Source organism: Salvelinus alpinus, chromosome 2 (assembly GCF_045679555.1).
Source record: "Salvelinus alpinus chromosome 2, SLU_Salpinus.1, whole genome shotgun sequence".
Classification (NCBI taxonomy): domain Eukaryota; kingdom Metazoa; phylum Chordata; class Actinopteri; order Salmoniformes; family Salmonidae; genus Salvelinus; species Salvelinus alpinus.
In genome coordinates, this window is record NC_092087.1 from 43,322,914 (window position 1) to 43,395,002 (window position 72,089).

Sequence of the window (72,089 nt, forward strand, 5' to 3'; positions counted from 1 at the left end):
AGTGTGTGTGGCCTCCACGTGCCTGTATGACCTCCCTACAACGCCTGGACATGCTCCTGATGAGGTGGCGGATGGTCTCCTGAGGGATCTCCTCCCAGACCTGGACTAAAGCATCCGCCAACTCCTGGACAGTCTGTGGTGCAACGTGGCGTTGGTGGATGGAGCGAGACATGATGTCCCAGATGTGCTCAATTGGATTCAGGTCTGGGGAACGGGCGGGCCAGTCCATAGCATCAATGCCTTCCTCTTGCAGGAACTGCTGACACACTCCAGCCACATGAGGTCTAGCATTGTCTTGCATTAGGAGGAACCCAGGGCCAACCGCACCAGCATATGGTCTCACAAGGGGTCTGAGGATCTCATCTCGGTACCTAATGGCAGTCAGGCTACCTCTGGCGAGCACATGGAGGGCTGTGCGGCCCCCAAAGAAATGTCACCCCATACCATGACTGACCCACTGCCAAATCGGTCATGCTGGAGGATGTTGCAGGCAGCAGAACGTTCTCCACGGCGTCTCCAGACTCTGTCACGTCTGTCGCGTGCTCAGTGTGAACCTGCTTTCATCTGTGAAGAGCACAGGGCGCCAGTGGTGAATTTGCCAATCTTGGTGTTCTCTGGCAAATGCCAAACGTCCTGCACGGTGTTGGGCTGTAAGCACAACCCCCACCTGTGGACGTCGGGCCCTCATACCACCAACATGGAGTCTGTTTCTGACCGTTTGAGCAGACACATGCACATTTGTGGCCTGCTGGAGGTCATTTTGCAAGGGCTCTGGCAGTGCTCCACCTGCTCCTCCTTGCACAAAGGCGGAGGTAGCGGTCCTGCTGCTGGGTTGTTGCCCTCCTACGGCAATTAATGATCATGCTGATATGTTGAAATACTACATCATGTACAGCATAATTTAGAAAGTTGAAATCAATGGACTTTGGTATGAGGTAATAAAGAAATATTAATAAATAAATGCAACATAAAACAAAACAAGAAGCCCAGATTTAACACGAACAGAAATAATAACGCCTGGGGAAGGAACCAAAGGGAGTGACATGTATAGGGAAGGTAATCAGGGAGGTGATGGAGTCCAGGTGAGTCTGATGATGGTGACAGGTGTGCGCCATAACGAGCAGCCTGGTGACCAAGAGGCCCGGGAGGGAACACACATGACAGATAGACATTTGGGTGGCAACTGAATCAAGAATCAGACATTGTTTTTCCATTGGAATTTGGTTGTGCTTTTAGATGGCTGAAAGTATAGTGATAACACACTGGAAATTCAACTAACTTTTGGCCGTCTTTTTAAGTGGATGAATATAGGTTGTAATCGCATTGATCAACGTCTCAACTGAATATTACCCAATTATCAACGTTGAAATGGCATGGTGTCCCCAGTGAGTAGCCACGTCCACCAACCTCTAATATATAAGCATTTTCTTATCAGAAAACAAATGTTAGTCAATGTCCCTCAATAGAACAATTCAAATATCATGAGTTTTTCCTAGACAGGATGCAAGTTGATTTAGATTTTTGGTTAGACAATGGTAAAATGGCACCTAAAATGACAAACTGAAGGCAAACAAGACAAATCCATTTGACATGAAATGCATTCCATGAAGCATTGCTCTCATATCAAACAAAAGAGGGCACAATGTTTGGAACTTTTTCAAATGTAATTGTCAAATAAAATAAAATTTGATTTGTCACATACACATGGTTAGCAGATGTTAATGCGAGTGTAGCGAAATGCTTGTGCTTCTAGTTCCGACAATGCAGTAATAACCAACGAGTAATCTAACCTAACAATTCCACAACTACTACCTTATACACACAAGTGTAAAGGGATAAAGAATATGTACATAAAGATATATGAATGAGTGATGGTACAGAACGGCATAGGCAAGATGCAGTAGATGGTATCGAGTACAGTATATACATATGAGATGAGTAATGTAGGGTATGTAAACACAAAAGTGCATATTTTAAAGTGGCTAGTGATACATGTATTACATAAAGATGGCAAGATGCAGTAGATGATATAGAGTACAGCATATACATATACATTATATTAAGTGGCATTGTTTAAAGTGGCTAGTGATACATTTTTGATCAATTTCTATCAATTTCCATTATTAAAGTGAGCTGGAGTTGAGTCAGTATGTTGGCAGCAGCCACTCGCTGTTAGTGGTGGCTGTTTAACAGTCTGATGGCCTTGAGATAGAAGCTGTTTTTCAGTCTCTCGGACCCTGCTTTGATGCACCTGTACTGACCTCGCCTTCTGGATGATAGCGGGGTGAACAGGCAGTGGCTCGGGTGGTTGCTGTCCTTGATGATCTTTATGGCCTTCCTGTGACATCGGGTGGTGTAGGTGTCCTGGAGGGCAGGTAGTTTGCCCCCAGTGATGCGTTGTGCAGACCTCACTACCCTCTGGAGAGCCTTACGGTTGTGGGCGGAGCATTGCCATACCAGGCGGTGATACAGCCCGACAGGATGCTCTCGATTGTGCATCTGTAGAAGTTTGTGAGTGCTTTTGGTGACAAGCCGAATTTCTTCAGCCTCCTGAGGTTGAAGAGGCGCTGCTGCGCCTTCTTCACAACGCTGTCTGTGTGGGTGGACCAATTCAGTTTGTCCGTGATGTGTACGCCGAGGAACTTAAAACTTACTACCCTCTCCACTACTGTCCCGTCGATGTGGATAGGGGGGTGCTCCCTCTGCTGTTTCCTGAAGTCCACAATCATCTCCTTTGTTTTGTTGACGTTGAGTGTGAGGTTATTTTCCTGACACCACACTCCGAGGGCCCTCACCTCCTCCCTGTAGGCCGTCTCGTCGTTGTTGGTAATCAAGCCTACCACTGTAGTGTCGTCCGCAAACTTGATGATTGAGTTGGAGGCGTGCATGGCCACGCAGTCGTGGATGAACAGGGAGTACAGGAGAGGGCTCAGAACGCACCCTTGTGGGGCCCCAGTGTTGAGGATCAGCGGGGTGGAGATGTTGTTACCTACCCTCACCACCTGGGGGCGGCCTGTCAGGAAGTCCAGTACCCAGTTGCACAGGGCGGGGTCGAGACGCAGGGTCTCGAGCTTAATGACGAATTTGGAGGCTACTATGGTGTTCAATGCTGAGCTGTAGTCGATGAACAGCATTCTCACATAGGTATTCCTCTTGTCCAGATGGGTTAGGGCAGTGTGCAGTGTGGTTGCGATTGCGTCGTCTGTGGACCTATTGGGGCGGTAAGCAAATTGGAGTGGGTCTAGGGTGTCAGGTAGGGTGGAGGTGATATGGTCCTTGACTAGTCTCTCAAAGCACTTCATGATGACGGAAGTGAGTGCTACGGGGCGGTAGTCATTTAGCTCAGTTACCTTAGCTTTCTTGGGAACAGGAACAATGGTGTCCCTCTTGAAGCATGTGGGAACAGCAGACTGGGATAAGGATTGATTGAATATGTCCGTAAACACACCAGCCAGCTGGTCTGCGCATGCTCTGAGGACGCGGCTGGGGATGCCGTCTGGGCCTGCAGCCTTGCGAGGGTTACCACGTTTAAATGTTTTACTCACGTCGGCTGCAGTGAAGGAGAGTCCGCAGGTTTTGGTAGCGGGCCGTGTCAGTGGCACTGTATTGTCCTCAAAGCGAGCAAAGAAGTTATTTCGTCTGTGGGAGCAAGACATCCTGGTCCGCGACGGGGCTGGTTTTCTTTTTGTATTCCGTGATTGACTGTAGACCCAGCCACATACCTCTTGTGTCTGAGCCGTTGAATTGCAACTCTACTTGTATACTATATAATTCATTTGTTGACTGTTGTGTACATTAAGATCCTACCATTTACTATACCGCAAATATCTGTGGCCTATAGTGTCCAGTAGCCAGGGGCAGACTGGCCATCTTGGGTTTTTTGCTCAAAATAATCACTTTCTGGCTAATAATAGGGGCCTCAAGGGAAAAAATGGGTTGGTGTTTGAAATGCCAGCGCCGATTTCTGGTCACAGTCCGCCCATGCCCATAGACCACTACAGTCTTACCATTTTGCCATAATTCAAATGGGACTGACTGCATGACAAGTGCTTGAGACTAGTGCGCTATTACCACCTACAATACAACTAGATTTACACTACCGTTCAAAAGTTTGGGGTCACTTAGAAATGTCCTTGTTTTTGAAAGAAAAGCTCATTTTTGTCCATTAAAATAACATCAAATTGATCAGAAATACAGTGTAGACTTTGTTAATGTTGTAAATGACTAAGTACATTAGAGTGTCTAGTTTGAGAAACTAGACGCCTCACAAGTCCTCAACTGGCAGCATCATTAAATAGTACCCGCAAAACACAAGTCTCAACGTCAACAGCGAAGAGGTGAATCCGGGATGCTAGCCTTCTAGGCTGAGTTCCTCTGTCCAGTGTCTGTGTTCTTTTGCTCATCTTAATCTTTATTTTTATTGGCCAGTCTGAGATATGGCTTTTTCTTTTTAACTCTGCCTAGAAGGCCAGCATCCCGGAGTCCCGCCTCTTCACTGTTGACCTTGAGACTGGTGTTTTGCGGGTACTAGTTAATGAAGCTGCCAGTTGAGGACTTGTGAGGCGTCTGTTTCTCAAACTAGACACTCTAATGTACTTGTCCTCTTGCTCAGTTGTGCACTGGGGCCTTCCACTCCTCTATCTATTCTGGTTAAAGCCAGTTTGCGCTGTTCTGTGAAGGGAGTACTACACAGTGTTCGAAATCGAAATCTTCAGTTTCTTGGCAATTTGGTTGTTGATAATGGGCCTTTGTACGCAAATGTAGATATCCCATTAAAAATCGTCCATTTCCAGCTACAATAGTAATTTACAACATTAACAATGTACAATGTAACAACTGTATTTCTGATCAATTTGATGTTATTTTAATGGACAAAAAAATGATCTTCTTTCAAAAATAAGGATATTTTAAAGTGACCCCAAACTTTTGAACGGTAGTGTAGGTAACTTAATTACTTTCAGTGGGACACAAACAATCATCACTCTCCAAGGAACTCAGAACCACCTGTAGTAACATTACATGAACAGTGGGTGGTAGTAACACACTACAACTGTGACATGAATATGGTAAAGTCCTATTGATTGAACTACATTTATTTATTTTCTAAAACTTTATTTAACTAGGCAAGTCAGTTAAGAACAAATTCTTATTTACAATGACTGCCTAGGAACAGTGGCTTAAGTGCCTTTTTCAGTGGCAGAACAACAGCTCGGGGATTCGATCTAGCAACTTTTCGGTTACTGCCCAACGCTCTAACCACTTGGCTACCTGCTGCCCCATGCATTGATTGTACTTTTGTAATAACAATAAAAGGATTATTAGGGTACCAGAGGTGTCACGCACCAAATTATTGAAGGGCCATTGATGGCCAAATTCAATATATTTTAATTTAACAATATCTTACGTTTTTACATTTTGATCATTTAGCAGACACTCTTAACCAGAGCCACTTACAGTCAGTTCATTCAACTAAAGGTTGCTAGATATCACAGTATTTGTCAAAACCAGTCATTACAAAGTCAGTGCTAGTAGAAAAAGACACCTGTTAGTGCAAGAAAACAAGTATAACAGTAAGGTGATTGTTTTTTCTTTTAGGGGGTAGGGGTTTTAGGGGGATAACAGTGAAGGAGCCTAAATGGGTCTGTTTATAAGTAACTAACATCACTTTTTGTGTGGTGACACAGTTTAGCGATCTCTAACCTTTGGCCAAAATCGTGAAATGGAGATAATTTATTAACATTTAGAATAAAGGAGCATCTTTCTCAGTGTTGTCTTTTCAGAGCGCTCTGCCATACAGTAGGTCCACATAGGCAAATATAGCACAACATTCAAATCATAAAAATACAAGAAAAACGTTGTGATGAATGAAGTTGAGAGGCATCCAGAGGAAATTCTTGAAGAATGCTGCTCAGCTACAAAGCATGGAGAATGGTGAGCACCACAGATTTCATTATTTTCTTTGAGCTAGATGTTTAGGTAACACTTTCAATTACAGTGCCCTTATTACAGTGGAATTATTCCTGCAAGTACAGTGCAACAGTATTGTAATTACTCATTATTATACTGTACTTACACTGTAATGTAAAATGCAACAGATTTTCTTGACGTTACCCTCACCTGAAAGTCACTGGATGTGTTTACACTACTTTAACATAATTACTGTGTCATTAACATGTTATTTCTTAATAAATGGCTGGTCACTTATGTGCTGTAAAATATAGTGTCCCCACTATGACCACTTGACAGAATGCTTTTGTTATCGTCATATTTCATTGGCTGAAGTTTTAAATTACATTCACAGTCATTAGACACCGTCCATCCAACTAGCAATTAATGATCATGCTGATATGTTGAAATACTACATAAAGTACAGCATATTTTAAACTGTTGAAATCAGTGGACTTTGGTATGAGGTAATAAAAAAATACATCTGTCAAACTAGATGTAACATTATCACTCTCCATTACATTTCAAAAGTTTTGCAAGTAATGTACATTAGGTGTATTATGCCCCCTTTTCCTATTCATTTAAGTGCTCAAGTTCTGTCACTCCTCTCCTCTATCCATTGTAAAGTTGTAATGCAGAGTTCATTTGTTCACATTCCACACATCCATGCCCCTACAGCATTCAAAAGAAGCCAGCACGCTGCTGCCGCTCTCACAGAGCAAATCCCCTCCTCTTCCTCGCAATGAAGGAGCCAGTGTAACCTCGACTCAATAGCTCCGCCTCACACACACAGGCACATGAACACACACACACTCCAAACTATCCACATGGGTTCACTCATGGTTAGTTCTGGGAATGGCATTTGACAGGGAGAAACACATGGTCTAGGTTTGCTTCCAATGAAAGGGACCAGAACAAGTCTTCCTTAATGGAGAAGTAGACTACTACAACAGACTTCAGAACTACAACTTCATCCTTAAGGTACTCTCTCTCTCTCGCGCGTTCTAGTCTCTTCCGTTTCTATCAGGAAACCTTTTATTTAGACTGTTTATCACTGTTTGTATTTGAAATCTAGCAAACTTGGCAGGCGGGGGCTATGATAACACCTAGACATCTCCCTAGATGTACAGAGAGACAGAGACAGACATGAGGGTTCAGTCAGTGGTATGGTAGCTCTCTTTCTCTTTCTCTTTCTCTCGCTGTCTCTCGCTCTCTCTCTCTCTCTATCTGCAGTCAGTAGCACTTGTTGCAGGCGCTGAATGTAGGCCAAAGGTTACAGACTGGAGGCTCAGCAGTGCTAGTGAGTGCAGCAGTGTCTTCCTGTTCTATGTAACTATACAGGCATGTCTAATCAACGTAAAAGTCCTCTTATTGCATTCTTTCGATTTGAAAGCAGAATTACTGGTTGTTGAGGTAGATATTATTTTCATAATTCAAGCTACAAACCTTAAGAGAAAAAAAGAAACACTACAGTATGCTAAAATATTAAACAGAGACGACTCAGACATGAACAATGAACCTAGAAAATATGATTTATTTATAAAGCCAGTTTTTACATCAGCAGATGTACAGAAAACCCTGCCTAAAACCCCAAACAGCAAGCAATGCAGATGTAGAAGCACGGGGGCTAGGAAAAACTCCCTAGAAAGGCATGAACCTAGGAAGAAACCTAGAGAGGAACCAGGCTGAGGGGAGGCTAGTCCTTTTTTGGCTGTGCCGGGTGGATATTACAAGAGTACATGGCCATTAAGGCCAGAGCGTTCTTCAAGATGTTCACACATTCATAAATGACCAGCAGGGTCAAATAATAATCACAGTGGTTGTAGAGGATGCAACAGGTCATCACCTATTAACTAAATGTCAGTTGGTTTTTCATAGCCAAGCATTCAGAGTTCGAGACAGCAGTTGCGGTAGAGAGAGAGAGAGCGGAGGGGAGAAGGAGAGAGAGGGTCGAAAACAGCAGGTCCGGGACACGGTATCACATCCGGTAAACAGGTCAGGGTTCCATAGCCACAGACAAAACAGCAGAAACTGGATCAACAGTACAACCAGGTGGACTGGGGACGAGCACAGCAAGGAGTCATCAGGTCAAGTGAAGACTGGGGGTTAGCCTGATGTCCCAAACTACCCAATAATCCCCTCCATGTAGCCTAACTCTCACACTCACACACACAAACCTGCACACTCACATACACACACACACAAAAAAACATGTTTTTTTTGTGGTGCGGTTTTCATATACAGTGCCTTGGGAAAGTATTCAGACCCCATGACTTTTTCCACATTTTGTTAGTTTACAGCCTCATTCTAAAAGCGTTTAAATAGTTTTTTCCCCTCATCAATCTACACACAATACCCCATAATGAGAAAGCAAAAACAGGTTTTTAGACATGTTTGTTAATTTATTAAAAATAACAACAACTGAAATATCACACTTACAAAAGAATTCAGATCCTTTACTCAGTACTTTGTTGAAGCAACTTTGGCAGCCATTACAGCCTTGAGTATTCTTGGGTATGATGCTACAGGCTTGGCACATCTGTTTGACTACATTCTTCTCTGCAGAAGAGAAGAAGAGGCGCTGTTGCGCCTTCTTCACCACGCTGTCTGTGTGGGTGGATGTGTTGGTGGATGCCGTGATGTGTAGGAACTTAAAACTTTCCACCTTCTCCACTACTGTCCCATCAATGTGGATAGGGGGGTGCTCCCTCTGCTGTTTCCTGAAGTCCACGATCATCTCCTTTTGTTTTGTGGACGTTGAGTGTGAGGTTATTTTCCTGACACCACACTCCGAGGGCCCTCACCTCCTCCCTGTAGGCCGTCTCGTCGTTGTTGGTAATCAAGCTTACCACTGTAGTGTCGTCTGCAAACTTGATGATTGAGTTGGAGGTGTGCATGGCCACGCAGTCATGGGTGAACAGGGAGTACATTAGAGGGCTGAGAACGCACCCTTGTGGGGCCCCAGTGTTGAGGATCAGCGGGGTGGAGATGTTGTTCCCTACCCTCACCACCTGGGGGCAGCCTGTCAGAAAGTCCAGGACCCAGTTGCACAGGGCGGGGTCGAGACCCAGGGTCTCGAGCTTAATGACGAATTTGGAGGCTACTATGGTGTTAAATGCTGAGCTGTAGTCGATGGACAGCATTCTTGCATAGGTATTCCTCTTGTCCAGATGGGTTAGGGCAGTGTGCAGTGTGATTGCGATTGCGTCGTCTGTGGACATATTGGGGCGGTAAACAAATTGGAGTGGGTCTAGGGTGTCAGGTAGGGTGGAGGTGATATGATCCTTGACTAGTCTCTCAAAGCACTTCATGATGACGGAAGTGAGTGCTACGGGGCAGTAGTCATTTAGCTCAGTTACCTTAGCTTTCTTGGGAACAGGAACAATGGTGGCCCTCTTGAAGCATGTGGGAACAGCAGACTGGGATAGGGATTGTTTGAATATGTCCGTAAACACACCAGCCAGCTGGTCTGCGTATGCTCTGAGGACGCGGCTAGGGATACCGTCTTGACCGGCAGCCTTGTGAGGGTTACCACGTTTAAATGTTTTACTCACGTTGGCTGCGGTGAAGGAGAGCCCGCAGGTTTTGGTAGCAGGCCGTGTCGTTGGCACTGTATTGTCCTCAAAGCGAGCAAAGAAGTTATTTAGTTTGTCTGGGAGCAAGACATCGGAGTCCGCAACGGGGCTGGTTTTCTTTTTGTAGTCCATGATTGACTGTAGACCCAGCCACATACCTCTCGTGTCTGAGCCGTTGAATTGCGACTCTACTTTGTCTCTATACTGACACTTAGCTTGTTTGATTGCCTTGCGGAGGGAATAGCTACACTGTTTGTATTCGGTCATGTTTCCGGTCGCCTTGCCCTGATTAAAAGCAGTGGTTCACACTTTCAGTTTTGCGCGAATGCTGCCTTCAATCCACGGTTTCTGTTTGGGGAAGGTTTTAATAGTCACCGTGGGTACAACATCACTGATGCACTTGCTAATAAACTCGCTCACCAAATGAGCGTATACATCAATGTTGTTGTCCGATGCTATCCGGAACATATCCCAGTCCACGTGATCGAAGCAATCTTGAAGCGTGGAATCAGATTGGTTGGACCAGCGTTAAACAGACCTGAGCACAGGCGTTTCCTGTATTAGTTTCTGTCTATAGGCTGGGAGCAACAAAATGGAGCCGTGGTCAGATTTGCCGAAAGGAGGGTGAGGGAGGGCTTTGTTTGCATCGCGGAAGTTAGAGTAACAATGATCCAGAATTTTGCCAGCCCGGGTCACGCATTCGATATGCTGATAAAATTTAGGGAGCCTTGTTTTCAGATTAGCCTTGTTAAAATCCCAAGCTACAATAAATACAGCCTCAGGATATGTGGTTTCCAGTTTACATATAGTCAAATGAAGTTCTTTCAGGGCCGTCAAGGTGTCTGCCTGGGGGGGATATACACGACTGTGATTATAATCAAAGAGAATTCTCTTGGTAGATAATGCGGTTGGCATTTGATTGTAAGGAATTCTAGGTCAGGTGAACAAAAGGACTTGAGTTCCTGTATGCTGTTATGATCACACCACAACACGTTAATCATAAGGCATACACCCCCGCCCTTCTTCTTACCAGAGAGATGTTTGTTTCTGTCGGCGCGATGCGTGAAGAAACCAGGTGGCTGTACCGACTCTGATAACGTATCCCGAGTGAGCCATGTTTCCGTGAAACAGAGAATGTTACAATCTCTGAGGTCTCTCTGGAATGCAACCCTTGCTCGGATTTTGTCTACCTTGTTGTAAAGAGACTGGACATTGGCCAGGAGTTTACTCGGGAGCGGTGGGCAATGTGCCTGTCTACAGAGCCTGACCAGAAGACCGCTATGTTTGCCCCTTCTGCGACGCCGTTGTTTTGGGTCGCCTGCTGGGATCCGGTCCATTGTCCTGGGTGGTGGACCAAACAAAGGATCCGCTTCGGGAAAGTCGTATTCCTGGTCGTAATGTTGGTAAGTTGACATTGCTCTTATATCCAATAGTTCCTCCTGGCTGTATGTAATAAGACTTAAGATTTCCTGGAGTAACAATGTAAGAAATAATGCATAAAAAAACTAAATACTGCATAGTTTCCTAAGAATGCGAAGCGAGGCGGCCATCTTTGTCGGCGCCGGAAATAACTCAGGTTTCATCAGACCAGCGAATCTTGTTTCTCATGGTCTGAGAGTCTTTAGGTGTCTTTTGGCAAACTCCAAGCGGGCTGTCATGTGCCTTTTACTGAGGAGTGGCTTCCGTCTGGCCACTCTGCCATAAAGGCCTGATTGGTTGAGTGCTGCAGAGATGTTTGTCCTTCTGGAAGGCTCTCTCATCTCTACAGAGGAACTCTAGTGCTCTGTCAGAGGGACCATTGGGTTCTTGGTCACCTGCCTGACCAAGGCTCTTCTACCCCGATTGCTCAGGGGTGGCTAGCTCTAGGAAGAATCTTGGTGGTTCCAACCTTCTTCCATTGAAGAATGACAGAGGCCACTGTGTTCTTGGGGACCTTCAATGCTGCAGACATTTTTTGGTACCCTTCCCCAGATCTGTGCCTTGACACAATCCTGTCTCGGAGCGCTACGGACAATTCCGTCAACCTCATGCCTTGGTTTTTGCTCTGACATGCACTGTCAACTGTGGGACCTTATATAGAAAGGTGTGTGCCTTTCCAAATCATGTCCAATCAATTGAATTTACCACAGGTGGACTCCAATGAAGTTGTAGAAACATCTCAAGGATGATTTCTAATCGACCTGGCCCGGGTACCCTGGAAGGATATTGACCTCATCCCGTCAGTTGAGGATGCCTGGTCATTCTTTAAATGTTACTTCCTCACCATATTAGACAAGCATGCTCCGTTCAAAAAATGCAGAACCAAGAACAGATATAGCCCTTGGTTCACTCCAGACCTGACTGCCCTCGACCAGCACAAAAACATCCTGTGGCGAACTGAAATAGCATCGAAGAGCCCCCGCGATATGCAACTGTTCAGGGAAGTCAGGAACCAATACACGCAGTCAGTCAGGAAAGCAAAGGCCAGCTTTTTCAAGCAGAAATTCGCATCCTGTAGCTCTAACTCCAAAAAGTTCTGGGATACTGTAAAGTCCATGGAGAACAAGAGCACCTCCTCCCAGCTGCCCACTGCACTGAGGCTAGGTAACACGGTCACCACCGATAAATCCGTGATAATCGAAGACTTCAACAAGCATTTCTCAATGGCTGGCCATGCCTTCTTCCTGGCGACTCCAACCTTGGCCAACAGCCCCGCCCCCCCCGCTGCTACTCGCCCAAGCCTCCCCAGCTTCTCCTTTACCCAAATCCAGATAGCAGATGTTCTGAAAGAGCTGGAAAACCTGGACCCATACAAATCAGCTGGGCTTGACAACAATCTGGACCCCCTATTTCTGAAACTGTCCGCCGCCATTGTCGCACCCCCTATTACCAGCCTGTTCAACCTCTCCTTCGTATCATCTGAGATCCCCAAGGATTGGAAAGCTGCCGCGGTCATCCCCCTCTTCAAAGGGGGAGACACCCTGGACCCAAACTGTTACAGACCTATATCCATCCTGCCCTGCCTATCTAAGGTCTTCGAAAGCCAAGTCAACAAACAGATCACTGACCATCTCGAATCCCACCGTACCTTCTCCGCTGTGCAATCCGGTTTCCGAGCCGGTCACGGATGCACCTCAGCCACGCTCAAGGTACTAAACGACATCATAACCGCCATCGATAAAAGACATTACTGTGCAGCCGTCTTCATCGACCTGGCCAAGGCTTTCGACTCTGTCAATCACCATATTCTTATCGGCAGACTCAGTAGCCTCGGTTTTTCTAATGACTGCCTTGCCTGGTTCACCAACTACTTTGCAGACAGAGTTCAGTGTGTCAAATCGGAGGGCATGTTGTCCGGTCCTCTGGCAGTCTCTATGGGGGTACCACAGGGTTCAATTCTCGGGCCGACTCTTTTCTCTGTATACATCAATGATGTTGCTCTTGCTGCGGGCGATTCCCTGATCCACCTCTACGCAGACGACACCATTCTATATACTTCCGGCCCTTCCTTGGACACTGTGCTATCTAACCTCCAAACGAGCTTCAATGCCATACAACACTCCTTCCGTGGCCTCCAACTGCTCTTAAACGCTAGTAAAACCAAATGCATGCTTTTCAACCGTTCGCTGCCTGCACCCGCACGCCCGACTAGCATCACCACCCTGGACGGTTCCGACCTAGAATATGTGGACATCTATAAGTACCTAGGTGTCTGGCTAGACTGCAAACTCTCCTTCCAGACTCATATCAAACATCTCCAATCCAAAATCAAATCAAGAATCGGCTTTCTATTCCGCAACAAAGCCTCCTTCACTCACGCCGCCAAACTTACCCTAGTAAAACTGACTATCCTGCCGATCCTCGACTTCGGCGATGTCATCTACAAAATAGCTTCCAACACTCTACTCAGCAAACTGGATGCAGTTTATCACAGTGCCATTCGTTTTGTTACTAAAGCACCTTATACGACCCACCACTGCGACCTGTATGCCCTAGTCGGCTGGCCCTCGCTACATGTTCGTCGTCAGACCCACTGGCTCCAGGTCATCTACAAGGCTATGCTAGGTAAAGTGCCGCCTTATCTCAGTTCACTGGTCACGATGGCTACACCCACCCGCAGCACGCGCTCCAGCAGGTGTATCTCACTGATCATCCCTAAAGCTAAAACCTCATTTGGACGCCTTTCCTTCCAGTTCTCTGCTGCCTGCGACTGGAACGAATTGCAAAAATCTCTGAAGTTGGAGACTTTTATCTCCCTCAACAACTTTAAAAATCTGCTATCCGAGCAGCTAACCGATCGCTGCAGCTGTACATAGTCCATCTGTAAACTACCCACCCAATTTACCTACCTCACCCCCCATACTGCTTTTATTTCTTTACTTTTCTGCTCTTTTGCACACCAGTACCAATATCTCTTCTTGCACATGATCATCTGATGATTTATCACTCCAGTGTTAATCTGCTAAATTGTAATTATTCGATTTATTGCCTACCTCATGCCTTTTGCACACATTGTATATAGATTCTCTTTTTTTCTACCATGTTATTGACTTGTTTATTGTTTACTCCATGTGTAACTCTGTGTTGTCTGTTCACACTGCTATGCTTTATCTTGGCCAGGTCGCAGTTGCAAATGAGAACTTGTTCTCAACTAGCCTACCTGGTTAAATAAAGGTGAAATAAAATAAATAAAAATGGAAACAGGATGCACTGGAGCTCAATTTCAAGTCTCATAGCAAAGGGTCCGAATTCTTATGTAAATAAGGTATTTCTGTTTTAATAATTTAGCAAAACTGTTTAAAAACCTGTTTTCGCTTTGTCATTATGGGGTATTGGGCTTCCAACCTCACCTGCACCCTGTTTTATCATGTTTTATGTGTACTGTTTTGTCTTTCACTTCTTTTTTTGGTGCGAATAAATCAAACCTAAAACCTAAAGGCCAGGTAGTCCTGAGTCATGCTCCTAAGGCTCAGATCCTCAGAGAGAAAGAGAGAGAGAGAGAGAGAGAGAGAGAGAGAGAGAGAGAGAGAGAGAGAGAGAGGGAGAGAGAGAGAGAGAAAGAGAAAGAGATGGGAGAATTAGAGGGAGCATACTTAAGTTCACACAGGATACTAGATAAGACAGGAGAATTTCACCAGATAGGACAGACTGACCCTAGCCCCCCGGCACATAGACTATTCATTTTTTTCATTTTAATTTTAATTTTATTTAACTAGGCAAGTCAGTTAAGAACAAAATTGTTATTTACAATGACAGCGGGTTAACTGCAGAACAACAGATTTTTAACCTTGTCGGCTCAGGGATTTGATCTAGCAACCTTTCTGTTACTGGCCCAACACTCTTACCACTAGGATACCTGCTGCCAGGCTATTCCATCAAACCCCCGGTGAAGGCTAACCAGGCAGGATACAACCCCACCTACTTTGCCAAAGCACAGCCTACCCTTAGACAAAACTAAGTATAGCCCAAAAAACGGACTAATTAACTTTGATATTTAGCTGTATTAACACTCCATATTTATCTTATTGTTCCCATAAATCATTACATGTCTTCTCTATCAACTCTGTCATCCATTTAAAACAGGGTGTACTGTATTGAACCAATAAATATTATACTATCAAAGATATACAGTCAGTACCTACTCTTAGTATCACAAACTGTGCCCTGGCTCTGGCAGGTTGACTACTGGGTGTCTAGTAGTGTCACAGTAGTGTCCTCCTCTGATGCATGCCCAGGAAGTTCCTCATACTTTAAATGGTGAAGGTAAAGGTAACTATTTAGAACACATTGCCCTAGCAACAGACATTGCGCTTGTGCTTCTTATAACTGTATAAGTACAGGGTGTTCATTTTCATAAATCACCATAATGGTAGCAGCAGCTGCAGCACATATTTTCCATTGTATGTGTCCTACTCCCACAGGGATACTAGGCAAGGGCACAAAGGCAACATTGATGACAGGATTACACTAGTCCCACCAAGCTGTGCTGATCCCCTCCTACGCTAATGCAACAAGACTGGTACAACAGTGTGGAATTTGAACATTCATACACATTGCCAAACAGTGAGATGCTGCCCTGGCTCCTCACAATATCAGATTCAATTGGAATCTCACCTCTTTGTGTGGCCAATGCCAAAACGTCTGCTGGTATTGGCTATTCCCAGATAATCAGGCTTCTCCCGATACTCAGGCTACTTCTAGAATAGACCCTAGTATGGATCAGTGTATGGGAACCGTGACTTTTCTCAGGATCATTAAAGAATAAAAATCGATGTTTCTTCATACTGTCATGTGTAGCTCAGTTGGTAGAGCATGGCGCTTGCAATGCCAGGGTTAAGGGGTCAATTAACCAGTATAAAAAGGTATTCACTTACTACTGTAAGTTGCTTTGGACAAGAGTCTCTGCTAAATTACAGAAACTGTAAAAATAATACACGGAGCGCAATACAGTAGTTGATTCCACTGTTATAAGTCAACATTGCTTATTTTACCTTCAGAACAGTACATTTTAACAGTGCCTCGCTAATTTCCTTTGGAGGGGGGGGGGTTATGCGCATCCATAGTAATAACAGGAGCTGGACAAAAGAAAGATCAAATTTATTGAATAATAGGGGCTCATGTTGTCACGACTTCCGCCGAACAAGTCGGCTCCCCTCCTTGTTCGGGCGGCGTTCGGCGGTCGACGTCACCGGCCTTCTAGCCATCGCCGCTCCATTTTTCATTGTTCCATTTGTTTTGTCTTGTTCCCCGCACACCTGGTTTACATTCCCTAATCAACTGCATATATATATATTCCTCTGTTCCCCCCATGTCTTTGTGTGGGATTGTTTTGTTATGTGTTTTGTATTGACGCGCCTAGCTGTTTTTTCCCCGAGTAATATGTTTCAACCTGGAGTATGTTTATTGTTAAACATTTTTGCTTATTTGTGACTTTGTCGCGCTTCGCACTTTTGCCTTTGGCTGGAGGTTTGTTGGACACTGTTGCGTCCGTTTGTTGTTTGCTTCTGCCGAATAAAGTGTGCGCCTGATCACAACTCTCTGCTCTCCTGCACCGCTCTCCTGCACCTGACTTCCACACTAGTAGCGCACACGCTGACACATGTTTTGCTGCACTGGACCTTCCTTTTTCCCCCGTTTTTTCTTGACAGGTCATATGAAGCTGTTCATATGTAAATTCATATTTTAGCAAACACTCTTATCCATTGCAACTTACAGAAGCAATTAGGGTTAAATGCCTTGCTCAAGGGCACACCGACACATTTTTCACCTGGTCTGATGGGGGATTCAAACCAGAGACATTCGGTTACTGGCCCAACACTCTTAACCGCTAGGCTATCCAATCAATCAATCAATCAATCAAATGTATTTACATCAGCAGATGTCACAAAGTGCTATACAGAAACCCTGCCTAAAACCCCAAACAGCAAGAAATGCAGATCTATCCAAAGCATGGAAGAAAGGGGCTCATGTTTTGCTGTACTTGACAGGTCATATGTACCGTAGCTGTTCATATGTAGCTGCTCATATGTAGCTAGTCATATGTACCGTAGCTGTTCATATGTAGCTGTTCATATGTAGCTAGTCATATGTACCGTAGCTGTTCATATGTAGCTAGTCATATGTAGCTGGTCATATGTAGCTAGTCATATGTAGCTAGTCATATGTAGCTGTTCATATGTAGCTAGTCATATGTAGCTGTTCATATGTAGCTAGTCATATGTAGCTGTTCATATGTAGCTAGTCATATGTAGCTGTTCATATGTAGCTAGTCATATGTAGCTAGTCATATGTAGCTGTTCATATGTAGCTAGTCATATGTAGCTGTTCATATGTAGCTGTTCATATGTAGCTAGTCATATGTAGCTGGTCATATGTAGCTAGTCATATGTAGCTGTTCATATGTAGCTGTTCATATGTAGCTAGTCATATGTAGCTGGTCATATGTAGCTGGTCATATGTAGCTGGTCATATGTAGCATTCATATCTAGCGGGTCATATGTAGCTGGTCATATGTAGCTGTTCATATGTAGCTGGTCAAATATAGCTGTTCTCATGTAGCAGGTCATATGTAGCTGTTAGCTGTGTGTCCTTATACTGTCTTCATAGCACACAGAATATGTTAGATAAATGTGTGTTCACCGCATAAAACCAACTTTGTCTTTGTCTTCCTCAGTGTTATGGAGAAGCATAATGATCCCAATTTGAGGTTCAATAAGCTTTCCCAGCAGGAGATGGGTCTGGTCCATCCTGTCCCTGTGCCAAGCACCCAGACCAGGGGACAGTGGTCCAGCAAGCTGGAGTTCCTCCTGGCTGTAGCCGGACAGATCATAGGCTTGGGGAATGTATGGAGGTTCCCATATCTGTGCTACAAAAATGGAGGAGGTGAGTCTCACATCACATCTTTACATGATCATACAATTAAGCTCACATTAAATGTATGGCAAGGTGAGCCTTTGTCTTTTACATTATCAATGCAAAAGAGCAAGTCACTTCATTTAACTTCATTGTGGTGGAGACAGTACAGAGTTGTTATTTTCATATCTTAGGCTAATATTGAAATCACACAATTACAAGACGGTAATGGAATAATCATTAAGAGATGTGTAATCATGGCCTGATATAAACATATCGGTGGTTGCTATAATATTATAGGGATATTTACACACTAGGGCTAGATGTTATCTGGCGGGCACAATCATAAAAACAACAGTGCATGTCTGGGTGCACAAAAGGAACCAAAACCTTCTAGGTGCTTCCAGAATCTCTATACTGATATGCACATCACTACTGTACAACGTTTTATTACGCTCTGATAGAAATATGCTATGAAGAACAAACATGCCTCTCTGACATGTAGAATTAGGAATCACAATGACTCTATTCATGGCCTTTCTATCTGCAATGTTCGATGATGTTAGACTACTGAACGTGTCCCAGATACCCCACGATAATATCCCTAACACTTACATGCCAAATGCACGCACAACACTTCAGGTGCTAGCTAAGTCCGTCAGCCACACAAACAAATACTTGAGTTCTTGTGGTTAAACTCAAATATACTAGTTGATAAAACATTATTTTTTCGATAACATTAAAAAAAGTATCATCTCTGTAAATTATATCATAAATAGGGCTGGTGGAGTTATGTCACACATGCAGCTAACACAGACATATGCAAATGTCTGCTCTACCCAAAGTTACAACCATGTGATTGCAGCATTACCTAAAAATGGAAGTGGCAAGTGGAAGGGGGAACAAGTAAGGAACTTGTCTGTCGGCCCTGCATTAAAGACTAAAATTGGTTAAAGAAAATTGTGATAAATAAAAATATATACCAGTTTCATTTAAGGACCAAAAAACTGACAACTGTGCTATATAAATTGCAAAATAGTTGAAGAGATTTTCGACGTACCGATTCCATGGCACATGAGTAATGAATTGACACACAATACGACACCGCATTCAAAACATTGAATTTTTCCATTTAAATTATTATGCAAAATTCTTGCAGCCAATAGAATGTTATATATATGGGGGATACAATCTTCCCAGCTCTGCAGGTTTTGCTGCGAGGAGGCAGAGTCATTAGATCATTTAATTTGGTACTGTCCATATGTAGCTCGTTTTTGGTCACAGGTCCAGGAACGGCTGTCACGGCCGTCGAAAGAACTGGATCAAAGCGCAGCGTGGTGAGCGTACATATTCCTTTTATTTAGGATGACGCCGACAAAAACAATAAACAATACAAAAACAACCGTGACGCTTAAGGCTATAGTGCCACAAACAAAGACAACTTCCCACACTGAAAGGAGGGAAAGGGCTACCTAAGTATGGTTCCCAATCAGAGACAACGATAGACAGCTGTCCCTGATTGAGAACCATACCTGGCCAAAACATAGAAATACAAAATCATAGAAAACAAAAACATAGAATGCCCACCCCAAATCACACCCTGACCAAACCAAATAGAGACATAAAAAGGCTCTCTAAGGTCAGGGCGTGACAACGGCAGAAGAATTGCAACATTTACCTAGAGCTAACGCTGCAGATAGCAATACTGGGTGATTTGAAAAGTCATAGTCAATCGATCAATAATATAATAATTATTTTAGCGAAAATGTTTATCTTTAATTTACAATCTGTAGAAACTATGAGAATAGAAAGGTTCAGTACTTTTGTGAAGCATCACAGGACAGTTGAAAAATATATGGCAAATAGAAATCCAATATGGATGGTGTTAGAGATAGATGGGAGGGGTTGAATGGAGCTGAAGGGTGGGAATAATAACAACAAGATAACAAATGTAAAACATTCAGGGTCTGTAAAATGTATGTAGGTTCAGAAGTTTTGTGAAATAGCACAGTTATAAATATATGGCAAATATAAACATCAGAAATAGAGGAAGGCCAGGACTAAAAACAAAGAAAATAAACTAGTAGAAAGAGGAGTCAAAAAGCGCTACTAAAGTACACTATAGTACATTTTGGTAGACAGAAGGTGCTCTTAGGTAAAAGGGGTAAATTTGTCATCAAAAAGAAAAGAGGACCAAGGCACTCTTCATATAATTCATTTAAATTCCTTTATTAGTATGGCATGTTCAATAGAAAGTTTTAAAAATCCGACGCGTTTCGGCTGCATGGCCTACGTCAGGGAAATAAAATAAACTATTGTAAATTAGATTGTGTCTTTAAAATGTATATAGCATGTATAAGCTGGAAGTAGAAGCCTAAGTGTTATTATTTATTGGTTTTGTCCAATTAGGGGAGGGTTGGTAGGGTTTGCTGGGAATAATAAATGAAAATATATTCTAAAAAGATATGTATATGAATATATGTATGGGTATTTATATGTATGTATACTGTATGTGTATGTGTATATGTATGCATGTTTATGTATATATATGTGGGTATGTGTATGTATGTATGTATATATATATATATATATATATTTCCACAAAACAATATATGGGGGATTAGAAATGATCCAGACAATTACATTGTAGGAAGTGGCAATCTATCCTCAATATTAAAGCTGCTCCACCCTCTAAAATATATGTAAATACCTGCGTTCTCTTCTCTGGACGGTATAGATGCACTCAAGCCAGAAGTGGGCGGTTTGAGGTGGTTGAGATGGCTTCTGTGAAAAGAATGTTAGTCTTGTGAAACCATAATCACGTGAAGTGAAACATTAAGTTATGGTCTTGGGCCATATGGTTAATTGTGGTTTAACTTGTGTTGTTCGTAAGGGGTGTTCTTCATCCCTTATGTGCTCTTTCTGTTCACCTGTGGCATTCCACTCTTTCTCCTGGAGACCTCCCTGGGCCAGTACACCACGCAGGGCAGCATCACCTGCTGGAGGAAGATCTGCCCCCTGTTTGAAGGTAAATATCAGGGCTCATATTTATAAAGCGTCATTGAGTAAGACTGCTGATCTAGAATCAGGTCCCCTCTGTCCATATAAGCTTAGTCATTGTGATCTAAAAGGCTAATCTGATCCTAGATCCGCCATCCTACTGGTATGCTATATGAATGCTTTATGAATGCGGCCACAGGGTCTTGTTGTACGTATTGCATCCATATTAGGAATTCAATTGTCAGTGTTTGTCTGACCATAGATAGCATTTAATTCCTAAGATGAATGCCATCTTGGTGAAATAGACATGAAAGCCTGATAGCTGGAAGGAAGAAAAGCTATAGCCTTCAGAAAAGTAAAGATTTGATAGTACTGTAAACTGTGCCAAAAGAAAAGATAACATTTAGAGGGACTGCAGACCAAACTTTGTCTGTTTGTTGTATTCGTGCTCAGGAAAACTCCTAGCTGCAATATCCAAACTTGAGAAAGTAGCACTGTAATCCAAAGCAATGTCAATATGATTTAAATTGGTATTCAGCACGTAAACTCAAGGTTTCTGTCTGGAGCCTTTGTCAAGAATGTGCTGGTTGAGGGTGACATATTAGCCAGACAATTAGCCATAATAGGTACAATATATGCACAGTACATGCAGGCTTTCCCTTCTGTAAATAATATTGCACTCTTGTATTTGTAAAAGTCAATCCACCATGATTTTAATCACATTGCTTTAACAGTTAGAAACAATATAAGAATACATTTTAGATTGCTTGGGAGATGATTGGTTTGTTTCTGGCCTGATTTAATTAAAACATTTGAAAAAGGGATTAAAGTAACAAAACATTTAATTCAAGTTATTGGATGAAGCTTGGATTAATCAACAGTATTACACAGGCTCACAATGTGATTCATTAGCTATTACATGATAGAGTAAGTAATAGTCCTTAATGTGAAATGACACGTGCATTCAAGACACTTGTCCTGCGTTCAAACATTCACAATTGTCTGTCTAACCATAACTTATTAATCAGGGCTGGTGACTTTGAAAGGAGTCTAATCCACATCAAAAAGAAACAGTTAAATGTTTTTTTATGGTTTTAGGTTGAGAATGTGATTGGAATTAATAAATGTCACATATATTTCTCAGAAGAAGCCTTTTTTTTTACATTTACATCTCCATGTTTGTCTGTAAAATCTCCTCCTCCTCCTTCTCCTCCTCCTCCTCAGGACTGGGTTATGGTGGTCAGGTGGTGGTTCTATATTCCAGCATCTATTACATCATCATTCTAGCCTGGGCCTTCTTCTACCTCTTCTCCTCATTCAGCTCTGAGCTCCCCTGGGCCAGTTGTAGAAACAGCTGGAACACAGGTATGTACTTCAGTGTAGCCTGAGTGCCAGTCTGCTTGTGCTGTCATACCAACTGCTTGTCACTCATTGTCATAACAAACCTGTTTGGATTGACAAGGACAGCAATGGAGTTGGCATTGCAAAGAGCACAAACAGATCTGGGACCAGGTTAACTTCAGTGTGTAGACATGTTGACGTTGACATACCTTTGTCATGCCCAAATGATAGATAGTATCTTACATTTATGGACACTACTTCAAACTGAGATATTACGATTTTGACAAGTGAGTTGATGATAAAATAATTTATAAGGTAATATAAATGATTAAATAATTCTACCCGGAAACTTAACCGTTAGGGATTAGAGGTTATGTAGCATGGATAAGGAGTAATTAAAAGTATTAAACATAAGTCCAACTAGGTTAGACTGGGAGAGAGAGAAATGTGTGTATGCTTAAGAAAACACCTAGAAACAATTAAACTATGGTTGAACCGACCCGGCTATAACTCTGGGAAGATAAGATAGGACAGGGAGGACCCCTCCAGGTAGCCTTTATCTGGGGGGGACTGTAACTGTCAGCTGGGTAGTGAGAAACTGTGGTGAGAATTTTAGAGAAGAAGATAGCTCTCCTAATGTTAGTGTGTATGTGTGTGCGTAGGTTAGAAGAATGTTATAAAAGGAACATCTTTGTATATGAACGGTAGAGCTCTCGTGAATAAAACTGGGTTTGACTAATTGTGAGCTGGGGATTCTGTCTGTTTCATTTAAACCAGAACTTTACACACTCTGGGTTGCAGACCGATTAGGATAATTGAAATTTAGGTAAATTGATCACAAAATTCTATATCAGCTGATTAATGTTTTATTTTTGTAAATGTCTCCTTATCCAGGAAAGATTCAGACAGTTCTGAGACATGCTTGTTATTGTCTAATTTCCTCCTAACCAGCAACCTGCATGGAGTTTGACAGAAGAGTAGTGGGACATCTAAATTGGACAGTAGCAGGAAACGCAACGTCGCCAGTGAGAGAGTTCTGGGAGTGAGTATACAAAATCATTCCAATTTATCAACTCCTTATTAAGTCCTTACAGATGGAAATCATGGCTATTTGCCTTAGGAGGCGTTGAGAGAATGGTGAAAAGCAAGTGGTGGGATTGTAACTCAAAATATTATTTTCAGGAGAAGAGTTTTGAATCTCACAGACAGTCCAAACAAGCTAGGCAGTGTTCGCTGGGAGCTGGCTCTGTGTCTTCTACTGTCATGGATTCTCTGTTACTTCTGTGTCTGGAAAGGAGTGAAGTCTACTGGGAAGGTAAGGTGGGATATCTGCCATTCAACCTGATGACACCATGAATACTGTAGAATTGTTAGGATGAGCCATAGACTGAGTGAATGTAACGCTGGTCTGGTCCCCCCCCCCCCCCCCCCCTCAGGTGGTCTACTTCACTGCCACCTTCCCCTATCTGATGCTGGTGGTGTTGCTGGTCCGTGGACTCACACTGCCGGGGGCAATAGATGGTATCAAGTTCTACCTCTACCCAGACCCAGCCCGCCTCACGGACCCACAGGTAGGAACACACTTCACTGTATAATTTGTGTTCAGGTGTAACAAAAATCAGTACATACTGTAGTGATTCGTGGGGGATAAATGGTAACGTCTCTGTCGGTGTTTGAACGCTGGTCAACATGACCGAGGGCAGCAACCATTACCACTGACACAATAAACGTAACTCCCTTGGTGGAACAGTTTGTGATTTTAAGAGCATCAGATTTGTTCCAACATCAATACCTGATAAAAAATACTCTGATTTTCAAAGCAAATATACTTTCTGTTGACTTATTATAGCTACAAGGTCAAAATAAGTACCATTTAAATTAACCTCTAACACCCTGGGATGAGACTAGTATATCATAATTGTGAAACTATGAAGACTATTGTGTCTCTCTCTGGTGTGTCTCACAGGTGTGGATGGATGCTGGAACACAAATCTTCTATTCCTATGCTATCTGCATCGGCTGTCTGACTGCTCTTGGCAGCTACAACAAATATGACAACAACTGTTACAAGTGAGTGGAAGAATTAAGTACAGAAACAGTAAATGTGCCTTGCTAGATAAAATGTGCAGGCAGAACGTTTTCTGGAAAGTTTGTTGATCTCCATATTGTAGGTAATTTCGTGTTGTGACTAACAGGGAAGTGAATCTCTTTTTAGGGACTGTGTGTACCTGTGCCTGTTGAACAGTGGAACCAGCTTTGTGGCCGGTTTTGCGATCTTCTCTGTTCTGGGCTTCATGGCTTATGAACAAGGGACAGACATCTCAACGGTGGCCGAATCAGGTAAGTGTTGCAACAGTGAGATATGAATAATTTAATTAATGAATTAATCAAATACATTTAAAAAAAATGCACAAACAAACAAATTAACATACCCTTCTAAGTTCTGCTTTGTTACAAGACAGGTGTCTTAGCATTTCAGGGATCTAACTATTCCCTCTGCCTCTGAGAGTTCAGTAATGAGTTTACCTGTGTTGCTGTATACAGGTCCTGGCCTGGCATTCATCGCCTACCCTCGTGCCGTGGCCATGATGCCATTACCCCAGCTTTGGGCCATCTTCTTCTTCATCATGATAATCCTACTGGGGTTAGACAGTGAGGTGTGTTAGAGTGGTCCTGAAGGCCAACGGAATATTTTCGTTGCGAAGGATAATTACATAACCTACAGTAGTTGCTACAATCATCACAAAACTCAATGGATGTGAAACTGTGAAGGAGTAGCTAGTATTTCAAAGAAGAGAGTTTCCACTGAACTTCCCCATCATCTCTCCTTCAGTTTGTAGGTCTGGAGTCTTTGATGACAGCTATCTCAGACATGTATCCCTCCTTCTTCCTGGTTGGCCATCGGCGTAAAATCCTCCTCATCATCATCAGTGCGGGTAGCTTCTTCATCGGCCTGGTCATGGTCACAGAGGTGAGAGGTCATTTGAAGTCATCATTCTATAAGGATATAGGATATAAAATATAGAATTTCAAGGCCATCGTTATTAGATCAATCATGACAGTAACGAGATATATGATCAATAATCTACCTCCCAAGTGATCTGTTTCAACATATCCCTGTATTTCAACATACCTCCTCGTTCCGCATAATATTTGGTTGATTCCACTTATTCCGTAAGCGATTGGGCTGCTGGACACACCTACGATCATTGTCTGAGTGTTTTGTAGACTCTGGAGGTAGATTATAGTCTTATTGTTGTGCTCAGTAAGACCTTATACTTTCTTTCTCTACCCCTCCTCTATTTGCAGGGAGGCCTGTATATCTTCCAGCTGTTTGATTACTATGCCTGCAGTGGGATGACTCTGCTTCTCTTCGCTATACTACAGTCAGTGTGTATCAGCTGGGTTTATGGTGAGTTAGCCCGGCCTACTCCCAGTGTCGCTTAAGGGCCCGCAACCACTTTTGTTCAATGTCAGTCGGGGTCTCAACTTACTGTTAGTTAACATAGTAGAATACACAATGTGACATTTTGAAACGTGGTAGTGCATCCGCAGTTTTCCTCTTGTTATGTCAGTCACTGACAGTCACCCAATTAGCCCATGTCAGCTACCATGTTATAGTTTGCTAGGTAAGTTAGTTTATCCAGCTATCTAAAACTTGTATTATATTACAAACATTTATGAAGGCATTTTCATGTAAGTTATTATTAAGTGTTACCAGTATCATTGTAGGTGTTATGAAAAGATAATAGTAAAATATGATCCTTGGGACCTCCATATCTTGAACCCTAACCTTAACACCTACCCTTACCCTTACCCTGACCTTAACCATTTTAAATGTCAACTTCAATGGAGTAGGAACTTCCCAACGATCCCTGATAACAAGGAGTTTTAAAAGACCCTGCATTCCATCAATCCCAGATAATCAATCACAGAAACCCTAATTGCAGGTCAGCTTCCCTCAGGATGTTTCTGTTCAAGGTGTTTATGGCATTATCCAAGTTGTTCCTCTGGCACACATTGCCACTTTGGACATTGATGTGAAATGACACCTCGTTACTTTGGGATTATAAGGTTCTGACATGTTGGTCAAAAATGAGTTATTCACAGAGTTGCACTTTAGGTGGTCCTTTACGTGTGAGAAGTCAGGTTTTTGATAAAGTACATTTACAATGAAAAAAATAAAAAAATCGGAAAGTTCTATCTATGCAAACACCTTTTAACTTGGTGCTATAAGGTTCTACATGCAATCCAATCACACAATGCTGGGTTGTCAATAACAAATAATTGTACGTAAGTAAGGTGATATACTTGAAAATAGGAGGACATCACAAAACAGTTCTGAGATCTGGTACTTAAAAATACTTATTATTTTAAAACTATAAATTTTGCAGGTAGAACCTTATAGTCCTGAGTCCTTGATTATTCACATCACAGGTTCTGGTTGTAACATGTACGCTGGGAGTCGGGAAGCAAGTTCAGGGAGTGAATTTAATAACTAAATCAACATAGAACAAAACAAGAAAGACGGGTAGCGTACAGACATGAACACTGGAACAGAAACAACAACGCCTTGGGAAGGAACCTAAAGGGTGACAGATGTAGGGAAGGTAATCAAATCACATGTTATTTGTTACATGCGCCGAATACAACAGGTGTAGTAGACCTTACAGTGAAATGCTTACTTACAAGCCCTTAACCAACAATGCTTTAAGAAGTTAAGAAAACAAATTCAAATAAATGCAAATTAAAAAATAGATAAGTAAAATAGAAAATAGAAGTAACCAATAATTAAACAGCAGCAGTAAAATAACAAGCAAAGCTATATACAGGGGGTACCGGTACAGAGTCAATGTGCGGGGGCACCGGTTAGTCGAGATAATTGAGGTAATATGTACATGTAGGTAGAGTTAAAGTGGCTATGCATAGACTATAAACAGAGAGACAGCAACGTAAAAGAGGGGTCTGGGTAGCCCTTCGATTAGCTGTTCAGGAGTCAGGAAGGTGATGAAGTCCAGGTGACAAGTGGGTGTAATAATGAGCAGCCTGGTGACCTAGAGCGCCGGTGAGTATATGTGACAGTACCACCTCCCTGACGCACGGCTTCAGCCACAGGACACTGACCAAAAGGACGATCTCGGTGACCAGGAGCGGACCGGTCGTCTCTGCTGATGCGCGGGAACCTGTCGAGCCGGAAGAGGAGGGGGAATCTGACGTATTACATTTATTACTTGTACCACACTACCACCAGGTGGATACTAGTCAAACGTCCTGCCCCAGAATTCACACGCGCCACATTCCGGGCAAGGGCCCTGTGTGCGAAGTGACAGGCTGTCCCCCCGTACTGCCCTTGGGCCCCGTGTGAGTTTGGGTATTGATTCTAAAAACGCCCACCCTCATACACTACCTTCCCTTGGTTGTGGATATTGTGCCTTTTGCGTATGGCGGGAACCTGACGAGCCAGAAGAGGCGCGGGAACCAGATGAGCCGGAAGAGGCGTGGGAACCTGACGAGCCGGTAGAGACGCGGGAACCTAACGAGCAGGAAGAGGCGCAGGAACACTGGAACAGAAACAATAATGCCTGGGGAAGGAACCAAAAGAAGTGACAGATATAGGGAAAGTAATCAGGAAGGTGATGAAGTCCAGGTGAGTCTGATGAGGCGCTGGTGTGCGTAACGATTGTGACGGGTGTGTGTAATGAGGAGCAGCTTGGTGACCTAGAGCACCGGAGAGAGAGTATACGTGACACCGGTCCTATTTTTATATTAATTTGATTTTTTTTCACCACTTTTTCAGAAGAATGGCCATAATGTAAGCTCTGATTTTCTAAACAAAGAAATACAGGTACCTTAGACCAGCGTTTCCTAAACTCGGTCCTGGGGCCCACCCCTGGGTGCATGTTTTGTTTTTTGCCATAACACTACACAACTGAATCAAATAATAAAAGCTTGATGATGAGTTGGTTATTTGAATCAGCTGTTGGGGGCCCAGGACCGAGTTTGGGAAACACTGGTTAGAGCTGTTGTCCAGGTTTCCTAATCTGCAATTGTTTAAACCTGTCTGTCACTTGGTGGTTTGAGAATGTTTACCTGGGTATTTGACAGACCAACTGGGTATTTGACAGACCAACTGGGTATTTGACAGACCAACTGACCAAACACTTTTATTGACTGCTGTTATTTTGAGTCCCTGTTGATATGTTTACTCCACAGGTGCAGACCGTCTGTACGATAATATAGAGGACATGATTGGTTATCGACCATTACCCATCATTAAGTACTGTTTGAAGTATGTCACTCCAGTCATCTGCACTGTAAGTTTTATTTATTTACACCCCACCCTCAACAGCGAATTAAGTTGTTATTTTTCCAAATGTAGTTATAGTAAACATGACGTTGATGTCCCAGTAATACAAGTGATTTACAGAAAACCAGAAGTTAAGATGACAATACAGAGAAATATAAATCAAATTGGTGCCTATGTGTAACCTATGTAAAGTAGATAATCCTAACTTTATGTTCATTATAAATGCTTCTATAAAAACGAAGAGAGTCGCACACTCTATGTATAAACTCACTGTAATTTATTGGGTAAACCACCAACGTTTCGACATCATTGTTCCTTCTTCAGGGTAATGTTATGAATGATTGAACCAGGTTATGTAGACAAAACAGTGCAATTAGTGCAACTAATGACAATAGTGAGGGTTGTGTCATAATTATTAGGTTGATTAGAATGAATTGAGTGAAACTGTTTGAAAACAATAGTTTACAGCATATTGAATATATTAGGCTTTTGTTATCATTAGCACTAGCATAGGATTAACATTAACATACATTACTGTTTAATTTAATTTCACATATACAGTAGCACTCAAAAGTTGGAACACATGTACTCATTCAAGGGTTTTTCTTTCTTTTTACTAATTTCTACATTGTAGAAAAATAGTGAAGACATCACAACTATGAAATAACACATACAGAATCATGTAGTAACCAAAAAAGTGTAAAACAAATCAAAATATATTTTTGATCTTAGATTCTTCAAAGTAGACACCCTTTGCCTTGATGACAGCTTTGCACACTCTAGCGCTCTCTCAACCAGCTTCATGAGGAACGCTTTTCCAAGCCCCCCCCCCCCCACACCATCACACCTCCTCCATGCTTCACAGTGGGAACCACACATGCAGAGATCATCAAATCACCTATTCTGCATCTCACAAAGACACAGCGGTTGGAACCAAAAATCTCAAATTTTGTCTCATCAGACCAAAGAACAGATTTCCACTGGTCTAATATCTATTGCTCGTGTTTCCTGGCCCAATCAAGTCTCTTCTTCTTATTGGTGTATTGAAGCAATTTGACCATGAAGGCCTGATTCACGCAGTCTCCTCTGAACAGTTGATGTTGAGATGTGTCTGTTAATTGAACTCTGTGAAGCATTTATTTGGGCTGTAATCTGAGGTGCAGTTAACTCTAATGAACTTGTCCTCTGCAGCAGAGGTAACTGTAGGTCTTCCTTTCCTGTGGCGGTCCTCATGAGAGCCAGTTTCATCATAGCGCTTGACGTTTTTTGCAACTGCACTCAAAGAAACTTTCAAAGTTCTTGAAATGTTCCGCATTGTCTTACCTTCATGTCTTGAAGTAATGATGGACTGTCATTTCTCTTTGCTTATTTGAGCTGTTCTTACAATCTTATGGACTTGGTCTTTTACTAAATAGGGCTATCTTCTGTATACCACCCCTACTTTGTCACAACACAACTGATTGGCTAAAACGCATTAATTCCACATATTAACTTTTAACAAGGCACACATGCTAATTGAAATGCATTCCAGGTGACTACCTCATGAATCTGGTTAAAAGAATGCCAAGAGCTTGCAAAGCTGTCATCAAGGCAAAGGGTGAATAATTTAAAGAATATAAAATATATTTTGATTTGTTTAACACTTTTTTGGTTACTACATGATTCCGTATATATGTTATTTCATAGTTTTGATGTTTTCACTATTATTCTACAATGTAGACAATAGTAAAAAATAAAGAAAAAACCTTGAATGATTAGGTCTGTCCAAACTTATTACTAGTAATGTATATTTAATTGTTTCCAATTTCATAAAATGTTTGTTACATGTAATCATTTGTTTCAACTATAATGCCTGATAAGCATCATCAACAGAAGGAACATATTAGGTGTGTGCCAGCTCATGCTTTATATTAGACCATTATAAATGCTTCACCAAAAGCCTGACCTAAATGTACTGGAGAAACCATAACCTTGTCCTTAACCTTATCTTGTTCATCTCTGTCTTCACTCAACCCTCACTGTTACCCTAATATGTTATAAATAATACAATGCTATCGGAAAATACATTGTGTTCTTTAATGTTTATTATACAACCTCCATCCATATCTTTTGTTCTAGGCTACATTTGTCTTCTCCTTGATAAAGTTTACTCCGCTGAAGTTCAACAACACCTTTCAGTATCCTTGGTGGGGTTCCGCCGTTGGCTGGTGGTTCACTCTCTCCTCCACCCTCATGGTTCCTCTATGGATGGTGTACATCGTGAGCGTCACTCCTGGTACACTGCGACAGGTAAATAGGGACATCATTTATTATGTTTCTATAGAGTTTCACATTACTTGACTTGGGCAGGAGCTCTCCGGAGCTGAGTCCCGGCAACTAAAATGTTTAACAGCTTGAGCTCCTGTTCCTCTTTTACAATATTAGCTCAAAAGTATTGTGGAGCTCATGCACCTAAATGTAAACAGTACCGACACCAAACATGAGTACCGGCAACTGTCTCAGCCCAAGTCAAGCACTGGAGTTTCAAAACAGAAAAGTATCTCAAAGTGGTCCATAAGCAACAAAAAAATCAAGCATTATATCATAGGTAGCCTAGCTATATCTAGTTACGTAGGTCGACGATAGAGGCTAAGTCTTTGAGGACATCCTCCAAAGATAGAGCAATGGTCATGAGAGGCCATGGTTAATTTCTCACTATCAATTCCAAAACTTCAGATCTTTTAAAAGGTGGCAGGTACCACTTGTGTTGTTATCGCTAGCTATGTATCTATTTATACAATGATCAGATCCATTACCCAAACCCCGTTTACTCCCCAATACACACTGATGATGTTGTTTCTTCTACCAACTAAGAAAATAAGAAAAACAATCAACGTTCTGCAAACATCACCAGTTATTGTATGTCTCATTCCTTTGGTGGTTTATCTTTGAAATGCTTCTCTGTCCTCTCTCTTATTCCTCAGAGACTGTCCATCCTCACCACGCCGTCAGAGGATCTCCCCATGACCAAGGCCCAGAAGAATTCCCACCTGGCCAAGCAGTCAGAGCAGGACAGACCCCTGGGGGACATGGAGACACCAGCCTGGGACCACAACCTCCTAGACAGAGACACTGGCCCCCTGTAGAGACACTGACCCCCTCTCTCAGCCACCATCCCTATAGGACTAGAGATAAGCAGGTCCAGCCAGTCACTCAAGGTCCTGACATAAACAATACAAATACTTCCCGTTGTGTAACAGAGACTTATGTGACCCTTCGCTTGGTCTGAGTGGCTTAGAAAAGTACAGTACAGAACATAATCCACCCCATGCCTTTTTCTTGGGAGGGCGATGTGGACAAGTGTTTCCAAAACACACACTATTTCCTGTATGTTGTATGTAGCGCTGATGAGACGTAGAAGCACTGGTTCTGGAAAGTGAAAAGAGAGATTCTGTTTGCCTTGAAAACCCTACCTAGAATTATTAGAATTACAGGTCAATCTTGCTGTCTCATGACAGAATGCAGAGAAAGCATCTGAAGTGAGATATTGAGTAAGGTCCGGCACAAAATATGGACTTTTGAAGTTGTCCTTTAACCAGGACTGTGGTAATGGCAGAGTAATGGATGAATGGATCAAACACCTGTCACACAACATGGTGGAAACAAAACATGACGGTCATGCTATTGGTCCTGGGGTCTGTATATACAAGTGAACAATTTTTTTTAAAGATACATTTTATCTTTGATTTGGTGGGTTTAATAATCCGACATTGTTTTTTTCTACTACTATGTAATTTCTTAAGACTTTGTGAAGTATGACATTTGTGAAAATATATCGATGGTAAATTATAAGGGATTGTGTAGATGCATATATAGTAGAAACACTCTAAAATACTGTGATAGGATTTGATGCCAATATCAATAAAATCATCAAACCTTGTGCCATGATTTATAAGTCATTTTTCCACCCTTATTCTTTGGAGTACTTAAATAAAAAGTGTAATTCGGTGCAGAAATCTCTTCAGATATTCAGACGTAAAATTAATCTGAGACCTGGGCCCGTATTCATAAAGCGTCCTAGAGTAGAAGTGCTGATCTAGGATCATAGCAAAGGTTAAACTGAACCTAGATAAGCGCTCCTACTCTGAAGTAATTGAACAGAGACATCGTCATTCCACTGACAGTAAATACATTTTCCCCAGAGGGTACAGACTGTGTTCTATAGCCGAGCTGAAGACTAATACAGGAACAATGCCCTTCTATGAGTTACAGATAAGACCAGTAGTTAACAGCAGTTATCATTAACTGCCAGTTCAGGCTAAACCAACACAGAGCGTCCCCCACCTGCAATTGTGTCTGAGGTGAATTTACTCTGATATGAAAAATGAATACTCGTAGCTTTAGACAGTTGTTTGTACAATATCTATATTCATCCTTTAATAACTTTTTATGGTCTGTATTACAGTGTACAAATGGCTCTGATGATTGCTGAGCAAAGGCAGTGGCAGCTCCAGCTCTACTATCCCTGATGACAATTTGTGTTTTATCATTCATAGATACCATTATGACCCTCAATGTAGCGGGTTAGGGTGATAAAAGTGTTTCAAGATTTTGATATATTATTGTTGTTCTCGTGATAATTTTACACAATTCCCCAGCTGCACATGACGTATTCCACTACTATTTCACATTGTGGTCCTGTAATTGGTTGTGTCATTCCACATGTCAGGCTATCATCTGGTGTGCTTCAGCAACTTGTAATAGTAGTTCTAACAGAGATGTTAGACTCTGGTTCTAAACTCCACTGAGTTTAAAGACTAGGGGCTCTATTCAATCTGTAAAGCTGAAGTGTTACAGATTCTCAGATAGAAATGTAAAGGTAATTTCCGATTGGACCGACATATACAGTCGTGGCCAAAAGTTTTGAGAATGACACAAATATTAATTTTCACAAATTCTGCTGCCTCAGTTTGTATGATGGCAATTTGCATATACTCCAGAATGTTATGAAGAGTGATCAGATTAATTGCAATTAATTGCAAAGTCCCTCTTTGCCATGCAAGTGAACTGAATCCCCCCAAAAACTTTTCCACTGTATTTCAGCCTTGCCACAAAAGGACCAGCTGACATCATGTCAGTGATTATCTCGTTAACACAGGTGTGAGTGTTGACGAGGACAAGGCTGGAGATCACTCTGTCATGCTGATTGAGTTCGAATAACAGACTGGAAGCTTCAAAATGAGGGTGGTGCTTAGAATCATTGTTCTTCCTCTGTCAACCATGGTTACCTGCAAGGAAACACGTGCCGTCATCATTGCTTTGCACAAAAAGGGCTTCACAGGCAAGGATATTGCTGCCAGTAAGATTGCACCTAAATCAACCATTTATCGGATCATCAAGAACTTCAAGGAGAGCGGTTCAATTGTTGTGAAGAAGGCTTCAGGGCACCCAAGAAAGTCCAACAAGCGGCCAGGACGTCTCCTAAAGTTGATTCAGCTGCGGAATCCTAAAGTTGATTCAGCTGCAAGCTCTGTACTGGCACCACCAGTACAGAGCTTGCTCAGGAATGGCAGCAGGCAGGTGTGAGTGCATCTGCACGCACAGTGAGGTGAAGACTTTTGGAGGATGGCCTGGTGTCAAGAAGGGCAGCAAAGAAGCCACTTCTCTCCAGGAAAAACATCAGGGACAGACTGATATTCTGCAAATGGTACAGGGATTGGACTGCTGAGGACTGGGGTAAAGTAATTTTCTGGAAAAAAAGCTTGTCGGGAGAAGACAAGGTGAGCGCTACCATCAGTCCTGTGCCATGCCAACAGTAAAGCATCCTGAGACCATTCATGTGTGGGGTTGCTTCTTAGCCAAGGGAGTGGGCTCACTCACAATTTTGCCTGAGAACACAGCCATGAATAAAGAATGGTACCGACACATCATCCGAGAGCAACTTCTCCCAACCATCCAGGAACAGTTTGGTGATGAGAAATGCCTTTTTCAGCATGATGGAGCACCTTGCCATGAGGCAAAAGTGATAACTAAGTGGCTCGGGGAACAAAACATCGATATTTTGGGTCCATGCCTAGGAAACTCCCCAGACCTTAATCCCATTGAGAACTTGTTGTCAATCCTCAAGAGGCGGGTGGACAAACAAAACCCACAAATTCTGACAAACTCCAAGCATTGATTATGCAAGAATGGGCTGCCATCAGTCAAGATGTGGCCCAGAAGTTAATTGACAGCATGCCAGGGCGGATTGCAGAGGTCTTGAAAAAGAATATATTGACTCTTTGCATCAACTTCATGTAATTGTCAATAAAAGCCTTTGACACTTATGAAATGCTTATAATTATACTTCAGTATTCCATAGTAACATCTGACAAAAATAACTAAAGACACTGAAGCAGCAAACTTTAGAAATGTATATTTGTGTCATTCTCAAAACTTTTGGCCACGACTGTACAGCGTTTACAGTGTATATCTCCACGAAAGCGAGAACATTGCCTATAAATCTCAATCACACTATAAAGATGAATTTCTGCGATGCAGATTGAAAAGAGCCCTAGGTCGTTTAGGGTTTCAGGGGAAGTTCACGGGAAGTTGAATGTTAATTTCTGAATTCAAACAACATATCTCTCAGAATCTCCATTGAGAATGCCTTTTAGTCCTGGGTTAGGCTTAATCTGTGTCTGGGAAACTGGCCCATTATTTCCTACCTTTTTAATACTGATTTGAAATTTCAAAGAGTAGCCAATCCAGGGAGAGACTGACAAGGTATAATGCCAAAGTCATCTTAACATAAACAAGAGTTTGAAAGGGACCCTTGTCGCCCTGTTATGGTATTGCATTACAGTAAATAAAGAAGAACAGAACAACACTGACATTGTGTGCTCCTTGCAAACTCCTTGCTCCCTGAAAATTGTCAAAGACTCCAGCCACCCTTGTCATAGACTGTTCTCTCTGGTACCACACGGCAAGCGGTAACGGAGCGCCAAGTCTAGGTCCAAGAGGCTTCTAAACAGCTTCTACCCCAAGCCATAAGACTCCTGAACATCTAGTCAAATGGCTACCCAGACTATTCACATTCACATCACATTAACTTTACCTATACGTACATACTACCTCAACTAACTGGTGCCCCCACACATTGACTCAGTACCGACACCCCCCCTATTGTTATTTTTTACTGCTCCTTTTGAATTACTTGTTACTTTTATCTCTTAGTCTTATCCGTATTTTTTTTAAATGCACTGTCGGTTAGGGGCTCGTAAGTAAGCATTTCACTGTAAGGTCTACTACACCTGTTGTATTTGGTACATGTGACTAATAAAATTTGATTTGAATTCAAATATGAGGAAGCTTGACAAGTTTGTCGTTATGTGTAAGGTAAGAAAGAACGCCTATTAAAAGTGTGCCAGTTATCAGGTCGTACAACATGCCTACAGTATGTGGAGGCATGTTGTTCACTTGTATATACAGACGCCAGGACCAATAAGATATTTTACATTACCTCCACCGGAGAATTTATGGGTTCTGCAGTAAAAAATAATACACGAGTTACAACAGGAAAAATATGACTTGTAGTGAATATATAATACAACTAAGCCTACAACAGCAACACACTATCTCATCAACTGAAATGGTGTCTGACTTCGCTTTTATTTCCATAGATACACTTTGTGTCCTACCTACAGTACGTCCCCCTTGTTTGACACCTCAAGTAATATAGGTTTTTGTTCCACAAAAACATATTGCTAAAGAGCAACACTAGACTCATGATACTACCTAACAGACACAACATTTGGTTTAAAACTGAGTAAAAAAAATACAATTTCAAGTTCTCTTGACAGGCAATTGATATTGGGGCTTTTTGACTGGGGTTTTCTTTGTTCCTTTTCAAGTTATGTTATCTTCAAATATTTACACACAGAAGGACATCATCTTGATCCTCTGACTGAACACCATGGAGATCCAGTCACTCGTTTCACTAATGTTCCGTGGTAGACAAAGAACACTTATCACTAACAGTACAGTTGGGGTAGGGGGCAGGTCAATGCAAACTAAAAGTGTAATCTCTAATGCCTGAATTTGCAAATTTACCAGAGATAGATTGAATACTTAATCATTGGATGATACACAGTTTCAATAGCATCTGTGTCATGTTAATAACACTTACAGCAGGCTTCTCTGTACAGTATGTGATATATAGTATTATTACACTCTAAGACTCCGTTACGCTCAGTGTAGTCCAATAACATTCATAGTTGGCTCCCCTAGAAAACAGTACAAATTGAAGGAAAGTCATTTGTATCCAAAGCATTGGTGAACAAATATTATGGATATCATTAGCATAGAAACTCTTGATAAGGTTTTTATGCTCTGATATCTAATCCTGGCAACACTACACATAACTCCTTACCCTGTGGCATTAATGTAGGTATAGGTAACTACCCTCCAATTACAAAAAAACATTTTTTTAACTAGGCAAGTCAGTTAAGAACAAATTCTTATTTTACAATGACAGCCTACCTGTCACAAAACCCTCCCCTAAACCGGACGACGCTGGGCCAATTGTGGGCCACCCTATGGGACTCCCGATCATGGCCGGCTGTGATACAGCCCAGGATCGAACCAGGGTGTGTAGTGATGCCTCTGTCACTGAAATGCAGTGCCTTAGACCACTGCACCACTCGTGAGCCTTCAAAAACAGTGTTGGGTACAGACAGACATTTTTATTTTTTTTATAAAAAAGCATACGCACAAGGATTCAATGGTTTCTTTTTATAGTGAGAGTTTAAGCCTGCCTTTTCTTGTTTCACAATGATAATATCAGTAAGACACCCAAGGGCCTGATGTCCAACGAATGCAAAAGCAAATGTCCAAAAATATAAAGCCAGGATTTTATACAAGGCTTAAATCATTGAGTGTTACTTTTCCTAAAAAGACAACATCGGTGGTTTTACAATCTTTGCTGAAGATTGAAGTGAATCCTTGTCCATCATTTAACACCATTTTAGTAGAGGGAAATAAGTGTACTAAAAGGTCAGACAGTACAGTCACCCATTCCAGGACTGGGGAGGAAGAGAACTACACAACTAGAATCTATATGCCCTAATTATCATCAGTCACATAACCCAAATTCTAACAGCGTAGATGGAAAAAAGCATTTGTCCAGGAGAGAATGAAATGTTGAAGTCAGAGAGGACTGGACAGCAGCTTGGAAAGCTGAGACTTAAAGCTTCATTAATGGACTTTCTTTGATTTTGGACTTCCCGGACAGTCAAAGAGAGTAGCAAACACATAACAGTATGTAGCATCTGCAGCATGCAATGCTCCATGAGTCTGTACTTGTTAATTCTCTATGTTCAAGAGTAAAGAGTGGGAGGTTCTTCAGCCAAACTGTCTGTGCAAATATACTGTATGACTCATTTTCTAAACATAACTAGTCTTTTGGGACTGCGGGTGTCATGACAACTAGGTGACGATGATGCCAGCTGTTTTGTCCGCACCACTGTTCCACATGGTCAAGTTATATATATTTAGGATTCCAATTGTGAGTTTAAGCACAAGGTGTAAGGCAACCCAACCAATAGATCAAAGCAACCAAAATACAATGATACCTGTTGTTCATCTGTATGTGCAAAATGGGAAAATGCAATGCCAAGCAAAATTATATTATATTGTATTATCTTATGTGATTCATTTTGATTTGATTATCAACATAATGCAGTCTGTGGATCTGAGTTAAATTGAGGTGTGCATTTGGAGGAATTGCGCAACGCATGAGGTTGAGGACAAGACCTGGACAGGATTCCATGTTATAGACTGAAGGAAGGATTGCTGTTTGGCTTGGAGCCTTCCCCACTCACGCCCCCTGTCTGTCATGCTGGGTATAGCACACATGGTGGAGGGGTAGGTAGGGGATGATGAGATCAGGGTGAAGGGGTGTGATCCAGCCCCGCCCAGTTCCTGCCTCAGACCCCTGGTCTCTGTGTGGGTAGCGAGGGGAGACCTGCCCCCCTGGCTTTGCCCTCCTCCAGACCTCCTCTGGAGCATCAGGGACAGTCCTGGCCGTGGTCCTGACTCCTGCGTCGTCTCTTAATGGCCACTTGATGGTTCTCGTTCATCACTCCACTGTCCTCCCCCCTCCTCCTCTTCCCCTTCCCTGCCTGTTCGAGCACACAGATACAAAGGAGAGAGACTTGAGTAAAGAATGTTTATGGAAGTCATGTGTAGATTTCTTCCATTGTGCTAAAATAAATAACTTTTCCTACATTTTGTTTTGTAATATGAATTAGTATAATATAAATGTTTATGTTAATGAAGACACAACTTGATAATAGATTATGGAGTAAAATGGAAGCATCAATGAGTGGTCCTTTGTAGCTTATTTGCTAGAGCATGGTTCTTGCCACGCCAGGATAGTGGGTTTGATTCCCAGGACCACTCATACAGAAAAAAATGATTATGCATGTGTCACTTGGATAAAAGTGTCTGCTAAATGGCATATATTATAATGAGAGAATTTGATAAAAAAAGTTCAAATAAAGTTGCCACTCAATACTACCACTAGGTGTCAGCCTAGTACCAGTAAGTGTGAATCTCTAAACCATGAACGATGGACTACAATAGGTCAGCAGCACAGCAGAGATGATTGAAATAGATAAACGTGTGATATCACATGTATCCACTTACTCAAACAGAACAGTGAATCAGGTCAGATTGTACAACTGATTACACATCCAGATTACATCCCAAATGGCACCCTATTCCCTATATAGTGCACTACTTTTGACCAGGGCCTATAGGGCTCTGTTTAAAAGTAGTACACTACATAGGGAATAGGTTGCCATTTGGGATGGATCCCATCCAGACTGTGAAAGACGTTGATACAGACCTTGACGTCACGCTCAGCGAACTTCTGGAACATGTTGGCATAGATCTTCTTGTCCTTTTCGTGGTGTTCCCGGATATTGCGTTGACAGATGGATACTTGATCGCGTGCCGCCCGGTTGGAGGGGTTGACCTGCAGCACCAGTTTAAAGTCAGACATGGCCAGGCTGAACTCGTTACGGAAGAGACGAGCCTCCCCACGCCGGTACAGAGCCTTCTCATTCTTCTCATCCAGCTCTATCACCTGGAAGATACACACATAGATACTATATTGGTAACTATATTTGTAACATTAAGGTGTACCTACAAGGATTTATAAAGGGCTTTATAAGTTTATAAAGCTGTTTAAGTTCGTTTATAAAGCTGTTTAAAAAAAGTTACAGAATGGTTGAAAATGTGTGATTGTAATTTTAATGCTTGTCAAACAGATTAATACATGTATACAACCCCAGTGACCCAGAGCAAAAAGTCATAGACAAAAACAACTGTATGCTATTCCATGAACAGGTGTTAGCTGCATGCTCTATGTGGCTTCAGTATGGTATACGTGTATATGTTTGTGGGGTTTCTCATGCGTGGTGCCAGGTATGCGGTGAGAGTGTACCTTGTTGCAGTTCTCCACAACCAGTGCGTACTCTCTCAGCTTCAGGTAGCACATAGCCAGGTTGAGCTGGGCAGCCAGTAGGAAGTCCTGGAGCTTCTGCTGCTCCTCCTTGCCCACACCAAACTCCATCTCCAGCCACGACACAACGCGCTGGTACTGGACCACCGCCTGAAGGTAACGCCCCGCCTACAACCAGGGACAACACATGGGCTAAGTTTAGCAGGTCTCTCATACAAAATAGATTTTAGACAACATTTTCATAGTTCAAAAGCGATGTACAAAGTACAAAAAAAACTGTGAACCTAATTATAATCTCACAGTTGTGATTTTGAAGCTTTTCTTCAACAATGTGCGGTATGAGGTGTTGATTATTTAACTAGACTTTAGTAATCTGAGCAATATATAAAAAGTCACCTCTTCATAATGCACGTTGTTGAAGAAAATGTTCTAATTAAATCACTCTTCCAGGTTATAATGAGGTTTATGGTAATTTTGACACTGTACAATGCTTTTGCACTATGAAAATGTCGCTATTTGTCTAAATAAATCGTTAAATAAATGAAAAATTCTGAAAGAAAAAGAAAATGCAATTTTTCATGTCCTTGTGAACTTGTTTGCAGGGTTCAAGTTCTGCAAGTTCACAGGGTTTGGTTCAAGTTACTGAAATATTCATACACAGATGAATCCAATGGCCCTGAGATTTTTGTCTATTTTCTGAAAGAGAGGTGGCCCACTATACCTTGAAATATTGGGTCCCTTTCTGTTTGGCTGCAGCAGACAATTTCAGTTTCTCCTTCTGATCCAACTCCCAGGATTCTTTGGCCTTGAAAAGAGAACATATTGTTATGTTTCAGAGGAGGAGATTTGAGGATGACTTTCATTGATATGATGCCTGTTTCTTCCCATTATTTTCTCCAGGGTCACTCTGCCATCATGCAATATCTAACTGAGACCCTCATTGTCTAAACTCCACCAGCTCAAATAAAATCAATCTGTCGGTATCTTCCAGGGACACTAACAGGATACTTGAACACATTGTTGTTACCCTATCTAATCCAGCAAGTATAACTCACCTTCTCAAAGTTGTTTAGAGTCACTTCATACACCAGGTCTGAGTTTGGTCCAATCTTATAATGTGCTCTACCCTCTTTTCCAAAACCATACCTACAAAAAACAAGACAGAGAGTATTGTATGGCTGATTAGTCCTGACATACACCTGTTTCATGAAAGGCAAACATAAAGTCAAGATTTTTGTATAGTGATGCTTGTTTAAAGCAGCAATCAGCAGATGAAACAATAACAAAGCGTCCTCCCTAACCCTGTTTTGGTAAAAAGCTGAGTGATGGGGCTGGATAAATGTAACCACTCTCAAATCCATAGATATGGATTCAAGGTCTTACCATCCATGATATCAAAATTATAGTTTTAACCATGTTTTGAGGCAATGTTTGTTTACAAACATTGGAGTTCTCTTGGGGTACGACAGTTGAACTAAGCTCATGAGGTATTTATAAGTTATATTCTTCAAGAACCAACGGGTATATATCAATCATTTATAAGTCCAGAAATGTATGTAGAAACTGCAGATTGACCATTTAAAGTAACTTTTCCAGATTTCTATGAAATATTACCCATAATTAATTACAATATGAGTGAAATAGTTTTCCTTCCAAAAAAATATTCCCTATGTTGCAATGGTGTTGGCATATACTGGTCATTCAAAATAATTAATGTGAGTAGACCACTGATTGGTCTACTCACTAGCAGAAATGTTTCTGTTTGATATATAATTTGAGGTGAGGTTTTGGATGTCTTTTTTTAATATATTTTTTTATCTGGCCGAAAAATACGAGTATAGGATGAGTCAACAACATTATTTGGGTATGAGCGTATCTACTTTGTGTTGCAACAGGGACACTTCAGCAATAGGTAGTGATGTAAGTTTGATACCGGAGTTTCGAGGTATGTGTCGAAATCGCTAACGCCTCGATCGCACCATCTGGATGTATGCAACAAAAGTTCAACATTCACCTTCTGCTACCATTTCTGTGAAGCCGTTGTAAGAAATTGTATAAGATACTGGTAACTTGTTTTAACCACTTCTCAACATAAGCTATTCTTGGCACAACATGCACCCATCCCCACTACTTTGTCAGACCCACACACACATCCCCTCCCCCATGAATAGGGCCTGTGAAAACAAACGCACATGCAGGATGCCTTTGGATGTGACTAGGACAAAGAACTGTGTGAAAAGCCAATGGAATGTCGACATCAGGCCGAACAGGACTACCCACGACCCAGATCGACCAATCGGAAGGCCAGACGACAAGATCAACCTACTTTGCTTGTTGCCTATATAATCTGTATGTACTGCTTAGAGGGTCTCTCTTCCGACGATTTCATACAAGTCAGACAGAAGAAGCCGTACTGTACGATTTACTAAGATATTTTTACATATTAATAAAAGGCCTTATTATATAATAATCCACCTCGTCCTATGTCTCCACTTGATCTCCTGTCTCCAATAAACGTTTTACTAACACCGTTAACGTATATAGTTTGACACATACAGTACGTTCGATAAATCCAACATATGCACCACACAGAACGTATTTGTTGTTCAAATAATTGTATTTAGTTATAATTGTAATTATATTTAGTATAGTATAAGCTTCTGTCTTAAGCATCCCATTTTTTTTTATATATACTGTATTAAACTTGAAGGCAAAAAAGGGAAGCATGAATTCCAACTTTAGGCTACTGATGCCAAAAAGGTAAAACTGCGCCACAGAGTTTGATAAAACCAGTGGAGAACGAAAAAGTCTATCTGATAATCAGATAAGCTGCTATTTATTGTTGACCAGCAAATGTCACTAATGTGCATTGTGAACAAATAATGAAGCTACGAGTAATTAACCGTTTTTTGGAACAATTTGGTAAAAGTGCCGAAGCCTTCAGAAATCCTCGTTTTCCCATCACTAGCGATAAGGAGTAGAGTAGAGTCATCACTAGCGATAAGGAGTAGAGTAGAGTCATCACTAGCGATAAGGAGTAGAGTAGAGTCATCACTAGCGATAAGGAGTAGAGTAGAGTCATCACTAGCGATAAGGAGTAGAGTAGAGTCATCACTAGCGATAAGTAGTAGAGTAGAGTCATCACTAGCGATAAGGAGTAGAGTAGTCATCACTAGCGATAAGGAGTAGAGTAGAGTCATCACTAGCGATAAGGAGTAGAGTAGAGTCATCACTAGCGATAAGGAGTAGAGTAGAGTCATCACTAGCGATAAGGAGTAGAGTAGAGTCATCACTAGCGATAAGGAGTAGAGTAGAGTCATCACTAGCGATAAGGAGTAGAGTAGAGTCATCACTAGCGATAGGGAGTAGAGTAGAGTCATCACTAGCGATAAGGAGTAGAGTAGAGTCATCACTAGCGATAAGGAGTAGAGTAGAGTCATCACTAGCGATAAGGAGTAGAGTAGAATCATCACTAGCGATAAGGAGTAGAGTAGAGTCATCACTAGCGATAGGGAGTAGAGTAGAGTAGAAGCTCTTACTTGGGTTTTAAGTAGAGCATGCAGCATTCTCCTTTCTGCATCTTCTCCATGGCCCTGTCTACACCCAGAGGAACGCCCATGTCCTCTGACTCGCCCACCACGAATTGCACATCCCTGGAGTCAAACAGACGCTCTTCACAGCGACCCTCCAGGTGTACTGTGGGATACAGGAGGAAATTGGAAAATAAGATACTTTTTTGAATGGTAAATATTAATATTATTATATTTTACTTAATGGGAATGGACTGTTCAGATAGAATAATATAGTTTAGATTGTTCAACATGTTTAGTTTGAGTGTTCAAAAAGTTTTTTTGTCTTGTTTGAGACTGTATAAAAATCTGTAAACATTTTGATCACAATCAATCTGATCACAGTCACTAGCTAGGTTTCCATCCAATTGGTGACATATTTTCATGAGAATATCCCCAAAATCTGCATGAATACAATATGCGCATTTTCCCATCAGATATGCGTTTCCTTCTAATTGACTTGTTGCGGATAAACGGTTGTCGGTGATGACGTAGTGCACATAAAAATAACTTTGGTGATTAAATTCCCATGCACTGAATAAAAAATACAAGTTAAATGGGTTTCCATCACATTTTCAACTCTGGTTTTGTCACCAAATAAATTGCGGTTATGTAGCGAATATGCCCACTCTGGTCTTGGTACGTGTGCTCTACCCAACAGCTGGCAGATATACAGTGTGGGTAGGCTAGCCTACATGATGACGTTATTATGGACAAAATAGCGAGATTCTTTTTATTTGTCAAACAGCAGCCAAACCTTGATCATCATGTCACCAGAATAAGACCCTCGATATTTTGTTTTGGGTAATTTGTTTTGTTGACATTTGGAAAGTTTTTTGCTGTTTCAATCAGGCCTGTCGTAAAAAAAAATATCCAACATGCACTTTACTCAAATAAAAAGGTTGGATGGAAACCTGGTTAATGTGAGACAAAGCCTTTGTACCAAAATCAATTAACATGTTGATCACCAAGATCACAGTCAATTAGATCACAGTGAATGTGATAGAGAGAGAGCATGTCCACCTTACCGTATACTGTTGATCCGTCGTTGGGGTTATTATAGCCCTCCCCTTTGACCTTTATCCTCCTTGTGATGCCGCCGTCGTCCGTCAGCACCTCGCCTTGGAAGCTCAGCAGCTCCACCTACAGGAAGTGAAGAAACACGTAAGGACAGAATAAAACGCCACGTCACATCCATGTGTTGCCATAGCAACACTGGCAGCAGTGGCACACTTTTACACAATGGTAACCGAAAGATTCCAGAATGATGAAAATGATGACAGAGACAGTGTTATGTGTTCTGTTCACAATGCCGAGAGAGAATCTAGGACAATGCACAGTCAGAATATAAAGGGGAAACTTGTTACGTGCAGAGGAAGGCCTATATACCATCATCCCCTTGGCAACCACTAAGCTTTACCTACCTCAAACTGTAACATGGCGTTGGGAGGTATTTTGGGCGGGCATCCAGCTGACCCATAGGCATATGCTGGTTTACAGAGGAGCATGCACACCTCTCCTCTCTGCATAGAGGACACACCGATATCCAAGCCCTTAATCACCTGACCTGTGGAGGGAACAAAATTAGAGACATGACAAACAGATGTAGGCTACATATGCAGTGACATATGGGCGATACAGAGTTAGATTAGTTCTTTCTTCCATACATACAGATGTCAAAAATGTAAGTATAATATAGAAGCTATATGTACAATATGTACATCTGTATGTCCTGACAACAGTTCTTCTTCAGCTGAAAAGGTATCTGAGATGTTTAGAAACGAGTACCGCAGTAAGAGGCAGTCTCAGACTTGGACATACCCTTTCCCAGACTGAAGGTGAAGGGTTTTTTGCGTTCCATACTGGAGTCAAACTTCTTCCCATTGATTAGTTTGCCAGTGTAGTGTACTGCTACCTTGTCCCCAATCATGGGTCTGTCCCCATCCTCTCCCTGGTTTTTCACCACCTGTATAAAGAACAAATGTCAGCCCTGAGATAATCTCAACTCAGCATGCTAGTACTTGTTTCTCTAGCTAGACAGTGATGATGGTTTCTTCGTGTCACATATTTCTTTTTCATGTACCCCTATTATTATTTTTCATCCTAACAGTTAGGCATTTCTTGCAGTGCTCTGTTTTAGAGGTAACACCGAGGATGTGCTCAATACAAAGGAACACTCTTGATTCTGGTGGCAGAATTATGAAGGATGCGTTTCTCTGAAGTCTCTCTGATTACTGTGACAGGGAAGACTTTGTGTGTGTGCTTCATGTAATAAGTTGAGCTGCACTCCTGTATGGAGCTTGGTCTCATAGACTAGACGTAACATAGTAAAGGTACATCTGAAACACTCAAATGAGTAGGATATGTTACGTTTGGTATGGTTACAGGCAAAAAAACGAAAGGAGGTGGTTGGTTGGGGTGGATGAGAAGGTGGATGAGAAGGTGTATAACGGTGAACGTTTAGCAACCCAAAGGTTGCGTGTTGGAATCTCATCACGAACAACTTTAGCATTTTAGCTAATTAGCAACTTTTCAACTACTTGCTACTTTTTAGCTACTTTGCAACTACTTAGCAAGATAACTAACCCTTCCCCTAACCTTAATCTTTTAACCTAACTCTTAACCTTAACCCTAACCTTAATCCTAACCCTTAACCCTAACCCCTAGCCTAGCCATCTTAGCCAGCTAGATAATGTTAGCATTAGCCACCTAACCACCTAGCATTAGCTACAACAAATTGGAATTAGCAACATATCATACGTTTTTGAAAATTAATAACATATTGTACGTTTTGCAAATTCGTAACATATAGTATGTTTTGCAAATTCGTAACATATCATAAGAAATGGATAATGCACATCCACGAATTAATACATACCATATGAAATGTAACATATACTAAAGGGAGTGTCTCGGTTTACATACAGAATAATACAAAATGCTCTGAGACCAGGTTGCTGTATGCTAAGACAGAGTTTGTCCCTCACAGAGGAGGTTGGGAATGAGGTTGAAGCCTACCTTGAGAACTCCCTCGTCTTTGCTAGGAGTGACGTCGATGCCCTTGGCAGCAAAGACCACAGCAGGAGACTGGTCATCCATGGACTGGTCCTTATCTGTGGTCATATCTGCATCTGGGCATGCTACTCTAATCCTGCACAAAAGAGTCACACACACATTGTTTAAAACTGGGATGTGCACCAACGTAATAACAGACTCACAAAACCCCACCAACACACAAAGCCCCCCTTAAAAAAGGCCTTCCAGAACCACCTGAATGTCAATTAAACTGTAATCAATTATACGCATATGCTTTAAGTAGGTAAATGTGTTAGCTATGCTATATCTCTGACATTCTGTAAGTCAGGGAATTACGTTTCTAACCTCTCAACTCTGTTTCTTCTTCATTCTGATAAAATGCATGAGCTGACGCAGTGTATGTAGAGGTGCTGACTAACGGAGAGTAAACTCTGTGCCGTTACTTATTTTGAGACTTGCAGCACAGTACATTATTGGGAGACAGTTGAAGAGCCAAACAAGCTTTCTGATGATGAGCTACAGAAATAATATCCTCATATACCTCAATGGCCAACCTTCTCCCAGCCCACAGTATATTATGGTAACTCTGGGAATTTGCTACAGTCATACCATCATATTAATGTCAAGACTCCAGTAAACATGCTGGTTCATAGCAGTATACTACGCTCACATTCACTTTTGACAATGTCGAAGGTTTCAATTCAACCAAAACTGCAATGTGGTAACCTTTTTACGCAGTAGCTTGTTTTTTTTCCCCATGGTCAAATTTTTCCAAAATTGTTTCTTCTTCATTCTGAAAAAAACTGGACCGTGAAATATGAGATCTGTTGGAGCAACAGTGCCGCCACTCTTTGTGAGACATGCTGCACCATCGTTGTTGGGTAACTGTTGAAGAGCTTTCTGGTGATGAGCACATTATAATATTATCCTGATGTCTTTCTATAGCAGCCTTTATCTCGCAAACCACAGTATATAATTTAAGCACATTTGAATTCATACCATAATACTAGTGTCGTGTGTGCAGTGGATGTAGGTCTGACCTAACTAACTGTGATACAAACTTCTCACATTTAATGACTGAAAATGCCACACACGATGTGTCACAAACACGATGGCTTTTTGCTCTAGGACGGCCACAGGCCTCACAAGACTCTTCTGAAGGTCCACGGTACCAGTTTAAAAAATGTATGAAAGTATACAGTACCAGTCTAAAGTTTGTACACACCTACTCATTCAAGGGTTTTTCTTTATTGTTACTATTTTCTACATTGTAAAACTATGAAATAACACATATGGAATCACGTAGTAACCAAAACAGTGTTAAACAAATTAAAATATATCTTATATTTACGATTCTTCAAAGTAGCCACCCTTTGCCTTGATGACAGCTTTGCACACTCTTGGCATTCTTCTTGGCATTCTCTCAACCCCCATCCTCCCCGTTCCAGAACAAGAAGTGTATGCGCACAAATGGCAGTAGTTTGTAAATAAAGTCACCTGGATCTGTTCAAGTTATGTACCTCCTCTGAAAGCAATGTCTAAGTTACAAATGACAACAAATATTTAATGAATGGGTGACAATTTGCATGACAACCAACTAAGAATTTGTTGAAAAGCCAGTAGCAATCTTAATGAATATTCTGTTACCACCACCTGTTGCATCTTTTCACAAGTTAAGATAAGATAAAAATGTACTTTATCCCATTCGGGCAATGAGCTTAGGGCCTGGTACCATGCCTTAGGACATGAGAAAATTGTCGTAGTCACAATCAGGGTTAGTCATCAAGTCATCATCATTCATCAACTCCAGACTTGAGATCCGCCCGCCATGACGTTATGTGTCTGCTATCTAAAGAACGCTGAGGTATTAAAAGTGTGTTATAGAAATCTCAGGTCCTCCATATGCTGTGTTGCTTTCATATTTGCCATTTTAACCTTTACTGTGTCAATGTTGATTTTGGAATGTCTTTATCTGTTTTTAGCTTTAGCCTGGCTGTGAACTATGGACTAACTTTTAAGATATAACGTTGACGCTATTAAGCTTCAGTGTTTTCTGTGACGTTGGATATTATGCCCTATTGACCCATTTTAAATCAATTATAAATGTATGATTTATTTAATACAATTATCGAGTCATTGATTATTGAATAATCTGTATTGACATAGTATGACATTTTATGGGATAGACAACAATCTTATGTTGAATAAAATTGTCAAAATGTGAAAACTATGAAGGGATCTAATATCAGATGGTGTAGGCTATTTCAAATCAAGGCAGAAACATTTTCTTAAAAATGTCTTCAATTGAAGCGGACTGAGGAACACGATGAAACAAGCACAGTACTGTAGCACTTATTTCTGCACAGTTTGTAATGTCATCATTTCACCATACCTCAGAACACAGAACAAAAAATAAGAAAACATTATGCTAGCCCAACACCTATCTAAAATATCTAACAGCTAATTGAAGAACTTGCACCATACTGTTAAACAAACGTGAAACAGATTTAAACCATCAACATAACCTTTATGCTTAGCTAATTCATTCATGAAACCTTTTTGCTGTTGACTTCTCTTGCTCAATGAATACAAATAGCCCATTGTAAGCTAACAAATCAAACATCCCAAGTGGACTTTGAGTCTTTCAATGTCATTACAGCATGCCATGACACCCACCATCTCAGATTGTTCTGAAATTGTTTCTGTAGTTAGAAACAGGTAAGCTTGGCATTCCTAAAACATTATTTTGTTGAAATTACATTTTATATCTGAGAAATTCAGCTAATTGATTGCACCCAAAGGTCCCATTTTAATTTATAGGATTCAGATAATATTCAATAAATATAGTACCTATCATCCGATTTGGACCAAACCTCTTCCTACCAATAAGTAAAGGCGTCCACATTCATCCCAGCCGAAACAGTTCGGAAGAGTTTGTGCATATATTATGATGACATTTTGTGACGCTTTTGTTCGTTTTGGACTTCGGTGAGGGTTTTTTGGGCAATTCGGGCACACAACATTTTTTCAGGAGGCAAGCCAAAGTTCGGAGCCAAAGTCACGCCTCTTTGTCGGTGATTGGTGAACAGTAGCGATTCTTCAATAATGTCTTTGTTGTCAAATTCTTTAATTGAGAAATACTGCACCAAACATCTTAGATAAATGTAAAATTAAGATCTCCCTGGCAAAAACATCAAAATGAATGACAGATTTCTTGAGTTATCTTAGATTAATTCTGACTATTTTGAGGAAGTGTACTTCCTCTCAAAATGGACAAACAGTACTATTGACGTTTTTCTCATTTCTCAAGCGAAGGTCTTTTAAGGGAGTATGCAAGCGCACTCGTTCGGTTCGGCTAGACGGGTACGGCTAGGCGCCAGCCGTACTGAAACATGCTGACGCCTTAAGACATAAGGAATCCCCAAAAATTGTAAAAAACCCGCCACTATTTCGCTGGTCTCTTTTGTTTGGCTCATGATGAAAATACATTTTGTGTGTCATCCTCACAAATCAAGCCAGTCCTCCATGAAAGCAAATAAGTCTGTCCTTCTTTTACGCTTAATCTTTATCCAGGAAACGGGGCCTTTGCCAGTGGTTTATTCCCTTCATAAAAGGTCTGTATTAGTTACTGTTAGACCATTCCTGGTGAACAAGCAAACCATTAGGCTACAGCAGTTATACTAGTTTCATTGTTATGGTCTCTAATGGTCTTCAGTGGTAAAAGTCCCAAACACACAATGTATACTGTTTTGCAATTGTAATGGTATTGGGTTGCATTGAGTTTAATGGTAAATGTCACTTTCACAATACATATAAATCTGTTTCCTGATAATTTTATTGAAAACATGATAGCCATGCAATTCATTATTTGATTAGGGTTGTCACAACATTTTAGTCCCTAGCCCATTTCTACATCAAAGGTTTGGGCTTGTAGGAAACGTCTTCATATAAGAATTGCATAGGGATAGCCCTCTCAGAGAGCGGCCACTTGTTGGACTATTCAAGGAGAGTTGGGTTGAAGCTACTATAAGGACACACTGAATTGCTTTCATGGAGGACTGGCTTGAATTGTGAAGATGACCACACAATTAATTTTCATAATGAGCTAAATCTATTGGTTTTCTACCCAAAGTTGCGAAGGAAATTGCGAAATTGTGTGTAAACACAAGAGACCAGCAAAATGGATAAAAGAGTGTGGCTGTATAGCCAGAATAGTAGCATCTAGTGGTCAAAACCTGATACTTTCACACTATATTTATTGAATAGTATCTGAATATTATCTGTCCAACTTGGGTGCAATCAATTAGCTTAATTTCTCAGTTCAAATTATATTTCAACAAAATAATGTTTCAGGAATGCCAATTGTATCTGTTACTAACTGCATAAACGATTTCAGAACAATCTGAGATGGTGGGTGTCGAAGTCCTCTTTCTTGTGCTTTTTGAGGTGGAACAACCCCCTTTGTCATATAGGCTATAACAGTACATAATTGACTGACTATGAGTGGCCCTCCACAGACATCCACAGTGAAGTCACACACACAGCTGATACCAATTCTCTCCCTACACTTTCCCCTTGGCCCTAACCAATTATGTATATAAACCCTGGATTGCTGATGCAATGTATTGGCAAAAGAGAGTCTTTGAGGCCACTGGTTGGCCATTTTGGCACTCCCCAGAAGAAGTAGTCCTCCATAGGAATGAATGGAATTCTACAGTATTTAAATTCAATGCTTTAGGGACAAAATTACATGTTTTTAAGTGTAGTTTGGACAGTAACATTAGTACTTTTAAAAAATTATACTTTACAGTGGCAATCAGCAGTAATAACGATTACAAAACACCCTCCCCACCCCTGTTTTGGTAAAAATCTGCTGAGGGACGGGGCTGGAGAAATGTAACCACTCTCAAATTCATAGACAGAGCTATGGATGTAAGGTCTGATTATCCATGAAATTAAAATGATAGTTTTAACCATATTTTGAGGCTATATAGTGTATGTTTACATTTACTTTGCTTACATTGAAGTAAAATAATAATATTTTGGTTTCCCATGGGGTTTGACAGTTGAAAAAAGCTCATGGGGCATTTCTTAGCTATATTTTTCAAGAATCAATGAATTGCTAAGTAAAAAAAATGGATATAGTATAATGCCTTCCTTTACTTTTCCACATTTTGTTGTGTTAAAGCCTGAATTAAAAATATATTTAATTGAGATTTTGTGTCACACAACACCCCATAATGAACATTTTTGAAATTAATAAAAAAGGAAAGGTTGTGTGTCGATTGGTGAGAGAGAAAATATCTATTTAATCAATTTTGAAATAAGGCTGTAAATCAACAAAATATGGAATAAGTCAAGGTGTATGTATACTTTCTGAAGGCACTGTAACTTCCTCTTTAAGGATTTTTTAAAAATATATATATATATAGGTGCGCTCCCACACATTGGCTAACCAGGCTATCTGCATTGTGTCCCACCCGCCAACCCCTCTTTTACGCTACTGCTACTCTCTGTTCATCATATATGCATAGTCACTTTAACCATATCTACATGTACATACTACCTCAATCAGCCTGACTAACCAGTGTCTGTATGTAGCCTCGCTACTTTTATAGCCTCGCTACTGTATATAGCCTGTCGTTTTACTGTTGTTTTATTTCTTTACCTACCTATTGTTCACCTAATACTAGGTGCTAGGGTCAGTTGGTTACCTGGAGTACTTCTCCTGTCTTATCCAGTGTCCTGTGTGAATTTAAGTATGCTCTCTCTAATTCTTTCGTTCTCTCTTTCTCTCTGAGAACCTGAGCCCTAGGACCATATGTCAGGTCTACCGGGCATGATGACACCTTGCTGTCCCCAGTCCGCCTGGCCTTGCTGCTATTCCAGTTTCAACTGTTCTGCCTGCGGTTACGGAACCCCTACCTGTCCCAGACCTGCTGTTTTCAACTCTTAATGATCGGCTATGAAAAGCCAACTGAGATTTATTCCTGATTATTATTTGACCATGCTTGTCATTTATGAACATTTTGAAAATCTTGGCGCTCTCTAATTTTCTCCTTCTCTCTTTCTTTCTCTCGGAGGACCTGAGCCCTAGGACCATACGTCGGGACTACCGGCCGTGGTGACTCCTTGCTGTCCCCAGTCCGCCTGGCCTTGCTGCTATTCCAGTTTCAACTGTTCTGCCTGCGGTTATGGAACCCCTACCTGTCCCAGACCTGCTGTTTTCAACTCTTAATGATCGGCTATGAAAAGCCAACTGAGATTTATTCCTGATTATTATTTGACCATGCTTGTCATTTATGAACATTTTGAAAATCTTGGCTCTCTCTAATTTTCTCCTTCTCTCTTTCTTTCTCTCGGAGGACCTGGGCCCTAGGACCATGCGTCGGGACTGCCGCCCGTGGTGACTCCTTGCTGTCCCCAGTCCGCCTGGCCTTGCTGCTATTCCAGTTTCAGCTGTTCTGCCTGCGGTTATGGAACCGCCACCTGTCCCAGACCTGTTGTTTTTCAACTCTTGATGATCGGCTATGAAAAGCCAACTGAAAATTATTCATGATTATTATTTGACCATGCTTGTCACTTATGAACATTTTTGAACATCTTGGCATAGTTCTGTTATAATCTCCACCCGGCACAGCCAGAAGAGGACTGGCCACCCCTCATAGCCTGGTTCCTCTCTAGGTTTCTTCCTAGGTTTTGGCCTTTCTAGGGAGTTTTTCATAGCCACCGTGCTTCTACACCTGCATTACTAGCTGTTTGGGGTTTTAGGCTGGGTGTCTGTACAGCACTTCGAGATATTAGCTGATGTACGAAGGGCTATATAAAATAAAATTGAATTGAATACCTTTTTTGCACTATTGGTTAGAGCCTGTAAGTAAGCATTTCACTGTAAGGTGTAAAGTGTTGTATTCGGCGCACGTGACAAATAAACTTTGATTTGATATATATATTGTATATTCATGCTTAATTTATATAATCTAATTCAAAGTATTTATGAAGGTGTATGTAATAGAATAAACGTGGCAAGTGTAGACGATAATAAATGTTTTTCTATAGCTTCCAAAATATTTTTTACAATGGTGGGTGAGTGCCAAGATGGAGGCACGGTGGCTTCAAAACAGCACCCCCTGTCAGTCATAGTGTATATATAAACCTTTGGCCCAAACCCTTCAATATTTGTAAATGTAGCAGCTGACACAGTTGATCTGTTGGCCCCCTAGATACCAAGTGACCTGCATCACTGCTGGTCTAGACAATCCATGCCAAACATGATAAACTAAATTAATTGGCTATTAATCATTACTATTATTAATTATTACTATGAATCATTGTGCTCCGTCTTCCCTCCTTACATCTCTTCCACCACTCTACCCCTTCATCGCCTCCCCTGATACATCTCTGCGTCTTTCTTTACCCCTCGCTCTCACATTTCACGTTTCATTCAGCTTCATCTCTTCCTCTTTCTGATGGAGAGTACCTAACTGTGTACTGGTGCTATTGTTCATAATGTACAGAAGTGCCTGTGGGTGCGCAAACACAAACACTCTATCTCTCTCATACACACACACATACTCTCTCACTCCATTTCTCTCATACAACCACATATACTCTCTCACTCCATCTCTCTCATACACCCACACATACTCTCTCACTCTATCTCTCTCATATACACACACATACTCTCTCACTCTCTCTCATACACACACATATTCCCTCTCTCTCGCTCACACACACACACGCACACACACACACACACACACACACACACACACACACACACACACACACACACACACACACACACACACACACACACACACACACACACACACACACACACACACACATCACACAAACAGATTTGATGCTTCATTTAGGTCTACAGTGCATTCAGAAAGTATTCAGACCCCTTCCCTTTTTCCACATTTTGTTACGTTACAGCCTTATTCTAAAATGTATTCAATAAAATAAAAATCCTCATCAATCTACACACAATACCCCACAATGACAAAGTAAAAACAGGTTTTTAGAAATATTTGCAAATGTATTACAATTTTAAACAGAAATGCCTTATTTACATAAGAATTTAGACCCTTTGCTATGAGATTCGAAATTGAGCTCAGGTGCATCCTGTTTCCATAGATCATCCTTGAGATGTTTATACAACTTGATTGGAGTCCACCTGTGGTAAATTCAATTTGTTGGCCATGATTTGGAAAGGCACACACCTGTCTATATAAGGTCCCACAGTTGACAGGGCATGGCAGAGCAAAAACCAAGCCATGAGGTCAAAGGAATTGTCTGTAGCGCTACAAGACAGGATTGTGTCGAGGCACAAATCTGGGGAAGGGTAGCAAAACATCTCTACAGCATTGAAGGTCCCCAAGAATGCAGTTCCTCCATCATTGTTAAATGGAAGAAGTTTGGAACCACCAAGACTCTTCCTAGAGCTGGCCACCAGGCCAAACTGAGAAATCTGGGGAGCAGGGCCTTGGTCAGGGAAGTAACCAAGAACTCGATGGTCACTCTGACAGAGCTCCAGAGTTCCTCTGTGGAGATGGGAGAACCTTCCAGAAGGACAACCATCTCTGCAGCACTCCACCAATCAGGCCTTTATGGTAGAGTGGCCAGATGGAAGCCACTCCTCAGTAAAGGCACATGACAGCCCTCTTGGTTGCCAAAAAGGCACCTAAAGGACTCTCAGACCATGAGAAACAAGATTCTCTGGTCTGATGAAACCATGATTGAAGTCTTTGGCCTGAATGCCAAGTGTCACATCTGGAGGAAACCTGACACCATCCCTACAGTGAAGCATGATGGTGGCAGCATCATCATGTTATGGGGATGTTTTTCAGCGGCATGGACTGAGAAACTAGTCAGGATTGAGAGAAAGATGAACAGAGAAAAGTACCGAGAGATCCTGCTCCACAGCGCTCAGGACCTCAGACTGGGGCGAAGGTTCACCTTCCAACAGGACAACAACCCTAAGCACACAGCCAAGACAACGCAGGAGTTGCTTCAGGACAAGTCTCTGAATTTCCTTGAGTGGCCCAGCCAGAGCCCGAACTTGAACCCGATCAAACATCTCTGGAGAGACCTGAAAATAACTGTGCAGCGGCACTTCCCATCCAACCTGACAGAGCTTGAGAGGATCTGCAGAGAAGAATGGGAGAAACTCCCCAAATAAAGGTGTGCCAAGCTTGTAGTGCCATACCCAAGAAGAAACTAGGATGTAGTCGCTGCCAAAGGTGCTTCAGCAAAGTACTGAGTAAAGGGTCTGAATACTTAAGTAAATGTGATATTTCCATTTTTTATTTGTAATAAATTTGCAAACATCATTATAGGGTATTGTGTGTAGATTGATGAGGGGGGAAAACAATTTAATCCATTTTAGAATAAGGATATAAAGTAACAAAATGTGGAAAAAGTCAAGCGGTTGGAATACTTTCCGAATGGACTGTATGTAAGAATCTCGCATTTGTTCTCACATACGTCAAAATTATATAAGTAGTGTGCAATCACTTGCCATTATTAACGGAAACAGCAATAACCATAGTAATAAAGCTTAAAATGATCATTCTTTTCTGGGACTGGGGCACTTCTTAATATGGAATGGACATCACTTCTAAGAAAAGTTGGAACGGAACATCATGTTCTGGGAACTGTAACGTTATAGCTTTCACATTGACAGGGCCAAATGTATTAACACACACACACATACACACCAATAACATGTAAGAATAATGAGTTGATTTAATGATCTAGTCAAATAATTGTGAATTAAACCTAAAATATGAGTGGCTCTGTGCGGTGGAATGCATGTATGCCTATGTGTGCCAGTGTGTCGGTCTGTCGGACTCTGTCTCTGTCCACCTCTGTGTCTGTGTCTGCCTCTGTCCATCTCTGTGTCTGTGTCTGCCTCTGTCCATCTCTGTGTCTGTGTCTGCCTCTGTCCATCTCTGTCTGTGTTCATCTGCGCAGTAGTGTGTGTGCGTGTGTGTGCGTGTGTATGTGTGTGTCCATCTGGGGTGTGTGTGTGTCCGTCTATGTGTGTGTGTCTGCGCAGTGTGTTTGTAAGACCGTGTGTGTCTGCGCAGAGTGTGTGTGTGTGTGTATGTGTGTAGAGTGTGTGGGGGGGAACACGATGTTCCTTCTGTTCTGAGTTCCTGGCACAATCTGATGGTGTTCACCAATCTGAAACCTACTCAGTCAGAACACAGCATCTGCTTCGGATGGCAATACCCAAGTAGGCTCCCCTCAACACAAATAGAGACTAACGCACATTACATAATTTTTTAATTGGGGAAATGCTGGGACTGACGCAGAAAAAATATATATAATTTTTTACAATTATTGCTGAAATGTTCAATCTGACTTTGGAGGGGGGAAAGTCAAAATTCTAAATATTAGAAGTACTCTGTAAAAAAATATATACTCTAATAACTGAATGTGTAACGTTACTGTTAGTGATTATGTACCACAGTATTTCATCCAATCACCAGTCATTCAGAATGCTTGTGCATGTTTCTTTAACTTCATCTTTATGATGAAGAAATGTAAACCATCTGGGTATAGAATTATCCATATAAGTTACAGCTGTGGTAGAGCCAGCAGCGTGCGTCTCTTAGTCAGAGGGACCGTGGAACTCAGAGACCCTGTGGAGAAATGCAGGGACGGAACATAACAAAGCCGAGAACATTCAGTCCTGAGAGCTCCAGCAGCACAGTCACTTCACAGATACACATTGTGCCTCAAAGCACTTTATCACAAGTCAATGCTTCACGCTAATCCACATATAAAGAGCAGCGGTAGACAAACTGGACACACTGTCTGGCTGTCCTGGGTGACAAAGACCGACGTGGTTACAGAGTGGGATACTGTCTGAAAGAACAGGACATTTTCTACAAGAACAGGACATTTTCTGTCATAGTGGATATTGTCTAACATAGGCTAAGTAGACATTGTCGGTCCTGGGGAGAGGGACACTGTCTGCCATGGTTCAAAGAAGGAGTTAAGTGAAAAATATTCATCAAATATTGGAGGACAAAGGAAGTTGACAAGAAAAAACATTTACTATTAAAACAAAATGAATTGGAAATATAGCCCTCATCAGGGTTTTCTATGAAAACCTTGGGTCTTTAGAAAGCCTTTCCTAACGGTTTTAGTTGAATTTCTCTGATTTAATAGGACACAATAAGAAGAGTGTTGGTTTTAATTATACGCACTTATTTTACAAGTCAACTTCCATTGTCGTCCAAGACTTGCTGAAATTTTCACATTTCCAATTTGATCCTTTTATTAAGCACCTTGGTTGGAAAGAAAGCCAGGTAGCAGCAGAATAGGCTTTCATCTAGAAGCAGGGAATGGAGTCTGATATGTAATGACATGGGCATTATATGACCCGAGGTAAGAGGTATCTGTGCTGCTAAGTCAATACTGTCTGGACTCGTTTCATTCAGGGCGATCGCTGGATGCCATTTCTTGGAAATGCTCTCTTTTTCTCTCTCAGACTCTCTCTCTCCAACACTCTCTCTCTGATTTATTTCCACAGGGTCACGTCGTCACATCTATCCGTACCATACCACTCTTGGCCCCTTAATCATAGAACGTCTAGGAGTAGAAGTGCTGATAAAGGATTAGTTTACCCTTAATAATGAATACAATTAAATGGACAGGTTGGTGGCACCTAATCCTAGATCAGTACTCATACTCTGAGACTTTATGAATATGGGCCAAGTCCTCCCTCTGACTGCCAGCTTTACCACCATAAAATACTAAAGACATGTACCCAATGCCATGTACTCTACCACAGAACCAACCTACCTGCCCCCACAACATTGGCAGATAGATAGGAAGGCTGAAATGCAGTAAACCATTATGTGGCCAAGCAGACCTTGGGAGGAAACCTTGGTCTGATAATACTGAGGGTACTGTATGTCCACGTAAACCCCCACACATAACAAGCCTTGAACACGTGCTGCAATAAATGCCTTGGTTGCCTTCCAACATGCAACCTGTAATTGTATACATGTATTGTGGCGCAAAGGAATTGACTGACACATGTATTTCTAACAGTGTTCTAGTTCATATCTCTTCTGCTCAGTCTTCCAGTTAATAACGAGACTGAAACAAGAAATGTATAAAAGCATGTTTGTTTTTTTCAAAGGAGAGTCACACCTATATGCTATGATTCACTCACTGCACCGCCAATGGTTCTGGAGATACACGTTGAATAAATGTAACATAAACGTTAATTGCAATTTCTTAATTACCTGTAATAAGAAGACATGGGGCTACGTTTTCATTTTAGGTCAATTTGATTTACCTTTAATGAAATTGAAAATATTAATTGAGAGTAAGACATTAGATACATTATTCACAGTGTGTGTGTGTGTGTGTGTGTGTGTGTGTGTGTGTGTGTGTGTGTGTGTGTGTGTGTGTGTGTCTTTGTGTTTCTGACTGTTTGTGCATGTGTGTAAGAGAGAGTGCAAAAGAAAGAACCGAAAATTATAAAGAGTTATCCTTTATAATAGCATTTGATTAAAACCTTCAATGGATGTAAATTCAATCCACTCTCAATAAAAACATTGACAAGTGATAAGTAGAGGAATAGAAGTAAGCATGATATCCACATGTATCTGGAAAATAAGCCTAGAACACAACTTAATAGAGTTGAACACTGATTCTAAATAAGACAAATAGGCTGAATCATAAGTATATAAAATGAAAACTTGTATGAATTTTTTATCTATTTATTCTGAGGCACCTTCATGTCTAACCGGGTACAATTGGATACAATGTAACTCGATTCCTACTCGGTCATGCTGGTTAAAATATGCCCAATAAATCAAACCAATTACACTTTTTCGATAAAATAATAAGAAATAGGCTAAAGCTGTAACTTACCTATTTATAATTTTAATGTTCTCTTCTTCTGTTGCTCGTGTGCTATAACTTCAGCCGGTGTATTACTACACTGGCTCTGCAACGCACGTAAGCACGGTGATTTCAAACCCGCCCTCTCATAACCAACCAGGGTACTTAATGTTCTGTCGGCAGTTTTTTACAGTCGAAACCCCCCGGCACTAGTGACGATCAACACGAGAGTTTGAGCCACATGGAGAAGAGAATTGAAATGACACCGTGAAGAAGGTGGAGGGAACTGGGGGTTGAGGGGGGGGGGGCATTTAGTGTACAAATTAAGGGCAGGTCTTGGAAAGTGGCCACAAAGTAACACAATGTTCCGGCTGTACTGTAGCTGCGCTCTGGTGAGGACACAGTGTTCTAGTAGACACCCTGACCCTTTAACCAGTTCTGTGCTGAGCGCCGCCGCAGCTCGCGCAGCTCAGCGCAACTACCGGGAACAGTCTGTACAGCAGCAGTGTACTCATGGACTGTCCTCGATTACGAACGGAACATTTCACAGATTTCAGAATGGTTCCATGCTTTATTGGAGGACAGATAGGATAGGTGCGCCATCTGGATTGGAATAATTTCTCAAGCGGGCGACATACTGGCTGCCGAGGTTATTAATGGGATGTGGAAAGAAATGTCATTCAATTTGTTATGTAGGCTAAATTAAAACTCAGTGAGTTAGATTTTTCCCTTAGAATAATATTTACATGATCATTTACACATCTCGATCACCATAACAACTAACAGGCTATTAGGAGTGTTGATTGCCAGCAACAATTAATTAGGTTAATCAAGCACATGAGACATTTTATATAAGATTCAACAGATTGAAGAGTGATTTGGGAGGTTTCTTGCCTACAGTTGTTGTTTAACAAAGCAGAATCCAGTCACTGATTTAGGCCGAATAGAAGTGGCCTCTGTGCAGAACCATCTTTTTGAACTAATACAAATAAAATATACCAACATATAAATCATATGAACAGTATTTAACGTTTTTAGTTTACCTTAGTGCTCTAGTCATATAGTTATATTTTTTTTTCATTAACCTAGATAGGCAGTTTTACCAAGTGTGGTGTAGCCTAATGCAGTGGTTCTCAAACCTCTTCTCGGTGATCCATAGGGTTCCATGTTTTTGACATATTCAAAGCTAGCACACCTTATTCAACTGCTCATCAAGCCCTTTAGGTACATCCGATGAGATAGTTCAGGGCTACAACAAAGTTGTGAAATGTCTGGGGGTACCCGAGGAGAGTTTTGAGAACCACTGGCCAAATGCATAATACACTACATGACCAAAAGTATGTGGAGACCTGCTCGTCGAACATCTCATTCCAAAATCATGGGCATTAAAATGGAGTTAGTCCCCCCTTTGCTCCTATAAAAGCCTCCACTCTTCTGGGAAGGCTTTCCACTAGATATTGAAACATTGCTGAAGGGACTTGCTTCCATTCAGCCACAAGAGCATTAGTGAGGTCGGGGCACTCATGTTGGGTGATTAGGCCTGGCTCACATTCCAATTCATTCCAAAGCTGTTTGATTGGGTTGATGCCAGGGCTCTGTGCAGGCCAGTCAAGTTCTTCCACACCAATCTCGTCAAACCATTTCTGTATGGACCTTGCTTTTGGCATGGGGGCATTGTCATGCTGAAACAGGAAAGAGCCTTCTCGAAACTGTTGCCACAAAGTTGGAAGCACGTTATTATCTAAAATGTCATTGTATGCTGTAGAGTTAAGATTTCACAGTCGGCGTCGGCGTTCCAATTCATCCCAAAGGTGTTCGATGGTGGTTGAGGTCAGGGCTCTGTGCAGGCCAGTCAGGTTCTTCCACACCAATCTCGTCAAACCATTTCTGTATGGACCTTGCTTTTGGCATGGGGGCATTGTCATCCTGAAACAGGAAAGGGCCTTCCGCAAACTGTTGCCACAAAGTTGGTAGCACAGAATCGTATAGAAATCAATGTATGATGTAGCATTAGATTTCCATTCACTGGAACTAAGGGGCCTAGCCCGAACCATGGAAAACAGCCCTAACCATTAGTCCTCCTCCACCAAACTTTACAGTCAGCACTATGCATTCGGGCAGGTAGCGTTCTCCTGGCATCCGCCAAACCCAGATTCTTCTATCAAACTGCCAGATGGTGAAGCGTGACTCATCACTCCAACGAACGCGTTACCACTGTTCAAGAGTCTAATGGCGGCAAGCTTTACACCCCTCCAGCCGACGCTTGGCATTGCGTATGGTGATCTTAGGCATGTGTGCGGCTGCTCGGCCATGGAAACCTCTTTCATGAAGCTCCCAACGAACAGTTCTTGTGCTGACGTTGCTTCCAAAGGCAGTCTGGAGTGTTGCAACCGAAGGTCTGGAGTGTTGCAACCGAAGACAGACTAATTTTTACGCACTACGCGCTTGTGTGGCCTACCACTTCGCGACTGAGCCATTGTTGCTCCTAGACGTTTCCACTTCCCAATAACAGCACTTACAGTTGACCGGGGCAGCTGTAGCAGGGCAGAAATTTGATGAACTGACTTGTTCGAAAGGTGGCATCCTATGACGATGCCACGTTGAAAGTCACTGAGCTCTACAGCATGGGCCATTCTACAGCCAATTTCTATGGAGATTGCATGGCTGTGTGCTCAATTTTATACACCTGTCAGCAACGGGTGTAGCTGAAATAGCCAAATCCACTAATTTGAAAGCGTGTCCACATACTTTTGGCGATGCAGTTATAGGCCAGGGATCATCAACTAGATTCAGCAGCGGGCCAATTTTTTCGGGGGGCCGGAACAAAATTACAAATCATTTGACTGCAAATTGACTGCAAGAATCCCAACCAGATATAATATTTTACTAAAACATAATAATTTCAAACCTTGCTTACACTTGTATATGATCACGTGTCTCTCTATTACGCGTGGGAATACTTGGGAACAGATATCTCAAATAAAAATCATTTGGAGTTGATCTCCAGGTGTTTTTACAGTATTTTATGTCCAACAATAAAAAGTACAAATAAAAAATATTTTGTTCTTTTTTTTTGCTCAGAATATATGTGAGGCCAAATAAAACCACCTGCGGGCTCCACTACAGCCCCATTGATGTTAATGGGGGCCTGTTCGGCCCGCCTTTTCCTGTAGTCCACGATCAGCTCCTTTGTCTTACTCACATTGAGGGAGAGGTTGTTGTCCTGGCACCACACTGCCAGTTCTCTGACATCCTCCCTATAGGCTGTCTCATCGTTGTCGGTAATCAGGCCTACCACTGTTGTGTCGTCAGCATACTTAATGAGTCGTGTTTGGCCACGCAGACATGGGTGAGGAGGGGACTAAGTACACACCCGTGAGGGGCCTCAGTGTTGAGGATCAGCTTGGTAGGAGTGTTGTTGCCTACCCTTACCACCTGGGGGCGGCCCGTCAGGAAGTCCAGGATCCAGTTGCAGAGGGAGGTGTTTAGTCCCAGGGTCCTTAGCTTAGTGATGAGCTTCGTGGGCACTATGGTGTTGAACGCTGAGCTGTAGTCAATTAACAGAATTCTCACATAGGTGTTCCTTTTGTCCAGGTGGGAAAGGGCAGTGTGGAGTGCGATTGAGATTGCGTCATCAGTGGATCTGGGCAGCTCGCGTCTGGGTTTCCCTTTGTGTCCGTAATAGTTTTCAAGCCCTGCCACGTCCAACGAGCATCAGAGCCACTGTAGTAGGATTCAATCTTAATCCTGTATTGTTTGCTTGTTTGATGGTTCATCTGAGGGCATAGCAGGATTTTTTATAGGTGTCCGGATTAGTGTCCCGCTCCTTGAAAGCGGCAGTTCTAGCCTTTAGCTCGATGCGGATGTTACCTTGTTGGCTTCTGGTTGGGATATATACGTACGGTCACGGTGGGGACGACGTCGTCAATGCACTTATTGATGAAGCCAGTGACTGAGGTGGTATACTCCTCAATGCCATTGGATGAATCTCGGGACATATTCCAGTCTGTGCTAGCAAAACAGTCCTGTAGCGTAGTATCCGCATCATCTGACCACTCCCGTATTGAGCAAGTCACTGGTACATCCTGCTTTAGTTTTTGCTTGTAAGCAGGAATCAGGAAGATAGCATTATGGTCAGATTTGCCAAATGGAGGGCAGGGGAGAACTTTGTATGCATCTCTGTGTGTGGAGTAAAGGTGGTCTAGAGTTTTTTTACCTCTGGTTGCACATGTGACATGCTGGTAAAAATTTGGTAAAACTTATTTAAGTTTGCCTGCATTAAAGTCCCCGGCCACTAGGAGCGCCGCTTCTGAGTGAGCATTTTCTTGTTTGCTTATGGCATTATAGAGTTGGTTGAGTGTGGTCTTAGTGCCAGCATCGGTTTGTGGTGGTAAATGGATGGCTACAAGTAATATAGATGAGAAGTCTCTTGGTAGATAGTGTGGTCTACAGCTTATCATAAGGTACTCTACCTCAGTCGAGAAATACTTTGATACTTCTTTAATATTAGACATCGCGCACCAGCTGTTATTGACAAAAAGACACACCCCCATCCCTCGTCTTAGACGTAGCTTCTCTGTTCTGCCAGTGCATTGAAAATCACTCCAGCTCTATATTATCCATGTTGTCGTTCTGCCACGACTCGGTGAAACGTAAGATATTACAGTTCTTAATGTCCCATTGGTAGGATAATCGTAATAGTAGGTCATCAATTTTATTTTCCAATGATTGCATGTTAGCAAGTAGAATTGATGGCAGTGGGCGCTTACTCGCTCGCCTACGGATTCTCAAAAGGCAGCCTGATCTGCGTCCTCTTTTCCTCTGTCTTTTCTTCACGCAAATGACGGGGATCTGGGCCTGTTCCCGGGAGAGCAGTATATCTTTATCATCAGACTCATTAAAGGAAAAAAGACGAGCGACCCAGGGATGTGTGTGCTTTGGGGACCTTAAACAGAATGTGACTGACAGAAAGGGTGTTGTATGTGGAGAATGAGGGCTGCAGTAGATATCTCAGATAGGGGGGAGTGAGGCCTAAGAGGGTTTTATAAATTAACATCAACCAGTTTGTCTTGCGAAGGGTATACAGAGATGACCAGTTTACAGAGGAGTATAGAGTGCAGTGATGTGTCCTATATAGATTTGGTGGCAAATCTGATGGCCGGATGGTAAAGAACATCTAGCCGCTCAAGGGCACCCTTACCTGCCGATCTATAAATTATGTCTCCGTAATCTAGCATGGGTAGGATGGTCATCTGAATCAGGGTTAGTTTTGCAGCTGGGGTGAAAGAGGAGTGATTATGATAAAGGAAACCAAGTCTAGATTTAACTTTAGCCTGCAGCTTTGATATGTGCTGAGAGAAGAACACTGCACTGTTTAGCCATACTCCCAAGTACTTGTATGAGGTGACTACCTCAAGCTCTAAACCCTCAGAAGTAGTAATCACACCTGTGGGGAGAGGGGCATTCATCTTACCAAACCACATGACCTTTGTTTTGGAGGTGTTCAGAACAAGATTAAGGGTAGAGAAAGCTTGTTGGACACTAAGAAAGCTTTGTTGTAGAGCGTTTAACACAAAATCCGGGGAGGGGCCAGCTGAGTATAAGACTGTATCATCTGCATATAAATGAATGAGAGAGCTTCCTACAGCCTGAGCTATATTGTTGATGTAAATTGAGAAGAGCGTGGGGCCTAGGATCGAGCCTTGGGGTACTCCCTTGGTGACAGGCAGTGGCTGAGACAGCAGATATTCTGACTTTATACACTGCACTCTTTGAGAGAGGTATTTAGCAAACCAGGACAAAGACGACACCAATACTCCTTAGCCGGCCCACAAGAATGGAATGGTCTTACCGTATCAAAAGCTTTGACCAAGTCAATAAAAATAGCAGCACAACATTGCTTAGAATCAAGTGCAATGGTGACGTCATTGAGGACCTTTAAGGTTGCAGTGACACATCCATAACCTGAGCGGAAACCAGATTGCATACCAGAGAGAATAATATAGACGTCAAGAAAGCCAGTCAGTTGATTATTCACAAGTTTTTCCATCACTTTTGATAAACAGGGCAAAATAGAAATAGGCCTATAACAGTTAGGATCAACTTAATCTCCCCCTTTAAGTAAAGGACAAACCGCGGCTGCCTTCCAAGCAATGGGACCCGCCCCAGAAAGGAGAGACAGGTTAAAAAGCTCGGAGATAGGCGTGGCGATGATAGGGGCAGCAACATTAAAGAAGAAAGGGTCTAAACCATCTGACCCAGATGTTTTTTTGGGGGATCAAGTTTCAGAAGATCCTTTAGCACCTCAGACTCGGTGACTGCCTGCAGGGAGAAACTTTGTAGCAGGGCAGGGGGAAAAGAGGGAGACGCGTCGGTGCTAGTCGCATTAGAAGGGGTGTTTGATGAGGAAATATTGGACAGGCAAAGAGGCATGGCTGAGTCAAATAGGAATCCTGACTTATTGAAGTGGTGATTAAAGAGCTCAGCTATGTGCTTCTTGTCAGTAACAACCACATCATCAACATTAAGGGACATGGGCAGCTGTGAGGAGGAGGGTTTATTCTCCAGGTCATTAACCATTTTCCAGGACTTCTTCAGGTTAGACCCACAGAGAGAGAACTACTCCAGTTATTAACATACTGTATATTTAGCTTTTATATTTAACATATATTTAGGCCTAGGTTTACATGTATTAGGCCTAGGCCATAGCCTAAACTTATGTGATGGGCTTATCTTGAGTAGCTTTAAAACATTTATCAAGTGTTGCCCAAATGACCTCTTAAGGATCAGACCCCTTTTTCAATTTTTGCCTAAAATGAAATTCCCAAATCTAACTGCCTGTAGCTCAGGACCTGAGGCAAGGATATGCATATTCTTGATACCATTTGAAAGGAAACTCTTTGAAGTTTGTAGAAATGTGAAACTAATGTAGGAGAATATGACACTTTAGATCTGGTAAAAGATAATACAAACAAAGAAACATGCATTTTAAAATGTTTTTGTTCCATCATCTTTGAATTGCAAGAGAAAGGCCATACATTGAGATAAGACTTTAGGTGTAATTTAGATATTGTCCACAAGATGGCAGCAGTGTGTGTGCAAAGTTTCAGATGGATCAAGTGAAGAATTACATCACTACACAATATTTTGTGTGGCGCCAGTGACAGCAGTGGGGTCAAACTGTAGAACCCAGTTCCCACATTTGAATTTAAAAATTGATTTTATCAAACAAAACTATGCTACATTTTATCTGGGACCCTCAGGATGACAAATCAGAGCAATATTACTGAACGTAAGTACATTACCTTCAGAGGTGAATGTATCAAACCAGTTGCTGTGATAAGTGTTTTGTTGTTGTGCACTATCCTCAAACAATAGCATGGTGTTTTTATGCTGTAATAGCCACTATAAATTGGACACTGCAGTTAGATTAACAAGAATTTAAGCTTTCTGCGCGAATAAGACATGTCTATGTCCCAGAAAGTTCTAGTCACATTCCCGCACATTGAGCAACAACTATCCCGGTTTAGGGACACCGATCCCGTAGAGGTTGATTTCTATGTAGTATTTTTCTCATGTTTAATCTAAGTATAGTTTTAAATATCTGTCTATATATACGTATATATACAGATCCAGTCAAACATTTGGACACACCTACTCATTCAAGGGTTTTTCTTTGCTCATTTGAGTTGTTCTTGCCATAATATGGACTTGGTCTTTTACCAAATAGGGCTATCTTCTGTATACCACCCCTACCTTGTCACAACACAACTGATTGGCTCAAACGCATTAAGAAGGAAAGAAATTCCACAAATTAATGTTTAACAAGGCACACCTCTTAATTGATATGCATTCCAGGTGACTACCTCATGAAACTGGATGAGAGAATGCCAAGAATGTGCAACGCTGTAATCAAGACAAAGGGTGGCAACTTTGAAGAATCTCAAATATAAAATATATTTTGAATTGTTTAACACTTTTTTGGTTACTACATGATTCCATATGTGTTTTTTCATAGTTTTGATGTCTTCACTATTATTCTACAATGTATAAAATAGTAAAAATAAAGAAAAACCCTTCAATGAGTAGGTGTGTCCAAACTTTTGACTGGTACTGTATACACAGTGCCTTCAGAACGTATTCACACCACCTTACTTTTTCCACATTTTGTTGTGTTACAACCTGAATTTAAAATGGATTCCATTTAGATTTTTTTGTCACTGGCCCCATAATGTCAAAGATGTTTACAGATTAATAAAAAAAGGAAAAGCTGAAATGTCTTGCATCAATAAATATTCAACCACTTTGTTATGGCAAGCCTAAATAAGTTCAGGAGTAAACATTTGCTTAACAACTCACATAATAAGTTGCATAATAGGGTTTAACATATATGTTATTTAGCAGACGCTTTTCTCCAAAGCAATTTACAATCATGCATGCATGCATTTTACATATTGGTGGTCCCGGGAATCAAACCTACATTCCTGGCATTGCAAGCGCCATGCTCTACCAACTGAGCCATACATGACCACATGATGGTTTAATGACTACCTCCTCTCTCTATCACACACATACAATTATTTGTAAGGTCCCTCAGTCGAGCAGTGAATTTCAAACACAGATTCAACCACAAAGACCAAGGAGGGTTTCCAGTGCCTCGCAAAGAAGGGCACCTATTGGTAGATGGGTAAAAAAATAAAAAGCAGAAATTGAATATTCCTTTGAGCATGGTGAAGTTATTAATTACACTTTGGATGGTGTATCAATACACCCAGTCAATAGAAAGATACTCAGTTGCCGAAGAGGAAGGAAACCGCTCAGGAATTTCATCAGAAGGCCAACGTTGACTTTAAAATAGTTACAGAGTTGAATGGCTGTGATAGGAGAAAACTGAAGATGGATCAACGACGTTACAGTTACTCCACAATACTAACCTAATTGACAGAGTGAAAATAAGCAAGCTTGTACAGAAAACAAATATTCCAAAACAGGAACTAAAGTAAAACTGCAAAAAATGTGGCAAAGCAATTTACTTTTTGTCCTGAATACAAAGTGGTATGTTTGGGGAAAATCCAATACAACACATTACTGAGTACCACTCTCCATATTTTCAAGCACCCGTATCATGTTATGGGTTTGCTTGAAGACAGTGAATGTTCCTGAGTGGCAGAGTTACAGTTTTGACTTAAATCTACTTGAAAATCTATGACAAGACCTGAAAATGGTTGTCAAGCAATGATCAACAACCAATTTGACAGAGCGTGAAGAATTTTAAAAGAATAATGTGCAAATGTTGCACAATCCAGGTGTGGAAAGCTCTTAGAGATTTACCCAGAAAGACTCACTGCTGTAATCACTGCCAAAGGTGCTTCTACAAATGATTGACTCAGGGGTGTGAATACTTATGTAAACAAGATATTTATGTATTTCATTTTCAATTAATTTGCTACAATTTCTAAAAACATGTTTTCCCTTTGTCATTATGGGGTATTGTGTGTAGATGATTGAGAGAATTTTTTTTACAAAAAGTGGAATAAGTTAAGGGGTATACTGTATATATGTTGTATAGGTGAATCACAGCCCTTTTGAATGTTTACCAATTATGTGTGCCCTGTTAAATCTATTTATTTCTGATCATGATAGGTCTTTGTTTTAATTTGCCTAAATAATGGTAAGCAGGACTCGAGGGATTAACAAAGTATCAGCCTAATATAAACAAAGAGAATCAATCACTGTGTTGCTCAAGCATTATAACAACATGTTAAGGCCAATGTTTTATAAACTAATGTCTAAAAGAGAAATACCATCACACCATATTTTAGGAGAACCCACAAAATAAAATTGCCCATTACCAGAGAAACCACCAAGGCATTTTTAGAAGTGAAATCTGTAGGCTATTTTAAGAACTACAGATGACCTGTGATTCAACTGTAACTGACATAAGATATTTGTAGCTAGTTTATATTGTTTGTAATTCATGTGGGTAAGTTGCAGTATATATATCATGTCATGTTTCCCCTAATTTAACATTAGGCTACTCATTTCAGGTGGTATTTAAATGTATATTTCACCTACATTTCATAATTTGTGAGTCTTTGGGAGTAATGATGATCTATAGGCCATGGTGGACTATAACAATATGGGTCCGTCAGTTCTGCCCGTCTAGCAATATTTAGTGTGCCAAAATCAACTTGGTTTCTCAGCAACATAGGAAGTTGAGGATGTGTATTCCAGTTGCTACAAACCACAGACACAGTTCTTTGTTTGCCTCTGGGCTGTCTGTGAACAGGAATGTTACCAATGTTGCCAATTGACATCAGCAGTTATTGAAAAAGAAAATGGCACCTCACTATAATATACATTGATATGGCTATAGTTAAAATAACATGCCTCCATGCTTTCAAGAAACATTTGCACAACTTCCTCTGGGATTGGTTTGATGTCACTTGAGAGGGAAATTCTTGCATGAGATCATGCTATAAGGCCTCCCCCCTCTGACATAGCCTAAGGTCAATGATCTGCTACTCTGCTGCTCAAAGTCTAGCCTGCATTCACATCGCTTCCCATAACAGATTCAATCAATGTCCTGGGAATTGTAGAACATACTTAACACACAGTAATTGACAAGAGCTTTGTTTTGTTTCACTTTGTAACCATTGTCCAGTTAATTACATTATATTGTCAATTAAATGTAGTTAGTTATTGTGTTACTAATGTTAATAGTGTTATTTATCCTCAATACACAATGCAGTGGAGGGGGTTTGATTTAATTCTAGACTGAGAAGTAGCGGGGATGGTGACCAAAGATGTCTGTCGGACTAAAAGCCTGGTCTGGCAGAGAGCCACGAGTTATTGGATGGAACATTATGTTCTTGTTAATTATAACAGTGACATAGCACAGGTGGAAATGACTAGGCTGACCAAACCCACAGGGATGTAACCAACACTGTGTACTGTGTGGGGACAGAGTTTTCTTACAAGAATATATAACGCAATAACCTATTGCGTTAGGTTCAGATTAACTTGCTTATTTGATACTTCACGTGTGGCATTTTTACATCCTCAGTCATGACTCATTGCTTAACCCATTTGAAGTTGTCATCACTTTTGTGATTACTAAAAGTAGCTAGGACAGACTGCTACTCAATATAATTGGTTTACATTGTATCACTAAGCTACATGTTATTCTGTAATTAGTGCATTTAGGTTTCTGAAAATGACAAGTATGGTGTCATGTATTAGCTATGACTATGAATCATAATCCTCTGGCACTATTCCTATTACCCCATCCATCACAGTCAATGTCACTTAATATGTTGGAAAGTAAGTTAATCAGCATGGTCATATTCTGTTGCTCTACTAGAAAAAATCATAAGGACTTACATTTCGAATAAGTAATTTGTGTCTATTTCACAATAAGCTGTGATCGTGTGTTGACTGGACTAGGTAAGATGCATAGACAATCAGGAAAGCCTAATTCTGTAATTTGTTTGTTTTATATCCCTCGGCTAAAAGGAGAAGCCAATGGATAGTCAGTCCAATGAAGTAAGTTGGTCCTGTCCGGTTCTTTATTGGTCCTGTCCGGGTTCTGTTTTAGCTATGCAATGCCTACTGCTGGTTTGGTTACCCAGTTGGAATGAAACCACGCCTATACACAAATGTTGACATTGCACATTGCTCACCAGAATTCATTCCAAAAAAGAACTGTGATGCTCAGATAGTTTTGGGGGGTTTTGGTTGAAAAAAGTTTTTCCCAACACAGCAGAAATGTATTTTTGAGTATGTGAAATTGTGAATCTATATATATTTATACAACAGTTATTACAGTGAGCTCATTTAACTTTAGTTGTCCATTCAACGTACACTACATTACCAAAAGTATGTGGACACCTGCTCATTGAACATCTCACTACAAAATAATGGGCATTAATGTGGAGTTGATCCCCCCCGTTGCTGCTATAACAGCCTCCACTCTTCTGGGAAGGCTTTCCACTACATGTAGAAACATTGCTGAAGGGGCTTGCTTCCATTCAGCCATAAGAGCATTAGTGAGGTCGGGCACTGATGTTGGGTGATTAGGCCTGGCTCACATTCCAATTCATTCCAAAGCTGTTTGATTGGGTTGATGCCAAGGCTCTGTGCAGGCCAGTCAAGTTCTTCCACACCAATCTCAACAAGCCATTTCTTTATGGACCTTGCTTTGTGCACAGGGGCATTGTCATGCTGAAACAGGAAAGGGCCTTCTCGAAACTGTTGCCACAAAGTTGGAAGCACGTTATTATCTAAAATGTCATTGTATGCTGTAGAGTTAAGATTTCCCTTCACTTAACTAAGGGGACTAGCCCGGACCATGAAAAGAGCCCCAGATCATTATTCTTCAACCACCAAACTTTACAGTTCGCACTATGCATTGGTGCAGGTAGTGTTCTTGTCACGATCGTCTTGATGAGGAAGAGTGGACCAAGGCGCAGCGTGATACAAATACATCTTCTTTTATTAGAGAAGACGAAACACGAAACGAACACTTTTACAAAACTAAACAAAAACAACAAACGACCGTGAAGCTACAAAACGAAAGTGCACACAAAAGCTACTAACGTTTAGACATAGACAATTACCCA

General features: G+C 41.4%; 2 protein-coding genes across 4 annotated transcripts; one reads left to right on the forward strand and one right to left on the reverse strand.

Annotated features, from left to right (window-relative positions):
- The first annotated feature begins 6,721 nt into the window (after window positions 1-6,721).
- LOC139562335 (sodium- and chloride-dependent GABA transporter 2-like) lies at window positions 6,722-32,419 on the forward strand. 3 transcript variants are annotated; one of them, XM_071380001.1, is made up of 15 exons: window positions 6,722-6,927; window positions 17,674-17,882; window positions 20,746-20,880; window positions 22,077-22,217; window positions 23,145-23,235; window positions 23,376-23,508; window positions 23,630-23,764; window positions 24,160-24,263; window positions 24,409-24,533; window positions 24,738-24,850; window positions 25,027-25,164; window positions 25,503-25,605; window positions 28,407-28,507; window positions 30,619-30,789; window positions 31,464-32,419. In XM_071380001.1, exons 2-15 carry the CDS (start codon window positions 17,678-17,680, stop codon window positions 31,623-31,625), a joined length of 1,857 nt encoding a protein of 618 aa, XP_071236102.1. In that variant the 5' UTR covers window positions 6,722-6,927; window positions 17,674-17,677; the 3' UTR covers window positions 31,626-32,419. The 3 variants fall into 3 exon arrangements, with proteins under 3 accessions (XP_071236102.1, XP_071236091.1, XP_071236109.1); XM_071379990.1 differs by lacking the exon at window positions 28,407-28,507; XM_071380008.1 differs by lacking the exons at window positions 6,722-6,927; window positions 28,407-28,507 and having other exon boundaries at window positions 17,745-17,882; window positions 20,811-20,880.
- A 4,817-nt stretch (window positions 32,420-37,236) lies between these two features.
- LOC139562347 (peptidyl-prolyl cis-trans isomerase FKBP5-like) lies at window positions 37,237-59,722 on the reverse strand. The gene is made up of 11 exons (XM_071380021.1): window positions 59,500-59,722; window positions 46,573-46,705; window positions 45,376-45,520; window positions 44,979-45,121; window positions 44,583-44,697; window positions 43,525-43,681; window positions 41,041-41,131; window positions 40,707-40,790; window positions 39,968-40,153; window positions 39,368-39,607; window positions 37,237-38,639 (listed from the first exon to the last, which is right to left on the reverse strand). The coding sequence occupies exons 2-11, from the start codon at window positions 46,675-46,677 to the stop codon at window positions 38,526-38,528; spliced, it is 1,380 nt and encodes a 459-aa protein (XP_071236122.1). The 5' UTR covers window positions 46,678-46,705; window positions 59,500-59,722; the 3' UTR covers window positions 37,237-38,525.
- Window positions 59,723-72,089: the final 12,367 nt, after the last annotated feature.

Excerpts from the sequence above, each read along its gene's own strand:
- LOC139562335 (XM_071379990.1), top strand. The coding sequence starts at position 17,678 with ATGGAGAAGCATAATGATCCCAATTTGAGGTTCAATAAGCTTTCCCAG. Across the intron at positions 22,218-23,144 it reads TAGAAACAGCTGGAACACAG|CAACCTGCATGGAGTTTGAC; the intron begins GTATGTACTTCA and ends CCTCCTAACCAG. Across the intron at positions 24,534-24,737 it reads CTCAACGGTGGCCGAATCAG|GTCCTGGCCTGGCATTCATC; the intron begins GTAAGTGTTGCA and ends TGCTGTATACAG.
- LOC139562347 (XM_071380021.1), bottom strand. The coding sequence starts at position 46,677 with ATGACCACAGATAAGGACCAGTCCATGGATGACCAGTCTCCTGCTGTG. Across the intron at positions 43,682-44,582 it reads CGACGGATCAACAGTATACG|TACACCTGGAGGGTCGCTGT; the intron begins GTAAGGTGGACA and ends TGTATCCCACAG. Across the intron at positions 38,640-39,367 it reads TCGCTGAGCGTGACGTCAAG|GCAGGGAAGGGGAAGAGGAG; the intron begins GTCTGTATCAAC and ends GTGCTCGAACAG.